This window comes from Erpetoichthys calabaricus, chromosome 17 (assembly GCF_900747795.2).
Source record: "Erpetoichthys calabaricus chromosome 17, fErpCal1.3, whole genome shotgun sequence".
In the NCBI taxonomy this organism is placed as follows: Eukaryota; Metazoa; Chordata; class Cladistia; order Polypteriformes; family Polypteridae; genus Erpetoichthys; species Erpetoichthys calabaricus.
This window is the reverse complement of record NC_041410.2, coordinates 91,537,934-91,610,022: the sequence shown is the minus strand read 5'-3', so window position 1 is coordinate 91,610,022 and position 72,089 is coordinate 91,537,934. Positions and strand designations below refer to the sequence as shown.

At 42.5% G+C, this 72,089-nt stretch overlaps 1 protein-coding gene across 1 annotated transcript; it reads right to left on the bottom strand.

The window, feature by feature from the left end:
• Positions 1–14,525: 14,525 nt before the first annotated feature.
• mthfs (5,10-methenyltetrahydrofolate synthetase (5-formyltetrahydrofolate cyclo-ligase)) lies at positions 14,526–70,947 on the bottom strand. The gene is made up of 3 exons (XM_028823142.2): positions 70,489–70,947; positions 62,729–62,990; positions 14,526–14,791 (listed from the first exon to the last, which is right to left on the bottom strand). Exons 1-3 carry the CDS (start codon positions 70,642–70,644, stop codon positions 14,568–14,570), a joined length of 642 nt encoding a protein of 213 aa, XP_028678975.1. The 5' UTR covers positions 70,645–70,947; the 3' UTR covers positions 14,526–14,567.
• Positions 70,948–72,089: the final 1,142 nt, after the last annotated feature.

The following is a 72,089-nucleotide window of genomic DNA, read 5'->3' as shown; positions in this document are numbered from 1 at the left end:
ACTGGAAATGATGTCTTCTGTACTGGAAGTGACGTCAGCAAAGGGGTCGGCACCGAAAGTGATGTCTTCTGGTCTGGAAGTGATGTCAGCAAAGGGGTCAGCACCGGAAGTGATGTCTTCTGAGGTGCAGGAACCTTGCAGGATTTCCCAGGAAAGGTCTGTAGGAAACTTAGAAGGGCAGTCAGCGCACTCCGCCGCCCCCTGGTTGGATATTTTATTACAATTACTCAGACACTTTAGCTGCCTTCTACTCTCACATGTGTGACAACTAATTGATTGAACTATTCCTGTCTTCCTCAGAGATCTTCTTCCACAGCTTTCACTTCGGTCCACCAAATTTTGCATACGAGTATTTGGGACAAAATGTAGATTCCTATCAACTTTTGGGCTATTTCCGCTAACCGGAAGTGGTACTTTACTTGTTCATGCAGCTTCAGAGTCTGATTTATTCGACTTTACTTTTATAATAATCGTTCAATACATTATTAATTTGATTTGATTTGTTGTTGATGGTTCTTTAATGTACTTAATATTAAAATAGAATCATTGCATTGCGGTTTACTCCTCAAATATCCATCCCCATATCTGAGTGTACGAGAAAGTCGAGGGGAGACCACTCCTGAGTTTTGTTTCAAGCCAGGGTTTTTGAACAGGATTTCCCCCTCTAGTGGGCATTATTGGGAGTGTTCTTAAGTGCTTTGGGACTCTCATAGAGGTAGGGTCATCACATTTCTTGCTGGAAGAAAATTGTTTAGGATGTTTTTTTCTTCTTGTAAAGTCGGAAATGGGTCAATTTTGACCGTCAAGACAACACAAGGGTTAATATGAATTTTCCCGAAGTTAAGCACGGCCGGTCAGCAATGCCCTGCAGCTTCCACAATAACATCTTATTGCCAAACTCCACCAGCAAGCAGATGAACCCATGTGCCCAGAGTGGTGAAGCAGCCAGCCACACTCATGGCTCCACCAGCAACGATGAAAAATGTGCCCATTTAGAGGGCCTGCCTTCTTAGAAACGACAAGGCCTTCTCGCGAAATACGATTGCAGTTGGCCCTTCCAAAACAAAGACAAAGCTGCTCTACTGTTCCAGAATCTTTCAAACACACCAATCCATCTTTCTCTTACTTGATCCGACACAAGCTGCACACTTGGAATCTCCTGAGAGCTGCAATGCTCCCGCATGGCAGCACCGGGCATCCACAGTTCAAAGCAGGCTGGCGTTGAAAGATTCGGGAGTCTGTTCAACAATGGCCTAATGTCTTTTGAGCAGAATGCCACCGTAAATAAATAATCAGGCCATGGGGATCATATTAAGATAATCAGGAAAGTAATGTACGCTCCTCGGGTCTCTCATTTCATATCTCCATTTTTCTTTTAGTGCCCACCGATTACACCTGAGGATTCATCTCATTGACTCGAATGTGGATCAGCAGGATTAAACATGACATGCACAATTGGGTGACTGCACATGTCCTGTAGCCAATTTGGAGAATATCAGTCATGGCAGGTGCCCAAGCTGAACTGGTGAGCTGTGTTACTGGAGAAGGAGGAGGAGGAGGAGGTGAAGTTTTACCCTAACAGGAGAATCCCCTTAGCGGGGAGCCCCCGAGTCACATTTCAAATCGATACCAAATCAGGAGGAAGGAAAAACAGCAGGCGATGGGGAAAGATTTGAAGACGAGTTTGAATATAACGAGAAAAATAACGGGCGTCGTCGAATCGAGGTAAAGACATGCACGGTGTCACACATGCGCGCTTGGGGAGCAGCTAACGGGCTCAATGACGCCAAGAAAGCGGGTTCTGTACAGGGCAATGATGTCTCTCTCTCTCTCTCTGTCATTCAAACAGAAAAACTGAAGAATAAAACGCACCGTTTGAAGACTGGCAGACGATTCCACACACACACAATAAGAAGGCCTTTACTTCTGACCTCACCTGACGACTGCACTTCCGGGCCTCAACGTTCCACGTCATTTCCGCTCGACCTTCTTCCCAGCATTCCCTCTGTATTCAATTTCCTGCCAGTTTTACAACATAAAAATCCTCTCATTCACTGCAATGTTATCCTCTGTATGGCGACTTTGGACCTTACAGTACACAGGGCTAACGCCCCCAAACCTATTTGAGTGTGTTGTTTCAACTTCTGTCTTTCACAACGGCTCGACCATTTTGAAAATAGTTCACTGTGGAACTCTCATCTGCAAAGACAATCCTTGTAATTACTGTCTGCATTCTGCTTTCTGAATTTACGGGGTCGCCGGGCGGTGCCTCAACTCTTCATCGTAGTAAAGGTGAGCAAATTTATCAAAAATCCGAAAAACCGAAATCTCTCACTGGGGTTAACGTGGCACACTAAAGTGCCCAGTTTTGACCGACCGCTACAAATAATGTTATCGAGGTTACGCTAAAAACAAAAGTTAAGACCTCAACAGTTAAAAATTATGAAACGCTTCTGGTCCAGTCGGGCTTGTAATCGCTTCTAACTGCAAAGAAACAAATCCACAGCCATTTTCATAGCAGAATCCCCTGATTAGTTTAACCTTGAGCGACATTTACTGATTAGGCAATCAGGATAATTTTAGAGCATCACATTGGTGGACAGAAGTCAGAAAAACAAAAGAAAAAAAGGAAATTAAAACTGATATGAATTATAATCATTCAGCCTTACAGAATGTAAAAACGTTGGCGTAACTTGAAGTTAACCCAATCAGAAATGACAGACTGCATGTTGCAGTGCAAATCAACATGACACAAAATAAAATTCAGCACGAGCAAAAGTTTGATTCAAATCTTTTCAGCCGTCTGTCCGTCCGTTCATCATTGAACCCACGGAGTCCAGCTTAGGATCGTTGACATGGAAAAAATGAAATTCTAGAAATGATAACAAGCATAAAATGTGCTGCTAAAGCGCTTGGGTTTGAATTTACTTTAACGAGAAAAGGGAGCTTGTGCGTCGCTGTTTCTCGTTCAGCTAGAAGCTTCACTGTAAGCTGGAGCAGCATTTCTGGAACACGTCTTCAACGAATGTCAGGCATTGCATGTTATTAGAACATTAGAGCAATCTGGATGAGGACGAGCCATTCAGACCAACAAAGCTCTTCAAAAATAACATCAGGTCGACTTTTGAAGGTCTCTAAAGTTCTGCTGTCTGCCACACGACTTGGTCGCTTATTGCAAGTGTCTCTGTTGTCCTCTGTGTGAAGAAGAACTTCTTAACGTTTGTCTGAACTTCCCCTTTAACAAGTTTCCAACTGTGTCCCCGTGTTCTTGATGAACTCATTTTGAAGTCCCAGTCTCGATCCACTGGACTAATTCCCTTCATCATTTTAAACACTTCAGTCAGGTCTCCTCTTCATCTCCTTAAGGCTCAGCTCTTTTAATCTCCCCTCATAACTCATCCCCTGTTGCCCTGAATCAGCCTTGTCGCTCTTCTCTGGACCTTCTCTTGTGCTGTTATGTCCTTTTTGTAGCCTGGAGACCAAAACTGCACCCAGGACTCCAGATGAGGCCTCACCAGCGTGTTAAAAAGCTTGAGCAGAATCTCCTGTGACTTGTACTCCACACATCAATATATATATATAACCTGACATTCTGTTAGCCTTATTAATGGCTTCTGAACACTGTCGGGAAGTTGATAGTGTTGAGTCCACTATGACTTTGTCTCCCATCCATCCCACCTGAGCTGACCCTCTAATGTCTTCATTTCTAATCCTGTCCATCCTCGTCACCCCCAATGCAAATCTTATTATCTTTAACTCTGCCACCTCCAGCTCTGTCTCCTGCTTTTTGGTCAGTGTCACCGTCTCCAACCCATGTAACATAGCTGGTCTCACTACCGTCATGTAGACCTTCCCTATCACTCTTGCTGATACCCGTCTGTCACCAATCACTCCTGACACTCTTCTCCACCCACTCCACCCTGCCTGCACTCTCTTCTTCACTTCTCTTCCACAATCCCCATTACTCTGTACTGTTGATCCCAAGTATTTAAACTCATCAACCTTCGGGAACTCTACTCCTTGTATCCTCACTCATTCACACACATGTATTCTGTCTTGGTGTTCCTACTGACCTTCATCCCTCTCCACCTCTCCAGGGTCTCCTCAACCTGCTCCCTACTCTCACTACAGATCACAATGTCATCAGCAAACATCACAGTCCACGGGGACTCCTGTCTAATCTCGTCTGTCAACCTGTCCATCACCATTGCAAATAAGAAAGGGCTCCGAGCTGATCCCTGATGTAATCTCACCTCCGTCACTCCTACCGCAGACCTCACCACAGTCACACTTCCCTCGTACATATCCTGTACAACTCTTACGTACTGTAGAAAGCCAGGCCCTGGACACAGACAGACAGATACCGTATGTCCAAAACACACACGTTTATTACTAAACTAATATCCTGCACATAACACAGTGCTCCAAAATGAGGCCTTCTCTTCCCGACTCTCCTCTACTCCTTTCTTCACAAGCTTCGTCCTCCTCCTCCCGACTCTGGCCTAGGAATGGAGTGAGACAGCTTCCTTTATAGTGCAACCGGAAGTGCTCCAGGTGTCCCTTGATTAACATCTGGCAGCACTTGCGGGTGTGGCAGAAGTGCTGCATGTCCAGACTCTGGAGCTGTCCTGGCGGTGGCCACGGACCCCCACTGGGTTGAGCTTCTAAGCTCCAATTCCATGGCCCCGATGTAAACCAAGGGGGCTGCCCTCTCGTGTCCCGGTGGAGGTACTCCTGGCAGTATGCCCACTTCCCCCGGTCTTCTCTTGGAGAGGGCGTCCCGTCTGGACAGGATCCCCAGCCATCCATCACAGTACTTCTCTGCCACTCCCGACTTCCTCATACAATACCACAGCTCCTCTAGAGCCCCCCTGTCATACTCTTTCTCCAGGTCCACAAAGACGCAATGCAACTCCTTCTGGCCTTCACTAAACTTCTCCATCAACATCCTCAGAGCAAACATCTCATCTGTGGTGCTCTTTCTTGGCATGAAATGCCAAAAATAATTTTCAGACTGCCCTTCTGTGACGGCATCAGACACAGCAGTTGAAATTTATGAGGCAATAACAAAAATAATCATAAACATGACACCGATAATAATTTCTAGGAAGAAAAACAACTCATGTACAATTTATAATTTCGTTTCGTTATCAATCTGAATGCGTTCTTACTCTGCGCAGAAAACAACCCCACCTATCACTTGTACACTACACTCGGTTCTGGTTTCTGCAGCGTAATTAATATTAAACTAATAATTAGAACACAGCTTATCAGTGCGTCTATACTATATTCTTGTCTAGTTGATGCCTATAAATAATTATATGAGAAAAATTATTGCTGTTTCTCTACATATGAATGTAGTTTACATCTTTGCCTGAAGAAGGGGCCTGAGTTGCCTCGAAAGCTTGCATATTGTGTGGTGGATTGCCGGCTTCTTACCCCCAGGTCGCCAGGAGGAGCTCTCCGGACAGCATAAAACGTGCCCCGAGTTCCAGCAGGGCATCATGGACTTTGTAGTTTCTACACACAGCCCTGCTGGATACCTTGGAGGCCACCAGGAGGGGCTCGTGGGCTCTTATGTGCCCTATAAGCTGGGAGTACGTCATGGTCACGTGACAGGAAGAAACGACGTGCTCCCGGGTTGAAGAAAGGGACTGTTTACCCTGACCCGGAAGGAATAAGGAACTGTGGACTGCTGGACAGGAACACCTCCGGGTCAGGGGGTATAAAAGGACTCTGGGAAAGCCCAGACATTGAGCTGAGCTGGGAGGTAGGGTGGCGAAGTGTCTGGACGAGGAGGAGAGAGAATTGTGATTATTATAGTGTTTATTGTATGAGTAGTGTGGTGTGTAGAGTGCTTAGTGCACAGTATTATTATTTAATAAATAATAATTACACTTTTATCCGGTGTTTGGAGTGGTACCTGAGGGTCCAAGAGGTGGAGCAAAGCCTTATCTGCTACACTTGTAATCTTTTTAGTTCGCCAATAAAAGGTGTCATTTTGCTTGGCTTTTCTCTACATTCATAATGGCTAACATGGTACAACACCCTAGTGCTACTCTACATACGAAGAAATCTGTGCAAAATTTATCTTAATATTTCTTTATACGTCATTTTAATTTTCTATTTAAATAGGTAAACATATTCAGATATATTGGAGGGTGGCAAATTGAAGCCCTGCCCCGAGCGGCACGAACTCTTAGCTACACCACTAGGTGGGCTCAGAAGGATGGCGGGTGTATTTTTCTCTCCTAGACGTCTACTTTGTGCGTTCCTTGTGTTTCACCCTCCTTTGGGTGTTTCACGTTTTTAACTAAACTGCCATTTCTTTTTATTTGTTGGGTTTCACCGCTCCGTATTTCAGTCCAACACCACTAAGAGTGCCCCCTGCGGGCCACACCCTGTAACGCAGTAAGATGTACACAAAGGGTGCCAGTGTTCATTTTCAATTAGATTTGCAGAAAATCATCTCGACTGGCATATTTGAAGCATGGCAGCAGATGCCACCAAGGAGCCCGGTGACAAGCGTAATGTCCCTTTAATAACTGATCATTGGGCGGCTGCATATGCAGATTATAATGTTCAGCAATTTTCGCTTAGGCACACAAATTATTTTACTGCGCTTTATTGTCTTTCATAAATTGAATTCTCTCCTGGGAGAATCCACATGGTAAACATATGGCAAAGTGAAATATGTTAAAAGTGAAAAAAAAATGTTTATTACTGTCAATTTATTAGCTAAGTGCTGGATAGGCAAACACACGTCAGTGTACCAGGACCAGATAATATTGACCCTCGAGTTCTTAAGGAGGCTAGCGAGTCCAGATAGAAACCCTTTTAGGAAGTCACTGCACACTGGGGAGATTCTGAAGGACTGGAAAATAGAAAATATCATCCCATTATAGAAAAAGGGTGACAGGGCAGATCCAAGGAACTATAGGCCAGTAAGCTTAACATGCATCACAGGAAAATTAATGGAAGGAATTATTAAGGATAAGATTGAGCAACACCTGGCAAGGAGAGGAGTTATCATGAAGAGTCAGTATAAGGTTAGAAGAGGGAGGTCGTGTTTTACTAACATGCTGGAATTCTATGAGAGGCAGAAAAAGGATATGATCAAAGTGGAGCTCATGATAGATAGATAGATAGATAGATAGATAGATAGATAGATAGATAGATAGATAGATAGATAGATAGATAGATAGATAGATAGATAGATAGATAGATAGATAGATAGATAGATAGATAGATACTTTATTAATCCCAATGGGAAATTCACATTCTTCAGCAGCAGCATACTGATACAATAAATAATATTAAATTAAAGAATGATAACAATGCAGGTGAAAAACAGACAATAACTATGTATAATGTTGAATGTTAACGTTTACCCCCCCAGGTGGAATTAAAGAGTCGCATAGTTTGGGGGAGGAACGATCTCCTCAATCTGTCAGTGGAGCAGGACGGTGACAGCAGTCTGTCACTGAAGGTGCTCCTTTGTCTGGAGATGATCCTGTTCAGTGGATGCAGTGGATTCTCCATAATTGATAGGAGCCTGCTGAGCGCCCTTCGCTCTGCCACAGATGTTAAACTGTCCAGCTCCAAGCCTACAATAGAGCTTGCCATACCTCACCAGTTTGTCCAGACGTGAGGCGTCTTTCCTCTTTATGCTGCCTCCCCCGCACACCACTGCGTAGAAGAGGGCGCTCGCTACAACCGTCTGATAGAACATCTGCAGCATCTTATTGCAGATGTTGAAGGATGCCAGCCTTCTAAGGAAGTATAACCGGCTCTGTCCTTTCTTGCACAGAGCATCAGTATTGGCAGTCCAGTCTAATTTATCATCCCGCTGCACTCCCAGATATTTATAGGTCTGCACCCTCTGCACACAGTCACCTTTGATGATCACTGGGTCTATGAGGGGTCTGGTCCTCCTAAAATCCACCACCAGCTCTTTGGTTTTGCTGGTGTTCAGGTGTAGGTGGTTTGAGTTGCACCATTTAACAAAGTCATTGATTAGGTCCCTATACTCCTCCTCCAGCCCATTCCTGATGCAGCCCACGATAGCAGTGTCATCAGCGAACTTTTGCACATGGCAGGACTCCGAGTTGTATTGGAAGTCCGATGTATATAGGCTGAACAGGACCGGAGAAAGTACAGTCCCCTGCGGCGCTCCTGTGTTGCTGACCACAATGTCAGACCTGCAGTTCCCAAGACGCACATACTGAGGTCTGTCTTTAAGATAGTCCACGATCCATGCCACTAGGTATGAATCTAATCCCATCTCTGTCAGCTTATCCCTAAGGAGCAGAGGTTGGATTGTGTTGAAGGCGCTAGAGAAGTCTATATTTTGATATTAGTGATGTGGAATTCAGAAAGCATTTGATAAGGTGCCACGTGAGAGGGTGGGCAGCAAACTAAAAGAAGTGGCAGTTCAGGGTGTTTGTGTGTAGATGGGTGCAGAATTGGCTCAGACATCGGAAGCAGAAGGCGATGGTGTGAGGAACTTCATCAGAATTGATCGATGTTAAGAGTGGTGACCAGCAGGGGGCAGTGCAGGGGCCGCTGATATTTTTAATAATATCTAGAAAGGATTTAGATAGGAATATAAGTAACAAGCTGGTTAAGTTTGCAGATGATACCAAGATAGGTGGATTAGCAGATAATTTGGAACCCGTTATATCATTACAGGGTGGCACGGTGGCGTAGTGGTAGTGCTGCTGCCTCGCAGTTAGGAGACCTGGGTTCGCTTCCCGGGTCCTCCCTGCATGGAGTTTGCATGTTCTCCCCGTGTTTACGTGGGTTTCCTCCCACAGTCCAAAGACATGCAGGTTAGGTGCATTGGCAATTCCAAATTGTCCCTAGTGCTTGGTGTGTGTGTGTGTTTGCGTGCCATGACCAGGGTTTGTTTCCTGCCTTGCTCCCTGTGTTGGCTGGGATTGGCTCCAGCAGACCCCCGTGACCGCGATATAGCGGGATGGATGGATGGATGGATATATCTTTTGTGGAGGATTGCCGGCTTTCCAGTCCGGCCCTCACCCCCAGGCCGCTAGGAGGAGCCCTCCGGACAGCATATTGGTGCCCCGAGTTCCAGCAGGGCCTCATGGACTCTGTAGTTTTTATACACAGCCCTGCTGGATACCTTGGGGGCCGCCAGGAGTCGCTGCGAAGGGCCTCATGGACTCTTTTCTGCCCTATAACCCGGGAGTGCATCCCAGTCACGTGACTGGAAGAAGCGATGTGCTCCCGGGATGAAGAAAAGGACTTTGCCCTGACCCGGAAGGAAAACGGACTTGTGGGTTTGGCTTGGAGCCACTTCCGGGTCAGGGGCTTTAAAAGGACTCTGGGTGAGCCCAGACATTTGAGCTGAGCTGGGAGGTAGGGTGGCGACGTGTCTGGGAGTGGAGGATTGTTTATAGAGAAAGAGTATTGTGGTTAATGAGTGTGGTGTGGAGAGTGCTTTGTGCACCGTATAGTAATAAAAAGAAAAGTTATTATACTTTCACCTGGTCTCAAGAGTGGTACCTGAGGGTTCGAGAGGTGGACACGAGCATCTACTGCTACACTTTACAGAAGGACTTGGATAGCAGACAGGCTTGGGCTGATTTGTGGCAGATGAAATTTAATGTCAGTAAATGTAAAGTATTACATATGGGAAGTAAAAATGTTAGGTTTGAATACACAATAGGCGGTTGGAAAATCGAGAGTCCACCTCATGAGAAGGATTCAGGAGTCGTAGTGAACTCTAAGCTATCGACTTACAACAGTGTTCAGAAGCCATTAAGAAGGCTAACAGAATGTCCGGTTATATAGCGCCTTGATGTGTGGAGTACAAGTCACAGGAGGTTCTGCTCAAGCTTTATAACACACTGGTGAGGCCTCATCTGGAGTCCTGTGTGCAGTTTGGGTCTCCAGGCTACAAAAAGGAGATAACAGCACAAGAAAAAGTCCAGAGAAGAGCAACACGGCTGATTCAGGGCTAAAGGGGTTAAATTACAAGGAAAGATTAAAAGAGCTGAGCCTTTACAGTTTAAGCTGTTGACTGAAGTGTTTAAAATTATGATGGGAATTAGTCCAGTGAATCGAGACTGGGACTTCAAAATGAGTTCATCAAGAACACGGGGACACAGTTGGAAACTTATGAAGGGTAAATTTCGCACAAACTTTAGGAAGTTTTTCTTTACACGAAGAACGGCAGACACTTGGAATAAGCGACCAAGTAGTGTGGTAGACAGTAAGACTTTAGGGACTTTCAAAACTCGACTTGATGTTTTTTTAGAAGAAATAAGTGGATCGGACTGGTGCGCTTTGTTGGGCTGAATGGCCCGGAGTGTTCTAATGTTCTAATTTAAATCAACACAAGACTGTATCATTTAAAACCTCTGACTAAAATGCCCACTCATGAACTACTGTATTTATTGTCACTATTGCTATACGATGAAAGGATTTAGAAATTTCCCTGCAATATAACAGAATGAACCCCTCCGTATTATTAAAACTCAGCCCAGGGTCGAGGGGGGCCGAAGCTTTTCACAGCACCAGCCCTGGATGGGATGCTATTTGTTCTTCTATTAGTCTGTGGTTGATTTATTAATCAAATCTGCATGCTCCCATTTTAACGTTGATATTTGAGCCAAAACATGTGGTGGCACCTGAATTAAAACCGTGCTTAATCTACGTAGGACTGTGGTCAGTCGCAGCTGTTTGCTCTTTGTGTGGGGTGTGTGACCACAAGGGGGTGTCACTGAGCTCCGACCCTCAGACACGATGTCACCCCACACAGCTCCAGGTTGAATTAAAAAAATAAAAGGATTATTATCGTCTCTGTCACCTCCTCAAGTGAAACAACAATAATAATACGCACAGTAAAAGACCCCTCTCCGAGTGTCACCCGCTGCCTCCCAACTCTGACTCTCCAAGATGAGGCAGTGGGCTTCATTTAAACCGGACCCTAGGACTGCTTTCCAGTGTCATGGCATCAGTCGTGTGGAATACTTCTGGGTCGTGTGGAAAGCAGGGAAGTTCAATAGCAGCGTCCTCTGGTGGTACCCAAGGGTAGCACTTCCGGACTCCAATTCCCATGTCACCTAACCTTGGATCAGCCCAGAGGAACACTCCCACCTGCCCTGTGGGGGAATTGAAATGCACCTGGCATCCACATTCACCCAGTCCATCCACTGGCAGCCATGATCCCTTGACTTCTCTCTACCTTCATAATGGCTAACACAGTACAACACCCTAGTACCACAGATACCATGGAGGAATTCAATCCCTGGCTGGGATGGAGGAAGACATCTTGTCTGGTACCAGGGAAGCCATAATGGCTGGACTGGGCGAAGACGCATTCCTCCACGCGACAGGTGGCAGCATTCCTCAGGGGAAATGAACCCAATTAGGACACCCACAGGATGGCATGGGAATTGAGAGTCCGAAAAACACAGCCCTGTCGGGGTCTCTTACCCATTGGGGACTGCTCCCTGGTTTTTCACACGACACGACCTGGGAGTGTCACCAGAAACAGTTCCCAGGTCTCGTTCAGAAGGACTTGGGGAGTCAGAGTCGGGATGGCAGGGGCGACACTCCACTGGAGGTGCAAGGAGAGGATTTTTGTATTTGTGCTTGCGTGGATAAGTGTTTGGTGACAAATGAAAAGCTTTTATTTCAACCCGGAATTGTGTGGGGTGACAGTGTGTTTGCGATTTGGAGCCTCCTTGTGGTTCCACCTGGTATATACTTTTTATTGTCAAACTGCTCCATTTCTTTCAGTCAGTCAGCCATTGTCCAACCCGCTATATCCTAACACAGGGTCACGGGGGTCTGCTGGAGACAATCCCAGCCAGCACAGGGCACAAGGCAGGAACAAATCCCAGGCAGGGTGCCAGCCCACCCCGCAGGGAACACACACACATCCACTAGGGACAATTTAAGATCGCCAATGCACCTAACCTGCATGTCTTTGGACTGTGGGAGGAAACCCACACAGACACAGGGAGAACAAGCGAACCCAGGTCTCCTTACTGCGAGGTAGCAGCGCTACCCACTGCGCCACCGTGCCACCCCCATTTCTTTCAGTCTGACAGAAAAGTTAGCTGGGTAGAAAAAAATCCAGCATCAGCAAAACACTCAAAACACGGCATGGCCATCGCATGCTTAACTGATAGATAATAATAACTAAGGTCCATTCCTGAACTGTCAGCATTTGGATCCCGGGAGTAACCACACAGTGCGCTTTATTGCTATCATCTTTTGCAGTGCCGTATTAATTTTTTGTAATGAGCTCTCTTGCTGATCACGGGCACCCGGCCAGAGTTTTTATTAACAATTTCCAAAAGCCCACAGTGTCTGCTTAACACGTCTCCAGGACACAAACCTTGGAAACAGCAAACAAAAGATGGCCGGTTACCCTAAATGATACGAAGCGTTGCGTGCTTTCATTTTCATCGAAAGGTTTAAATTACTGTCTCAAAGAAAACAAAGCAAGCGCTCGAGGGGGGTCTTAATCAACCTAAATAGATGGCCATGCCTGTCACCTGAATTCTGTGGAAGGAATGGAATTTTTCATTCCAAAATTTCATTAAGAGAACAATTATGGAGAGAGAGAGCAATAGACAAGACAAAAACATTGAACATTTTAGTTTTGGGAGATGATTTTGTGTTACGGCGCTGAATCAAGGCAGTGGTGTTATTTATGGGCCTGCCTGCCATTAAATGGACAAGCATATAAAAGTAAGAATCGATGCAAAAGGTCACGGCAGTAAAATAAAATGCATGCTCAAAATGTCAAGCGAGACGTATAGTTTGAGAGTCAGACGTTGTAGGCGAGTGGGCGGGCAGCAGCTGGGAATCTAACCAGTGGAATCAGAAGAAAGACGCGCGAGTCACGTTTTCCAGGGAACAGTCTGTAGAGCAGGTGAAAAGAAGGTGAGTCTTCTGGACCAGATGGCCTGCAGAAAAGCAAAATGGGGTGCAGGGCAGGAATGGATTGTCGTCGTCTGAGACTCTATGGCGTCTGTCGGCACAGCTCAAGCACTGCAGTGTCCTTACTCCGCTGCTCACTGCATTAATTTAAATGGCCACTGTAAGAAAAGCAACCTATCCATCCATCCAACCCACTATATCCTAACTACAGGGTCACGGGGGTCTGCTGGAGCCAATCCCAGTCAACACAGGGCACAAGGCAGGAAATAAACCCCGGGCAGGGCGCCAGCCCACCGCAGAAAAGCAACGTATTGAAAATTAAACATTGCCAACAGGGAGGTGATGATGCACGTTAATCGACTTTCCCCTATTGAGCTTTTTTTGTGTGTGTTTTTCTGATGTTACAAATTCCGAGCGATCTTAAAAACAACATTTTCAAGCACACTTCACGCGGTTTAGGATGGCAGGGTAACCAAAGCTTGCACTTGTCATGCTGGGATCAAGGTCAGTGTATATTACTGGTGCTGTTGGTCAGTCCACATCTCGTCTCGCCCTCTGGGTGGTCCCGTAATCGGTCATCCCATTTCTCTGATCCACTTTTTAGGTGGCGCAGTGGTAAAGCTGCTGCCTCACAGGAAGGAGACCAGGGTCCACGTTCCGGGGTCCACCCCGTATTTGCATGTGTTCCTCATGTCTGCATGGGTTTCCTCTCACAGTCCGAAGACGCGCAGGTCAGGAAGATGAGAGATGCTAAACTGGCCCCAGTGTGTATGTGTGCAAAACACCACGTAATGCGTTTGTAGCTTACTTCTTCTTCTTTCGACTGCTCCCATTAAGGGTTGCCACAGCGGATCATCTTTTTCCATATCTTCTAACTTTAGAACAATCTGGACGAGAACAGGCCATTCAGCCCAACAAAGCTTGCCAGTCCTTTCCACTTATTTCTTCCAAAAAAAAAAACGTCAAGTCGAGTTTTGAAAGTCCCCAACGTCTTACTGTCTACCACACGACTTGGTCGCTTATTCCAGGTGTCTGTAATTCTCTGTGTTAAGAAAAACTTCTTAACATTTCTCTGAACTTCCCCTTTAACAAGTTTCCAACTGTTCCCCCGTGTTCCTTTAAAGTCCCAGTCTCGATCCACTACACTAATTCCCTTCATAATTTTAAACACTTCAATCATGGCATCCATTAATCTTCTTTTGCTTGAGCGCGGTCAGCTCGGGTGTGTGGTCATTAATTTGAAATCAATACATTTTCCATTTTTGCCCATCCATCCTACTCCATTAGGGCTCTTGAGTAAGACCCTTAACCTGAAAATTGCTCCTGAGGTGCTGCACAATGGCTGACCCTACACTCCGACAATCCAAAGGTCATGAGAAAAGACAATTCTCCCTCGGGGATTAATAAAATAAATCAAATCAAAAATCTACACTCAATAAGCTGCAATGGGAAAGTGAAAAACCGGTTTTCAAAACGGCTTTCTTAAAAACATCAAAACCCCTTAATCGATAATCCCATATCTTTTGTCAGATTTCTGTTTTGGTCCCATCTGTGACTACAAGTTATGTGACAGTTTTAGGGTCAGAGGCACAGGCAACCAATAGGAATACAAAGAGGAACAACTGGAGCCGTTTTATTTGAAACCACAGCTAAGTGCACTCATATAATATTTCGTCAATTTGTATGTCGTTCTCGGTGACAGGAATCTCCTCACAGACCTGCTCTTTAAAAGCCAGCGCAATGGTGTAGGGTTTTCCTTTAGGGTGCTTCAGGCATCGCTCCAAGAAACTGTCATAATATCCCTTTCCACGGCCCAGGCGGTTGCCATTTTTGTCAAATCCCAGGCCAGGCATAAGAATCAAATCAAGTCCACCTGTGAAGAGACAGAAAAATAAACTTCAAAATACAGTAAGTGATAAAGAGCGATGAGGGTAATGAATAAAATTACTCAACAACAAAAAAAAAAAATCCTTTCCAGAGAGCAGTAAATTCAAAGGGGGTATAAAATAATTACAGACTGGTTGGGTAATTTATAAGAACTTACTACATTGTGGAGTAATATGGTGGCACAATGTTTAGGGCTTCTGCTTTGTAGATCCAGAGTTCTGGGTTTGAATTTCATGCCCAGTCACTGTGTGTGGAGTCGTGATAGATGATATCGTCCATCGAAGATTGACTCCAAACATTTGCATAAATATTCTTTTTTTTTTTTACCTTTTATGGACTTTTATTTTCCATCTGGCATGTTACAGAAGAAAGCTGCCAGGCACTCACCTTCCAGCAGGAGGCGCCCGTTTAGTTTGTTTAGCAGGAGTGCGCTGTAGTTGAGGGAAGGCAGCCTGATGACTGCGTCACGCACAAAGTGTGAATGGGAAGAGCCGCTGTGGCGCTCGTGTAGCAAAGTGTAAAGTGTTATTTATCATTTTGTTTTTTTTCAGTTATAAACTTTCCCAAAAAGAGTTGATCCCTGTAAATAGTTAATAGCATACTAACAATTATAATTTGTTGTAGTCTTCTTCTTCTTTCGGCTGCTCCCGTTAGGGGTTGTCACAGCAGATCATCTTCTTCCATATCTTCCTGCCTTCTCCATCTTGTTCTGTTACACCCATCACCTGCATGTCCTCTCTCACCACATCCATAAACCTTCTCTTAGGCCTTCCTCTTTTCCTCTTCCCTGGCTGCTCTATCCTTAGTACCCTTCTCCTAATATACCCAGCATCTCTCCTCTGCACATGTCCAAACCAACACAATCTTGACTCTCTGACTTTGTCTCCCAACTGTCGAACTTGAGCGGACCCTCTAATGTCTTCATTTCTAATCCTGTCCATCCTCGTCACACTCAATGCAAATCTTAGCATCTTTAACTCTGCCACCTCCAGCTGTGTCTCCTGCTTTCTGGTCAGTGCCACCGTCTCCAGCCCATATAACATAGCTGGTCTCACTACCGTCCTGTAGACCTTCCCTTTCACTCTTGCTGGTACCCATCTGTCACAAATCACTCCTGACACTCTTCTCCACCCACTCCACCCTGCCTGCACTCTCTTCTTCACTTCTCTTCCACAATCCCCATTACTCTGTACTGCGGAGTGGTGGCTCTGAGGCCAGGGATCTGCACTGGCAATCGGAAGGTTGCCGGTTCGAATCCCGTAAATGCCAAAAGGGACTCTGCTCTGTTGGGCCCTTAAGCAAGGCCCTTAACCTGCAATTGCTAAGCGCTTTGAGTAGTGAGAAAAGCGCTATATAAATGCAAAAAATTATTATTATTATTAATTATTATTATTACTGTTGATCTCAAGTATTTAAACTCATCCACCTTCACCAACTCTACTCCCTGCATCCTCACCATTCCACTGACATCCCTCTCATTCACACACATATATTCTGTCTTGTTCCTACTGACCTTCATTCCTCTCCTCTCATATCTCCACCTCTCCAGGGTCTCCTCAATCTGCTCCCTACTATCGCTACAGATCACAATGTCATCAGCAAACATCACAGTCCATGGGGACTCCTGTCTAATCACGTCTGTCATCCTGTCCATCACCAATGCAAATAAGAAAGGGCTCCGAGCCGATCCTTGATGCAATCCCCCTCCGTCACTCCTACCGCAAACCTCACCACAGTCACACTTCCCTCTAACATATCCTGTACAACTCTTACGTACTTCTCTGCCACTCCCGACTTCCTCGTACAATACCACAACTCCTCTCGAGCCCCCCTGTCATATGCTTTCTCCAGGTCCACAAAGACGTAATGCAACTCCTTCTGGCCTTCTCTAAACTTCTCCATCAACATCCTCAGAGCAAACATCACATCTGTGGTGCTCTTTATTGGCATGAAACCATCCTGCTGCTCACTAATCATCACCTCACATCTTCGCTGAGCTTCCACTACTCTTTCCTATAACTTCATGCTGTGGCTCATCAATTTTATTCCCCTGTAGTTACTGCAGTTCTGCACATCCACCTTATTCTTAAATATCGGCACCAGTACACTTCTTAGATAGATAGATAGATAGATAGATAGATAGATAGATAGATAGATAGATAGATAGATAGATAGATAGATAGATAGATAGATAGATAGATAGATAGATAGATAGATAGATAGATAGATAGATAGATAGATAGATAGATACTTTATTAATCCCAATGGGAAATTCACATTCTTCAGCAGCAGCATACTGATACAATAAATAATATTAAATTAAAAAATGATAACAATGCAGGTGAAAAAACAGAAAAACAGACAATAACTTTGTATAATGTTGAATGTTAACGTTTACCCCTCTGGGTGGAATTAAAGAGTCGTATAGTTTGGGGGAGAAACGATCTCCTCAATCTGTCAGTGGAGCAGGACAGTGACAGCAGTCTGTCGCTGAAGCTGCTCCTCTGTCTGGAGATGATACTATTAAGTGGATGTAGTGGATTCTCCATAATTGATAGGAGCCTGCTGAGCGCCCTTCGCTCTGCCACAGATGTTAAACTGTCCAGCTCCATGCCAACAATAGAGCTTGCCTTCCTCACCAGTTTGTCCAGACGTGAGGCGTCTTTCCTCTTAATGCTGCCTCCCCAGCACACCACTGCGTAGAAGAGGGCGCTCGCCACAACTGTCTGATAGAACATCTGCAGCATCTTATTGCAGATGTTGAAGGACGCCAGCCTTCTAAGGTAGTATAACCGGCTCTGTCCTTTCTTGCACAGCACATCAGTATTGGCAGTCCAGTCTAATTTATCATCCAGCTGCACTCCCAGATATTTATAGGTCTGCACCATCTGCACACAGTCACCTTTGATGATCACTGGGTCTATGAGGGGTCTGGGCCTCCTAAAATCCACCACCAGCTCTTTGGTTTTGCTGGTGTTCAGGTGTAGGTGGTTTGAGTCGCACCATTTAACAAAGTCATTGATTAGGTCCCTATACTCCTCCTCCAGCCCATTCCTGATGCAGCCCACGATAGCAGTGTCATCAGCGAACTTTTGCACATGGCAGGACTCCGAGTTGTATTGGAAGTCCGATGTATATAGGCTGAACAGGACTGGAGAAAGTACAGTCCCCTGTGGCGCTCCTGTGTTGCTGACCACAATGTCAGACGTGCAGTTCCCAAGACGCACATACTGAGGTCTGTCTTAAGATAGTCCACGATCCATGCCACTAGGTATGAATCTAATCCCATCTCTGTCAGCTTGTCCCTAAGGAGCAGAGGTTGGATTGTGTTGAAGGCGCTAGAGAAGTCTAGAAACATAATTCTTACAGCACCACTACCTCTGTCCAAGTGAGAGAGGGATCGGTGTAGCATATAGATGATGGCATCCTCTGCTCCCACCTTCTCCTGATATGCAAACTGCAGAGGGTCAAGGGCGTGTTGAACCTGTGGCCTAAGGCATCCTCTCACTTTCCAAGATTCCATTAAACAATCTGGTTAGAAAGTCCACTGCAATCTCTCCTAAAAACCTCCATGGTTCCACAGGTATGTCACGTGGACCAACGGCTTTTCCATTCTTCATCGCTGTCCTTACTTCCTCCTTGCAAATCCGTTGCACTTCCTGATTCACTATCTCCACATCATCCAACCTCTTCTCTCCCTCGTTCTCTTCATTCATCAGCCTCTCAAAGTCCTCTTTCCATCTGCTCAACACACTCTCCTCGCTTGTGAGTACGTTTCCATCTTTATCCTTTATCACCCTAACCTGCTGCACATTTGTTGTAGTACGGACGTTAATTAGCGTCACACCTCACAACCTGCATGCACCACGTTTTTTGGCTCTAACGCCAGAAGCGCGGTGGATGCTGTGGGGTAGGTTGCGGTTTCAGTTCTCCCTAAGTTTTTCCCGATTTTTATTTCATTTATTTTGTATTAATAATTTGTAATTGATTTAATTTATTACTTAATAGGCATAGGGGAGGAGATGTTTATGTGACACCTTTTGTTTTGAAAAGGTATGCTATATATATTTTTTTCTTTTTTTTTTTGTTAAGAATATGTAATTATAAAATTTGGATTTTTTTTTGTATAAAGCGATGTGTATTGTAAATAGTTGTCTTTGAGTCATTTTTTTGTAAATAGTTTTATATGCAATGTGTTTGTATAAATAAAAAGGGAAGAAGTGCGGTGGATGCTGTGGGGCATAGGGGAGAAGACGTTTGTGACGCCCTGTCCATTTTTTTCCTTTTGTTTTGAAAAGAGTTTCTTGAAGAGGAAAATAAAAGCTTGTGTTTTAACCCTACGTGACAATGTGGTGATCATCTACACAATGCAGAGAAAGGCGGATTGCAGTCGGTTACACTCGCCCACTCCAAGTGTTCTGGGTTCTTGATGTAGACCTGTACCAGTAGCTCTCAGAGCTTCCAGGGGACCCCTTAAGTGACTGATTCAGCATTTGTTTTAGGCACAGGCCAGTATGAAGGTCAGCGACCAGTGGACTTCACTTAAAGCCACTAAAAGAAATTGAGGGCTAAGCTCACCAGGGTCCCTCGTGACCAGTAACGTTTTATAGGAGAGGGCGCCATGTGGCTCTCTATGCAAAGAGACAAAAACGTTAAAAAATAAAAAAACAGAAGTTGGAAGGGTAATGACAACTCAGGACTGTGGCAAGAAATTGTGGGGTGTCAACCAGTTTGTCCATTTGTATTCGTCGGAAGACACAAAAAATACGAGAAAAAGAACTGAGACAGCGCTCGTTGGTGTGCGTCCCTTCAGGCGGGAATTCAAATCAATGATCGTCTTTAGCGGAGCTCCATCTTGCTGGATGCTCTGGCCAAAAATGACACCGTGGACAAACGAAAACACTAACAAACAGAAATGACCCTCTATTGTGTATGTCCCGAATGCGGGAAAACAACAACAAAGTGTCAGGGGGTTACAGTCGCTGCTTGTGGAGCACCGTCCAGTAATGACGCCTCCTTCCAGGATGCCCAGGGTTTTACGGTGGTTGGACTGGAAGGGATGGCTTCCCGGAGATAACAGCATTAGCAGCAGTGGCCCCCTCTCGCCTCGGTGGGTCACTACATACATCAACTGAGCCTGCGAGGAGGTCCTCCGATGCGCCTGTGTGACAAGGATTAACAAGTAAAGAATGGGAATAGAAGGAGTGAAAGTGTGCAGACCACGATAGGGAGACCAATCGTGCTTTGGGGCCAAATGAAAGCAGTCAGGGCATTCTCCAGAAGGTGCTGCCTTCCATCTTGTTTAGGACATCCAGAAGTCAATAGCAGGAAATAAACAACAACAACAACATTTATTTATATAGCACATTTTCATACAAAAAAGTACCTCAAAGTGCTTTACATAATGAAGAAAAATAAAAGACAAAGTAAGAAATTAAAATAAGACAACATTAGTTAACATAGAATAAGAGTAAGGTCCGATGGCCAGGGAGGACAGAAAAAACAAAAACAAAAAAACTCCAGACGGCTGGAGAAAAAAATAAAATCTGTAGGGGTTCCAGGCCACGAGACCGCCCAGTCCCCTCTGGGCATTCTACCTAACATAAATGAAATAGTCCTCTTTGTATTTAAGGTTCTCACGGAAGGACTTGATGATGATGGTCCATTTAATCCATCAATGTAGGAACATCACGGTGCTTTGAGTAGATGGTGGCGGCGCCGCCACCACAAAGAAACCGGAAAAAGAAACAGAAGAGAGAGTAGGGGTTCGTACGGATTTTAGAGCCACCATGAATAGTTATAATGAATTTGATATACAGAGTATCAGGATTAAATTAAAGTGAATTTATGAGAAAGCCATGTTAAAGTAATGTGTTTTTAGCAGTTTTTTAAAGTGCTCCACTGTATTAGCCTGGTGAATTCCTACTGGAATTACAGCAGAAGGCCGCCTCACCACTTCTTTTAAGTTTAAAAAAAAATAAAGAAGAAAATAAGACGTCAGACATTCCGATATATAAAATGGAGCGAGATTATTTAAGGCCTTATAAACCATAAGCAGTATTTTAAAGTCAATTCTGAATGACACAGGTAACCAGTGTAGAGACATCAAAACTGGAGAGATGTGCTCGGATTTTCTTTTCCTGGTTAGGATTCTAGCAGCTGCATTCTGCACTAGTTGCAAACGATTTGTCTTTTTTGGGTATTCCTGAGAGGAGTGCGTTACAGTAATCGAGTCGACTGAAAACAAACGCGTGAACTAATTTCTCAGCATCTTTCAATGATATAAGAGGTCTAACTTTTGCTATGTTTCTTAAGTGAAAAAATGCTGTCCTAGTGATTACAGTCATCAGTTACCCCTAAGCTCTTTACCTCTGTCTAGTTTTAATCCTAATGCATCCAGTTTGTTTCTAATAGCCTCTTTGTATCCATTGTATCCATTATTGCCAATCACTAAAATTTCAGTTTGCTCTTTATTTAGCTTTAGAAAATTACTATTCATCCATTCAGAACTACTACAAGTAAGACATTGTGTTAGTGAATCAAGAGACTCGGGGTCATCAGGTGCTATTGATAAATATAGCTGTTTGTCATCAGCATAGCTGTGGTAGCTCACGTTGTGACCTGAGATAATCTGACCTAATGGAAGCATGTAGATTGAGAAAAGCAGCGGACCCAGAATAGAACCACTCATCAGAGTGGTGGGCAGTATCCCCCTTGGTGAACTGAGCATGATGATCAGGATAGATAGATAGATAGATAGATAGATAGATAGATAGATAGATAGATAGATAGATAGATAGATAGATAGATAGATAGATAGATAGATAGATAGATAGATAGATAGATAGATACTTTATTAATCCCAAGGGGAAATTCACAATGGTATTCTGAACGCTCATCTCATACGTGGATACTGCCCACCATTCTGACGATTGTGCTCAATTCACTAAGGGGGATACTGCCCCCCTGTTGTGATGATTGTGCTCAATTCACCAAGGGGTACACCGCCCACCATTCTGATGATCATGCTTGATTCCCCAACGGGGGCATCCCCAACCCTTTGATAGTGGTGCTCGATTCACTGAGGGGGAGTCATGAAGACACATACATGAAAACAGCGAGTCACGGCACCATAAAGGTTGAGAAACTCTGAATCATATAAAGTCCACAGCCAGATCCGAAAGTAAAGTCAAAGAGTGTGTGTGAGTGTGAGTGCAGCAATTGTGGAAAGCAAAACGAAATAACCGCTTATTCCTAATTTCCAAATCACAAAAACTAGCACAACACTGCCATTAAACTGAAATTGCCTCTGGGTGATTTTTTGTTTTTTTTTTCCTATGAATTCAGAGAAATTACATTTTAACGGTGCCGCTTCAGTAACAGAATTGTTAATGGGGTCTTTTCAGACTTGGGAAATACTCCGGAGCTTTAAATGAGATATTTTTTTAGGGTAATCAGAGTTTTGAGCATCCTTGCAAATTAACGCCACTGCTTCAAAGAATATTAGTGGCAGGAGAAATAATGTTTTAGAAAGTAATTAAGCAAACAGAAATATCAAGACTGGGGTAAAGGGTTAGACGCCGAGTTCAAACCTCTGGACAAAATGGAGCCGCCGCGCCTTCAGCTCTCCACAGCACGAGAAATGACTTGCGTGGTTTTCATCACACTTGTTATTTTCTTAAATGTATTTGTTTTCCTCAAACTTATCAACTGTCACACACACGTGTGCATGGGAGGCAGCTAAAGGGCATAAATGAGAGTAATTCCACGGCAGACCAGGGGATGGCGGAGTGTGCTGACCTTTTTTTCTCACCTTCCTGCAGACCGTTCATGGGAAATCCCACCTGGCCCTGATGACATCACTTCCAGTTCCGGACCTTCTGATGACATCACTTACGTTTAAGGGCCTTCTGAGCATAGACGTATATAGATAGACGGTGCATGCACTGTGTTGCCCAGTCGACACGATACGTCAGTACGTCCGCCATATTGCGAGTGGCAAAAGTGCCATTTAAACTAATACAGGTAGACGTGGAAAACGGGTTTTCTGATGAAAAAACAATAAAACAGTATCGTTTACATACAACGGATTTTGGCGAATCATATAAATGCAATTATCTATATCAATTTATACACTAATAATGGCAATTATTAAGTATAATAATAATAATTATTATTATTATTAAATAATTCCTCCCATATAAGTAACATTTCTCGGACTGCCTTATTCCATCTCTGAAACACTTCTAGAGTTCGTCCTGTTCTTACGCAACACAGTACTGAAGTATCGGTTAATGCCAGAGTCACCTTATGTATAGATTACTGTAATGTTATTCTATCTGCCACCCAACAAAAACGTATCCACTGCTTAAAACATCTTCAAAATTCTGCTGCCAGGATAATAACCTGCTGTTGTAAATCCACTGAACATATTACACCGATTCTCTCTCAACTTCACTGGCTCCCTGTTAACTACCGATTACAATACTAAATACCGCTCTTAACATTTAAAGCTCTCCACAGCCTCACTGATCTCCTCCAGACTGACACTCCTCTCGCTCACTCAGATCATCATCTGCAGCTCGACTTTCTGTACCGCACATCAAACTCAGTGCTATGGGAGCTCGAGTGTCCTCTCATTGTACTCCTCAACTCTGGAATTCTCGTCCCTCTCATATCCGTCCGCTCGATTCAATAACACATTTTAAAACTGCCCTCAAAACTTATCTTTTCAAACTGGCATACCAATTGTGAATTTTGCACTGTTACTGCCAGTTATCTTTGTTTGTTTGCTAATTATTGCTTTTTCATTTATCATTTTCTTGTTTTAATTTTACTAATGTTGTTTAATTTTATTGTAAGGTGACCTTAAGAAAGGCACCAATTAAATAACATGTATTATTGTTATTATTATTAATTATTGAGACAAAAACTTGACCAATGTCTGAAAGTCAAAATAATTAGACTGCAACTGGCAGTCTGGTCTTTCTTCTAAAAGTGAAATGATCCACTCAGTGACAAAAATAAACCATTTTATTATATACAAATTGGCTTAATAATTTCTGAAAATATTTCACTCATTCCTCTCTCAATCTCTCTCACACACAAACACACAATGTAGTTACTTAAATATATACAGGATAGGATCTAAAATCCTAGACACAGAACTGTCTTCCATAGCTTTTTCCGTGTGTTGCCACTCTGTAATTTGAGAGTATTCAGTCTGGCGATGTGGTGCAGCCTTAGTTTGTGGAAGACAGACAACTAAAGACATGAGCATATAATGATGGTTGTCAATTTCAAACTGTGTTTCCTCAATGAGCTCCTTGAGATAAAAACACATCATCTGAACCAATCTCAGCCTGAACAAACTGATTGTTCAAAGATCCACTGACAGCTTGCCCTAATGTCGACTGTCAGATAACATGCTCAGCTACTTTTGACCACCTTGACTGGACCTTCAGAAGGAATCATCAAACATCCTTTGTTTTTTAATGTGAGTGAATGGTAGCTTTGATCATATGATGCCGGTACAGCATCTGTTACCAGACTAGCACGGCACACATCACAGGACAGCTTTCTCAAAATCCCGTCTAAGAGCTACCTCCCACTGCTTCCTGAGGTGGATGTCTTTGGGGAAACCTTCAAAGTTTGAGACATATTAACAGCTAACAACAATCTACATAGTTAGTGACTAAATACGTTTAGCCAAAACGTTGTTTGGAGGCTCACTTGAGCACATAAATGCATAGCTTTGCTAGCTTAGCCTGGCGTAGCTAAATATAACCAAAACAATTGTTCAGCCTTACCTATGAAATGTAATCCCCCGGGATCTGGTTTGGAGCGTACAGCGGTTTGTCCAAGCCCAAGCAGTACATGCGTGAGGCATCTTTATCCACTACTTTACTCCACAGCAGTGCCACTCGCAATATGGCGGCGATGTTGACGTATGATGCTGCTGGTCATGAGGCGTCTAGTAATTCTATGTCTATGCTTCGGAGGGCGTCACTTTAGGTGTGGAACCTATGAACAAAGAGCCTTCCGGTTCCGGCCCTTTTGATGACATAATTTCCAGTTCCGGCCCTTCTGAGGATGTCACTTCTGGTTTTCGGGCCTTCTGAGGACGTCACTGCTGGTGTGGAACCTATGAACGAAGAGCCTTCCGGTTCTGACCCTTCTGATCATAGACATATACAGATAGATGCCGCATGTCTATGCTTCTGATGATATCATTTCTGGTTTTCGACCCTTATGAGGACGTCACTTCCGGTATGGAACCTATGAACAAAGAGCCTTCCGGTTCTGGCCCTATTGATGACGTCACTTCCAGTTCCGGCCCTTCTGAGGATGCCACTTCCAGTTTCCGGCCCTTCTGAGGACATCACTTCCGTTGTGGAACCTACGAACGAAGAGCCTTCTGGTTCTGACCGTTCTGATATCACTTCTAGTTTCTGACTTTTCTGAGAACGTCACTTCCGGTGTGTGGAACCTATGAACAAAGAGCCTTCCGGTTCTAGTCCTTTTGATGACATAATTTCCAGTTCCAGCCCTTCTGAGAACGTCACTTCCGTTGTGGAACCTACGAACGAAGAGCCTTCTGGTTCTGACCCTTCTGATGATATCACTTCTGGTTTTTGACTTTTCTGAGAACGTCACTTCCGGTGTGGAACCTATGAACAATTAGCCTTCCAGTTCCAGTCCTTTTGATGACATCATTTCCAGTTCCGGTCGTTCTGAGGACAGCACTTCTGGTTTCTGGCCCTTCGGAGGACGTCACTTCCGGTTTCTGGGCCTTCTGAGGACGTCACTGCCAGTGTGGAACCTACGAACGAAGAGCCTTCCGGTTCTGACCCTTTTGATGACGTGACATCCGGGTCCGAGCCTATGGAAGAGGACCCTTTCGCTTCTGCCCCGAATGACCTCACCTTCCCTTGCTGGCCTTTAATGCCGCCATATTTACCCTAACTCATCAGTTCTGTTTTGGACTCTGCACTGAGCACATCAGTGTGAACAATTTATCCTTTTGCAGCCAGGAAATATTATACGGGTGTCTGTCCCAAACCTTTTTACGACTCTTGCGTCACAACTTAACAGCTATTATTTGATTTTTGAGTAAAACCAACGGAGAGTGAAGCCATTAAGAAATACTGGGAAATCCAAAAGGAAGTAAACATCGAGAACAAGTCAAGGGCTCAGTAACAAAGGAGAATGTCTAATACCAAAACAAATGTCAGCATGGTGTTAATTATGCAGAAAACTCTTTTTTCTTTTTTTCCGTTTATCAACTTATTTGGCTTTCAAATAAAAAAAAAAAAAAAACACGAATCTTAATTTACAATCTGTACGGCTAATGTCTGTATTTTTTCAAACCCCAAGATGACTATATTGTCAAAAACCTGACAGAGAAGCTGCGATTCTACGCATGACCTACATACTGCCAGTTAGCAGCTAATGTGTGAAGCAAATTACACCATTCGGGAAAACGACTTCATAGGCCACTCCCGGCTTCACGTCTCTGAGCTTCTGTTTTATTAAATGCTAAATGTACGAAATGGTCCGACTGAATGAGCTTTAGGGAGCGTCGCTGTCACCCCAACAAAGAGAATATCAAGCAGAGAAAGGCTTTAACGTTGTTAATTACTGGAGAACTTCTCACGTCGGTATCAGCTATCATTAGAAAATTATAATCTTTTGAGAAGCGAGTCTGTAATGAAAAGGAAGCTTTGTATTCCTTTAAAAGAGTGGGCTTCTGAGAGCCCCCCTAAGCAGGTACTGACGACCTTGAACTATCATTACGAGTGTTATTATTAGGACTGAAGTGCCATTTTGTTTTGATCAAAGACAGAAGATGAAGAGACAATTGTCACGAGATCCTACGGCAACCGCTGCCGACCAACGTCAATGGAGTATCTCACTCTAGCTGGTGTCATTTGGCTTTCGGCAAAAAGGCACCGATCCCACCATGCACAATTCGCTACTCTGTTTTTCTATAAAACTCTTCTATTGACTTACAAAGCGATTTGTTCCTGAAATACCTTGCTGGACACTAAGATTTTGACGGATCCGAAGCAAATAACGGAAAACTCCAAAACCCATTCATCGTACTCCAGGCCTCTCTGGTGCACTACACGATGGCTCACCTCCATAGTGTGCTGCACCATCTTGCCACGCTACACATCGCTACCCTCTAGGAAGTTCTGATTGTGTCAAAGGAATCACAGGGGACAACCTCCATTTGTGTCGAAAAACAATAAAGGTTGGGATTACCCCATGGAATTCTGATTTCATCGAAACAATAAGCAATAACATGAGCATCCGATCTCACTGGAGTAATAAAGGGGGAGAGGGTCCTCCATGAAGTCCCGATTGCGTCTAAACAATAAGGGTCAAGATTTACGCCCCTGGAATTCTGATTGCGTCAAACCAATAAGGTTTCCATGTGAGCTTCCGATCTCATTGGAATAATAAAGAGGGTCCTCCATGAAGTCCCGATAGTATCAAAAACAGTAAGGGTTGCGATTACCCCTTGAATTCGGATTGCGTTGAAGCAATAAGGTCGGGAGTCCTATGTGAACTTCTCATCTCATTGAAGTATGAAAAGGGGGTACCCTTCTCCATGAAATTCCAATCACTATAAGGTTTTGGAGTACCCTGTCAACTTCTCATCTATTCGAATCAATAAAGGGGCTCCTCCGTGAAGTCCCAATCGTGTCGCAACAACCAGAGTCGCGATTCCCCTTGGAATTCTGATCACATTAAAGCAATAAGGTTGGGAGTCATCCTGGAATTTTGACTGCAGCAAAGCAATAAGGCTTGAAGTCCCACGTGAATTTCCGATATCACTGAAATAATAAAGAGGGTCCTCCATGAAGTCCTGATCGCATCAAATCAATAAGGGTCGGGATTCCCCCTTGAATTCTGATTGTGTCAACCCAGTAAGGTTGGAAGTCTTGTGTGAACTTCCGATTTCATTGAAGTAATAAAGGAAGTCTTTTGTGAAATCCCAATCATGTCAAAACAATAAGGATATGGGATTCCACCTGGAATTCCGATCGCTTCAAACCACTAATGTTGGTAGTCCTTGGTGAACTTCCAGTCTCGCTGAAGCAATAATATACGTCAACGTGCTTCACAATGGAATTGACTAACGATGCACTGCCATCATTAAGTGAGACACAAATGTACTTTGGTTTTCTTTCAATTTAAACAAATTGTGTTTTTATTTGTAGTCATTATATAATTAGTAATTTTTAAAGTTTGCAATAGCATTTATCTGTGAACTTGTTACGGCTCTTTAAACCTGCACTCCATGACGAGGGCTACACAAAAATGAATTGAAAGTACAAAATCGACATAGAGATCAGGATGTGAAAGCAGTGAAAACCCTAGGACTGCGTCCACACTACCCCATTTTCCATTAAAAATGCAAACTGGATACTTTTGAAAACGCTCTCCAGAGGCGTATACAGTACTCCAAAAAACAATGACTTGACATTGCAGTGTGGATGGTTGAAAACGCAGAGTTTGGAAAATGCAGACTCATAGCCATGTTCTGATTTGTTTGTGCTCATCACGTACTGTATCCCTTCCCTAATTGGAATCTGAGTTTGGAAAATGCTGACTCTAATCGCACTCTGAATGGTCCATGCTGATGACCTGACTATTCCCTGATTGGATCACGAGTGTGGAAAACGCAGACTCTAATTGCACTCTGATTGGCCCATGCTTATGACATGGCCTGTTCCTGATTGGATCCTGAGTTTGGAAAACACAGAGTCTAATTGCACTCTGATTGGTCCATGCTGATAATGAGACTCTTCCCTGATTGGACCTTGAGTTTGGAAAATGCAGACTCTAATTGCACTCTGATTGGTCCATGCTGATGACCTGACTATTCCCTGATTGGATCACGAGTGTGGAAAACGCAGACTAATTGCACTCTGATTGGCCCATGCTTATGACATGGCCTGTTCCTGATTGGATCCTGAGTTTGGAAAACACAGAGTCTAATTGCACTCTGATTGGTCCATGCTGATGACCTGACTATTCCCTGATTGGATCACGAGTGTGGAAAACGCAGACTCTAATTGCACTCTGATTGGCCCATGCTTATGACATGGCCTGTTCCTGATTGGATCCTGAGTTTGGAAAACACAGACTCTAATTGCACTCTGATTGGTCCATGCTGATGACCTGACTATTCCCTGATTGGATCACGAGTGTGGAAAACGCAGACTCTAATTGCACTCTGATTGGCCCATGCTTATGACATGGCCTGTTCCTGATTGGATCCTGAGTTTGGAAAACGCAGACTCTAATTGCACTCTGATTGGCCCATGCTTATGACATGGCCTGTTCCTGATTGGATCCTGAGTTTGGAAAACGCAGACTCTAATTGCACTCTGATTGGCCCATGCTTATGACATGGCCTGTTCCTGATTGGATCCTGAGTTTGGAAAACACAGAGTCTAATTGCACTCTGATTGGTCCATGCTGATAATGCGACTCTTCCTTGATTGGACCTTGAGTTTGGAAAATGCAGACTCTAATTGCACTCTGATTGGTCCATGCTGATGACGTGACTATTCCCTGATTGGATCACGAGTCTGGAAAACGCAGACTCTAACTGCACTCTGATTGGTCCATGCTTATGACGTGGCCCATCCCCGATTGGATCCTGAGTTTGGAAAACACAGACTCCAACTGCACTCTGATTGGTCCATGCTGATGATGTAACTCTTCCCTGACTGGATCCTGAGTTTCGAAAACACAGACTCTAACCGCACTCTGATTGGTTTATGCTTATGTTGTGACTCCACCCTGATTAGATCTTACTCATTACAACTTCTCATTCCCTGATTGGTCCCCGTTAACAGAAGAAAACCATATTCCAACGTGGTGGAAGTAGAGAAGTTTCCATGGAGCTTGTTGTGTTGCTTACCTGTGTGCATCTAAATTGCCTTTCGTACGTGTGGTCTGAATATCGGCAAACTTGCGTAAAATTCAAATAATTGCTACAGTTTTGCGATAAATCCTGTGGCCAGCAGCACAGTTACCCACACTTCAGAGATTTTTCCAAGCATTTTCAATCGTGTTAGTGTGGGCCGAGATACTTCCATAAATGATGAGAAAATGCTAATGTGGACAAAGATGAAAATTTTTTATTTTTTAATTTTTTTTTTAATGAAAACTAGATAGTGGGATGCTGCCCTACATGTCTAAGAGACATAAATGAGCAGTAGTGGTAGTAATTTCTGCTAAAGGATAATTAAACAGTGTGGTCATTCGAGGGAATAACAGGATCGACGAAAAATAAATCTCAAGGGTGCCAACCCAGATGTCCCCGTTTACTTAAAGGTTCAAACAAAAACAAAATACCTAATGGCTTGAAAATGAAACAAACAAAACAAAAGAAAAACGTCACCAACAAATTAACGTGGCTTGTACAATTCTAGAATTTTCTCCATTTTATAATCGCTGTGATCGCTTGGGTGAGAAGTGACGCCTCCTTCCGGACGCTCGTGCTTTTGTGGCCCAGGGACCGGAAGGGGGAGGAGTCAGTTGCCCACACTGGACGGTTTCTCTGAACTGTGGAGGTAAATAAAAAAGACAAGACAGCTAGAGGCAGCGCCCCCTCTCGGTCCGGGGTGGAACTCGGAGGGTGACCCTCTGACGGCAGTCACAGTTACTCATTTATTTATTTCTATTAGCCGCCTTTTAAATTTCATTTCACCGTGTGTCGTGATCTTTTAAAAGCTGATTTTCTTTTTATTTCTGTATGAGAATCACACTTTGGTAATGAAATGTATAGAATGTGTGAGACTGAAATTAAATGTGAAGTCCTTACAAGAGTAAATGAAACGAGGGCTGGAAGCAAATTATTTAGGAAAAATAATAGCATTACCACAAATGGAATAACTATTTCCTCATTATATGGCATAATGTGGCTTGTCTGTTTTACTTATAGCGATGGCTATGTGATAAATGAAGAACAGACAAGGCTTATCATTAAATGAGAAATACAGACCCCTCCACGAGCAAATGGCTCAGAACACGGCTGCATCCAATTCTCCAGAGCAAAGTTTCCGTCTTTCCTTTTAATGCCACTAAGCCAGTAATAGGAAACTTCACTCTCTAACTTTATATGTTAAGCACCATTAGGTTCTTAGTAATTTGTTAAGCCCAAAAAAAATGTAATTAAAATGGGAACTCAATTCACAAGGTAGAAAGTGTTGATTCAAAAACTGTGAAAGGGATTAAGTGAATTACTTTATTCCAAACTTCAGCCAGAATAAACTAAAAGGTGTAATATAAAACATGAGATGCAGCAAAGGAAGAATTTTTTTGGATTCACCCCGACTGTATCTGAAAGTTAATTTGCGACATCTTCCTAATTAAAAGCGGCCTGGCCTGTACTTGAATGGTGGTATACTTTCTGGCTTCTGTTTCTTTTACATTGTGTTGACGCGTCACGTGACCGTGGTCGGGTTGTCACGTGATCATTTCTTCCAGGCTTCAGTGGCACTTCTGTCGCCCTGATTGGTCGAGTTTCTTGTGACCATGGGTCAACACTGCAAGCCATTAACCAGTGGCGATTCTAGGGAACTCTAGGAGGGCTCCATGGGGCCCTCCAAAACTCAACTTCCGTCGATTCTCAACATGGTAAAATGGATTACTGGAGTGCAAAGTGTAAATTTGAGAAAATCAACAGGGTGGATTTAATTAACACAAATCCTGTATTTTAGTTTTGTTGAAAAATGGATTAGCAGGTGGAGTGGTAGCTCTGTGAGCGAAGTATCTGCGCGGTGTCACAAATAAACACACCAGACATCACGAAGGTTTGGGGCAGCCAGCTGTATAATGCGTCCTGGCTGCAAATGTAGAAATTTTGAAAGAGTTATTGACAAGACTGAGTCCAAAACAGAACTGATCACATATAGTAAAGCTGGCGGATTTAAAGGCCCGTTCAGGAAGTGACATCATCTTTAGGACTGGAACTGGAAGTGATGTCCTTGGGGACCGGAAGTGACATCATCTCTGGGGCCGGACCTGGAAGTGGTATCATCTGAATCCTTCTAACATGGCTGTTATAATAAAGGGGAAAAAAGTGAATTAGCAGTGAAAACTGGTCACTGATTAGGAACAGGGTTAGAATGAAAACCTGCAGCCACTGCGACCCTCGAGGCCTGGAGTTTGCCACCCGTGGTCTAGTGGGTCATGCCCATCCTTTCCCAAGGTTTTTAATGGCAGCTGGACCAGAAGGGGCAGGTCAAATGCCTTCATTGGGCGGCTTCTCAGCACTGTGAGGAAAGAAGGAGAGGACAATGTGAGCAGCAGCGCCCCCTCTCGTCTCGGTGACTTACTTCATACACCTACTGAGCCAAGCTGCACAGAATAGAAATGTAAATGGGTAAAGTAGTGCGCTGGGGGCACACCCAGTTTTGATAGCAAAACAGAAAACATACATAAAGGCCTCAGAAACATTATGGGCCCCTATGCTCCTGGGTCCCTTGGTCAGTGCCCATTGGTTAAGACAGACCTGGTTGGCATCCTTGGGTGCCGCTAGGGGGAGCTGCTGGTGGCAGACTCTCCTACCACGGGGAGCTTCTGACCCGGAAGTCCTTCCTGGATGCAATGCACTCCCAGATCCGGTATAAAGGAAAGCTGCTCCGCTTCAACTGGAGAGTCGGGTGAGGAGTCGGACGCAGCCCACCTGGGGGAGTTCTATTGCCGAAGCTGTGGAGTACATTAAGGCATGGGTGGCAATAAATCTCTTTGTTGGAACCTGACACTACGTCTATGCTGTTATGTCTGGGGATCGTGGGGGGTTTGCAACGCCACCTAGGGGACGTCACAAGATTTCGATTACCTTTTCATTGGGGGGAAAAAAAACGCTACTTGGGTCATCTTGAAAACACTTCCCATCATTATTCTCAATGTTTAAGCGGAAGAATCAGTTTTGCCAGCAAAGAATTATTATTATTACTATTAATACCTTTGAAAAAAAAACTTGAAGACCTCCGGGATTAGGCAGAATATCACACAAAACGAATGGCGATATTGAAGATGGCAGCGGCTCGGCTTATGATCTGCTCGTGGAAAACATTTCCATGGTCCTGAAACGGATGAATTTAAAATTCTACTCTCCCTCTGGCTCTCGCTAATAACTCCTGATCATGAAAATTTTTTTTTTTTTTAAATGTCTTCCTTACATTAAACTAAAGAATGGCTGACTGCATGGCACAAATTGCCTAAAAGCATTTAGACCCCATTACGTTTTAACAAATTTCCACAATTAGCTCGCAAAAAAGAACATTACTGAATGCTTTCTGATTCAAGTATCTATAATAAACAGCTGAAGTGCAGTAAAATTAGAAGAAGCCACAGTTAGATGCAACAAACACAAACAGAGCAACATAAATCGCCGAGGAATTGAAAAGCTGCCGTGATTTTATTTATGCCTGCTACGTTCCTACAGTTTTAAGAGAACAGACTTCACTTTTAATGCCCTTCCACGGGGCTCATTTGCTGACTTTTTCTTACTGGAACAAGAAAATGACGGCTCCGAATAAATGGAGTCATCAGCAACACCCGGATGCAAACAGCTCAGCACTCTGAAGTCCGCTCATCCGTGTGAGCACCTCGTGTCGGTCAGTGCAAAATACTCTTTGGTGTTCTTCAGATCACATATGTGACCTTTACCGTGTAAGCAGCAAGATAAATTATCATGGAAAATGCCGTATGAACCATTCGCCGTGCTGTCTTCGATTAGTGACAGAGGTAAATGCTGCACCACGGCCCGTTAGCAAGAAGCGTTTCCCGTGATTTCCACTGTAAAAGACAACATATAATTTTTAAAAAATTGAATTAAATGTTTAAATACATGTAAAAAAAATCTAAGAAAGTTAGAAAATCTGACACATGAGAGGAGACCGTTCAGCCCATCAAGCTTGATTGCTTAGCTAATTGCCAAGCTGTCCCGCTGTCTTCTCAGATAAAGGAGCGCTGGAATCTATGGTGTAGCAATGGATTATTCAGATTGTGCAAAGCACAAGGGCCTACGAACTTGGGGGACCCACTCGGGGCCGTTTAGATAAAAAAAAAATAATAACCCAACTAAAACAACGGTTTCACGGTCTCGATGCAGTGGCTTCAACGTTCAGTGTCTTGTTACCATCAACTCTGACCTCGATGGCCGACGACGAATTGCATGCTGCGGAAGATCTTCTCGTTGAGCGCTATAGCAACGACATTTCACTGGCATTTTCCATTCATTTGTCGTTGTTTCGTCCATATTTTCAATCCATCCTGTCAACCAAGTCGACTGTTTTCGAAGTAGCTGAACTGTTGCGGGAGCTCACTATGCACCGTCGTCTACTTTCAGTGACGTTTGTACGGCTCACGCGTTTACCGCTGACTACGCCAGCGACTGTTGCTGCGTGTGAACGATCGTCTGCCAAGTTAAAACGTTGCAAGGCAGACTTAGTGGCTTGGCTGGACTCTCAATCGAAAACGACGCGCGTGTCACAAACATCGCTGAGACTTTTGAGCAAACAGAAGGCATGCAAGCGAGTATTTTAAGGCACTAGTGATATTAGAAGTAACTTGGGCATAGGTTCCCAACCTTTAATGGTTCAGAGCCCATTTTTTCAAAGAGTGATTCGATAGCGCCCCCCTTGGCTGAACTATACTATACATTGAAAAACAGAAGATATTAACAATATTGGTGTATTGCTCAAAGTGTGATTAAAAAATATATATTATTAAAAAAATGAATATAATATTATTAGTGAGACGTCTGAGCTTGGTGTGATGACACTAATTTTTCGATGTTTGGTGCCATTTTTGTCATCAGCAATCTTAAGTCTCTAATTTATCCAACAGATGGTGCATCCTCAACATTAGCACTGCTTTTCCAAATCCCGTACATGTTATGTAACACAGTCTGTGCTCTCCAACAGACGGCGCATCACGCGCTTTAGCACTGCTTTTATGAATCCTGTACATAGTATGTAACACAGTCTGTGCTTTCCAACAGATGGTGCATCTCCAACGTTAGTACTGCTTTTACGAATCCTGTATAAGGTATGTAACACAGACTGTGCTATCCAACAGATGGCGTATCACGCTCATTAGCACTCCTTTTATGAATCCTGTACATGGTATGTAATACAGTCTATGCTATCCAACAGATGGTGCATCCTCAACATTAGCACTGCTTTTCAAAATCCCGTACATGTTATGTAACACAGTCTGTGCTGTCCAACAGACGGCGCATCACACGCTTTAGCACTGCTTTTATGAATCCTGTACATAGTATGTAACACAGTCTGTGCTTTCCAACAGATGGTGCATCTCCAACGTTAGTACTGCTTTTACGAATCCTGTATATGGTATGTAACACAGACTGTGCTATCCAACAGATGGCGTATCATGCTCATTAGCACTCCTTTTATGAATCCTGTACATGGTATGTAATACAGTCTATGCTATCCAACAGATGGTGCATCCTCAACATTAGCACTGCTTTTCCAAATCCCGTACATGTTATGTAACACAGTCTGTGCTCTCCAACAGACGGCACATCACGCGCTTTAGTACTGTTTTTATGAATCCTGTACATAGTATGTAATACAGTCTATGCTATCCAACAGATGGTGCATCCCCAACATTAGTGCTGCTTTTACGAATCCTGTACATGGTATGTAACAGAGTTTGTGCTCTCCAACAGATGGTGCATCACCAACATTAGCACTGCTTTTATGAATCTTGTATATGGTATGTAACAGAGTCTAAGTTATCCAACAGATGGTGCATCCTCAACATTAGCACTGCATTTCCAAATCATGTACATGGTATGTAACACCGTCTGTGCTTTCCAACAGATGGTGCACCTCCAACATTAGTACTGCTTTTACGAATCCTGTATATGGTATGTAACACAGACTGTGCTATCCAACAGATGGCGTATCACACTCATTAGCACTCCTTTTATGAACCCTGTACATGGTATGTAATACAGTCTATGCTATCCAACAGATGGTGCATTACAAGCATTAGCACCGCTTTTATGAATCCTGTACATCAGTGGTCCCCAACCTTTTTGACAGCAAGGACCACTTTATTAGATGCAAATTTTTCCACGGACCGGTCGTTTTTCAGTTTTATACACAATTTACATAACATTTCTATTATTATTAAGTTATTAAGCAGTTCGCATACGTTTGCAACCCGAGATTTTTCTTCTTTTTTTGCATATAACAAAGACATATGCTCTGCATTTGCCATTCCAACAGATTGCACATCACAAACATTAACACTGCTATCTTTTTTTCATGTCTGCCGTTTCTATAGGAAGGTGACAATGAGTTAAATTCCAATGGATGTTTTTCAAATTTTGACAAGCAATAAGCAAAAGGTATCACTGAAAACCACAGACAAAAAAAACAGCAAAAAAAAAAAAAAAAACAGTACAAGGAAAGTTTGAAGAAAGAGATTTTTTTTTTTTTACACTGTTTCTGTTTGGATATCGTTGTGCAAATGTGCACAACTGAGCTGCGATCTCAGATCTAACTGCTCTGCAGATGATTCATTCAAGCATATCAAGGTCACTTCGTTGTAATGAAAGCATCTGCTGAATGTACTTCGTAGTAATGCGATTTCTATAGACTCGTGTCATATGGGGAAACTGTCGGGACCATAAAAATACTTTGTTGTAATACTCTCTCACCTCAGTCTCTCTCCTCTCTCTGCACCGCTGCAAAGCTCCGCCTGCCAAGCGTTCTGAAAAGTCTGAGTGAGTCTCTGTTGCCGGCAGTTCTCTCGCGGCCCGGATGTCAGACGGCTGGGGACCCCTGCTGTACATGGTATGTAATACAGTCTATGCTATCCAACAGATGGTGCATCCCCAACATTAGCGCTGCTTTTACGAATCCTGCACATGGTAAGTGCCTTGAGCATGGGAAAGGCGCTATATAAATAAAATGTATTATTATTATTATGTAACACAGTCTGTGCTCTCCAACAGATGGCGCATCACGCGCTTTACCACTGCTTTTATGAATCCTGTACATAATAATATAATACACATAGTATGTAATACAGTCTATGCTATCCAACAGATGGTGCATCCCCAACATTAGCGCTGCTTTCACGAATCCTGCACATGGTAAGTGCCTTGAGCATGGGAAAGGCGCTATATAAATAAAATGTATTACTATTGTTATGTAACACAGTCTGTGCTCTCCAACAGATGGCGCATCACGCGCTTTACCACTGCTTTTATGAATCCTGTACATAATAATATAATACACATAGTATGTAATACAGTCTATGCTATCCAACAGATGGTGCATCCCCAACATTAGTGCTGCTTTTGTGAATCCTGTACATAGTATGTAACAGAGTTTGTTCTCTCCAACAGGTGGCGCCTCACGAGCATTAGCACTGCTTTGATGAATCTTGTACATGGTATGTAACAGTGACATGGCAACTGAACAAAAAACACTGCACTGCAAACGTTAATGCTGAGGTCTACGTTAATTACTTAGATTTCTGCCAATCTTAGACAGGTAACACAGCTACTGTATAATAAAAAAGGAAAAGTAACCAATGTAGCAAAATAATTACGAGTAGAAACAAATTATATGTTCTATATGAAATAATATATCATTTCATAAATAGGTTATGTATAGGAGTGAAAAGCTTCTCAACAACACCAGACCACAGTGACATACTGAGTATTGATTGAACTTCCCTGCTGCCCACAGCTTGTCTTTTCACAAAACACAAAGATGTGCCATTCAGGCTAAATTGGTCCCATATGATTTAGAGTGCCAATGAAGCCCTGGTGCCCTGTTCACCTTTGGTTCCTATCTGCTGGGACAGGTCCCAGGTCAGTGTGTGAAATACCCGTACTAATCAGAGGGGATCCATTAGTGCTCTTTCTGTTTTGTTTTTTTGGCTGATCATGGAAATCTCAGACAGACTGGACTAGAAGCCCAAAGCATTAAAGAGTCCCAAAGCATGTGGTTCCAAATATAAAATAATTTACACATGTATGCATTACTACAAATGTTTATGATGAACCATCTGTTGGAATGACAAATGCAATGCATACATCTCTGTTATATGCATTTTAGTAAACGTGTGTAAAAACAGTATTAATGTTTGTGATGTGCCACCTGTTAGAATGACACAGACACAGCAACCAGTTGGACTGAACTATGAGAACCCAAAGCATGTCGTTCCACACATAAAATACTTTACACATGCTTGTATTACTACAACTGTTTATGATGAACCATCTGTTGGAATGACAAATGCAATGCAAACATCTCTGTTATATGCCATTTGGTATAGGAGTCTAAAAGTTGTGATGCACCAACCTGTTAGAATGATAGGGATACAGCAACCAGACAGACCAAACTAGGAGCCTGAAGCACTAAAGAATCTGAAAACATGTGGTTCCTAAACATAACATAATTCACACATGCATGCATTACTATAAATGTTTGTGATGAACCATCTGTTTGAATGACAAATGCAATGCATATATCTCTGTTATATGCATTTTGGAGTAGGAGTGTAAAAGTACAAGGTAAGCGCCTCCTGCTGGCCTCACCAATACCTCTTCCAGCAGCAACCCAAGATTTTTCTAGGTGGTCTGTCATTCAAGTATAGGCCTGCCCGAACATGCTTAACTTCAGGTGGATGACTTCTTCTGAAGTGCATGTAGTATGATGCGCCATCTGCTAGAATGACAGAGACATAGAAACCAGACAGACCAAACTAGGAGCCCAAAGCACTAAAGAGTCCCAAAGCTTGTGGTTCCAAACATAAAATAATTTACGCATGCATGTACTACTACAAATGTTCATGATGAACCATCTGTTGGAATGAAAAATGCAATGCATATATCTCTGTTATATGTCATTTGGTATAGGAGTCTAAAAGCAGTGTTAATGTTTGTGATGTGCCACCTGTTAGAATGATAGAGATACAGCAACCAGACAGATTGTACTAGGAGTCCCAAAGCATGTAGTTCCAAACGCTTCCAATAATGTCCACTAGAGGGGGGGTATCACCATCAAAGCAAGCACTGAATCTTTAGAAAATTAAAGATTTATTCATCACAAAAAAAGTATTCCAATCATAATGAGGCTCCGTGGAGCACCTAGACCGAATGGAATTTCCTGCAACAAAAGCAATCCAAGTCAAACAAAGTCCTAAAGGAGAAATTTAAAGAATAGTCAAAGAAAGAAAAAAACAGAGTGAAGGTCAAAAATCCAAAGAATCACAAAGCCTACGCAACTCACAAAAGCACGAAGACTCTCCACTCCTCTGCGCACTCTGGCGGTGATTGGCAGGTGTGGCACCGCCCACTAAACACATAGGACAGAACACAGACAAGCTGATATACGCAGACAAAAGCAAAAATAAAGAAAGCAACGCATAAACACCAAAGAATCAACAATGAAGAAAAAGAGACCTAAAACGTGAGTTTGAACTCCAGCCAGCCGACACATGACACAGATACACAGAGGGTCATCCTTTTATTTAAGACGCCTTAAAAACTATTTACGGCATTATTATTTGAAAACATTACGACATAAGGGGCCAAGACCTTTGCACACACCTCAATACGAGTGGAGTTATTTCTTTCTAAACGTTTACTTTATTTGAATTGTTAACGGTTACGCTGGTATTCTTGGCATAAAACACCTAAGTGACGTGTCTCAGCCGGTTAAGATACAACGCATACATTTTGCATGAAGCATTACGAATTCTGAATAAGCCGGCACAAATGAAAAGTATGTGTTCAGTATTCAACAAAATTCAAATATTATTAGGTAAGAATTTGAAATGAGCAGACGGTGTTTGTTTTGAATTTTATAGCTTCATCTCACACATCGCGCCGGGGAATATGAGAAAGCGGAATTGCGCCATCTAGTGAAAAAGTCAGAAAACCCGCGCGTCCGGATGATAGAGAGAAGAAAACAAAACGATGACTTCAAGGCGTCCGTGCAGATGCTGGCTCAGAAGACTTACAGTGCGATACAAAATGTTTTATACATTTGGGAGCAAACAGCTGTCAAGAAAAGAGCGTTGAGCAACCTTAGACTGAGAAAGCGATAACATGTTTATTCAAACGGTGGCTCAAAAACTGCGCTAAAAATAGCGGAGTGAAATACAACATATGATGTGCAGCTTGTGAACCAAAAAATAAAAATAAAAAACACACACAACTGCTGTCAGGAAATTCTTCTTCCACGGACATCAGACAAAATGATAACATCAGAATATGTCCGTGTTTATGAGTTAAAAATAGTGGAACGAAATGCAACGTATAGTGGTGTGTGCGGCATGCGAAACTGGGAAGCAGTGGGGTTGCTGGGGAGAAATCAAAAAGGGGTGACATGAAGAAGTCAGAAAAACAGTGGAATCCAAATGTAAAGGCAACACTCAATAGTCGATAAGTGGGCACCACTGCAACCTGGCAGCAAGAAGACCAAGGTTGGCATCGCGGGTCCCCCCTTGTGGACTTCACATGTTCTCCCGTGTCGTCGGGTGCTCTTCATTCCTCCCAACATGTCGTCGGGTGCTCTTCATTCCTCCCACAGTCCAAAGACATGCAGGTTTAGTAGAATTGGTAGCACTACATTGGCCCTGGTGGGTGTGGGTGTGTCTGAGCCCCCCTACCCATAAGCCTGGTCTGGATTAAGCAGGTTTAGGAAAATGACATGATTCAGTAAGTGCCAAGACTGGCCAGCATGTGGCGCTGTTGTGGTTGCAAGTGTGGAAGAATAATTTTAGGGTAACATCCATCCATCCATTTTCCAACCCGCTGAATCCGAACACAGGGTCACGGGGGTCTGCTGGAGCCAATCCCAGCCAACACAGGGCACAAGGCAGGAACCAATCCCGGGCAGGGTGCCAACCCACCGCAGGACACACACAAACACACCCACACACCATGCATACACTAGGGCCAATTTAGAATCGCCAATCCACCTAACCAGCATGTCTTTGGACTGTGGGAGGAAACCGGAGCACCCGGAGGAAACCCACGCAGACATGGGGAGAACATGCAAACTCCACGCAGGGAGGACCCAGGAAGCGAACCCGGGTCCCCAGGTCTCCCAACTGCGAGGCAGCAGCGCTACCCACTGCGCCACCGTGCCACCTTTTAGGGTAACATCAAATTCATATTTAGGAAATAGCATAAAGGGTTAATAAATGTCGGAAATTAGATAAAGATTAAGTGAACAACAAAATGTACACTTAAATATAAGATCTGGCTTAGGAAAAATACTGAGATGGTCAAGTAAATAAAGAATGTACCAGAAGAAAGGCTGATGTAATATACAAAATGTACTGAAGGATGACTAAGAAATCAGCAGATGTACTATAAGCAACAAGAATGGACAATTGTTATATGCACAGAAATTTCAAGGGTTTTGGCGCAACTCAAAGGTATAAGAAGAACCAGAATATAACATAGCAGACTTTTATTTTATATAAATCATTTGGGCGTAAACCAATAAACCAACCACAGTAAAATGTATGCATTGATTGATACTGGATACGTAAATTCAACAGTTTATAAAATGAACCAAAATTCTTTGTTTCTCTGACCATTCTGATCAGGCTGTTACGGACTGCTTTAGGAGAATGCTCCCTCCAAGGCATTTTAGAATTAAAAGATACCATGAACAGCTTTTCTCCAGCCTGATTACTGAATTGTCCTGTCAGAGGATGTTTCTTTCTTTAGTAAGACTAGGGGGCCGTGCCCCCTAATCGCTTCGCTCGCCCACCCTACAAGCCTCATCACCCAGGGGCGCATGTCACGCTAGCCACTTTGTGTCTTTGCCGCTCCCGTTGTGTTATGGGGATTGGGGGATCTGAACACATGCAAAAGACGGATTAGCTGCTGTCTGTCTACCGAGTTGCGTGATCTGCATGTCGCACTGCGCGTCCATCATTTAAGAGCCTGTACAACAGCTGTCCTTTTGTCTCACTTCCTTGTCTCGTGGGACGTTAAAAAAAATTGTAAGTAGGGCGTGACGTGCAAGAAGTCTCGCGGGACTTCAAAGTGTCTCTCCAAGATGATCACCTCTCCACCCAAATTTTTTTATATAATAGATAGATGTTAAATTTCGACCACACAAACATATATAATGGATTCAGACAGGAGCATTCAGACCCGTTTTAAAGGAGTACATTGGCCATGTTTGATCATCGGTCTGCACTCAATAACAGTGATCAGGTCAGTGTGCGGATAATCAGAGAGGGTCTATCAGAGGTCTTTTTGTTTTGCCCGGAAATTGAGCATAAAATAAGTTGGCTATGGAGAATACGAACTATCACTTAGGATATGTAAGTTTTAAATCAGTAGGGGAAAAGGTGAACCATTCTGAGGAGTTTGAGTTTCTTGGGGTCTTAAAGGGGCTACTCTTAACTGGTTCAGGTCATATCTAACTGGTAGACACTTTTCAGTGACTTTAAATTCCTCTTTTTCGTCTACTGCTTGCGACGATGCGGGTTCTGCTCCATGCTCCCATCTGCTGTTCGGGAGCCCTTGAACCCTACACCGTCAATAATGTTACCGAGATGAGCTGGACAGTGAGGCAACAATAGCAAAGGGGATGGTGGAAAAGTCGCAAAGTGCTTTATTAACCAAAACAACAAAACAAATATTCAAATTAAAGAAAGTGCAGTGCTTCCAAAATCTTCTTCATTAAATAAATAATCCATAAAAGAAATGTGGAGATTTAAAATAATTACAAAAACAATCCTTTAAAAGACAATGAGGTTAAAACAATGCTGGAAGCAGTCCTTTAAAAACAATTAAGCCCGGTGCTTCTTTTAAACTAGCGTCTCATCTGCTTCTCCCATATGCGGGCCCTGCAACAGGCGAGACGCTCTCTCTCTGCAGCTGACCTTCATACACTCACACAGGTCTGGAGGCCTCCCGATCCTAGCTTCGGTCGCGCACTCATCCCAGACTGGGATTTAGCTTCTCTCCAACGGCCAGGACTCCCACGCTGGAGATTAAATGCCTAAGTCTCCCGACTCCCGCTGTCTTCCAGGGTGAGTCACCGTCCTCACTAGTCACTCCTGCTCTTCTCCAAATGCTCAGTGGGAGCGACTACAATCAACTGCCCTCAGTGTTAACTACACACCTCGCTAGGGCCCACAGTCCAGCTGCACTCGAGCATGCTCTCGCTCACTCGTTCGCCTTTGCGCTCTCTCTCACCGGCTTTCTCCTTCCTTCCTTCCTTCTCTCTTTCTGTAAATCTTTCTTGTTCCTATCCTCTCCTAGCCGGCTCACGCTTCTATTTATGCCGAGAGGACATAGCAGCTGCAGCACATTAGCAGCCCCAGGAACAATCACGGATGTGGGCAGCCTCTCACCTGTGCACTTAGGTGAGAAACGCCCACACCGCTGATCGCCCTGAGACGCTACAGCCACAACCATCACACCCCCTCGCTAAGCCGCGAGCGCGGTGATTATTTATTTATTTAAAAACTGGGGGGTATTTTCCGTACGTCGCTTAAACCATCCGAGATCAGATGCCTCATCTTGGATGAGTTAATGCCAGTGAAACTCATCCAGATAAGTCAGTTTTTCAAACGCAGCCGTGTAGTAGATTAGTCGAGCTGGATCTAATCATCCGAGATGAATGCGCGCGCCCGCGCTGAGTGAAAAGCCCATATATATACTGAGTCTAGAAAACATGATCAGCAAGTCTTTGATAGGCTGTAACAAAATGACAAAAGAACGGGTGCATTTTTTTTTTCCACAAAAGCGGAGCAAGACCTTTCATTCGAAGGACATGAAGAATTTCAAGATTTAATATGCACAAGGGGTAACACTGCAAAAGCAGCCCAAACCAGAAAAGACGGCTGGCAAAAAGTGGCCGACAAATTAAATGCGTGTGCATTGTACTTACTGAAAGCAGCATTTCATTTCCTATGTGTCAGATTAATTATTATTTAATATGTCATAATTCCAGATCAAACGTGAGCACAAGGAGAACACAGGAACAGGTTAAAGTGAAGTACAAGAATATACTTCAACCTGGTAAATATTGGTATATAACTATTTAAAGAACTGATGACATAAAGAATCTTATATAATGTAAAGAACATTAATTTTAAAGCTAATAAGAAGGCAGACAAGCAAAAAACAGGCGGAGGTCCACGCGGTCCAGACCTAACCCCTGCAGAAGAGTTGGCTCTCCAACAAAATGCCCATCGCCCTGTTTCTGAGGGCATTCCTCCTCAGAACCAGTGGCAGGATGCAGTGGTCACTTCATTTCAGGTAAAGGATGGTCATTGCATATATTTGTCCTCCATGTGTGCCATAGGTATGTTCCATATAGCCCTCTTTTTTGTTGGGTCAGTTGCTAGAACCTGTATCTGACCAACGAGATATTGACAAAGGTCAAATATTTGATGAAGACACTGTGTCTGATTATTCATCAGGAGGAGAGGTACATTTTCCAAATAATGTTTGATCAAACTTCACTGTGATCAGTCCCATGTGCCCCAATCACATTTGGAAACCCTGGGTAATGAGAATGTTAGGTTGATTGTGAGATTCTTTATGGAATACCTGCAATGGCATGAAACGCCTCTTTTGTCTGCACACACAGGTGTCCAGGAAACACAATGAAAACCCGAAGGAAATGTTTCAGAGCCAAACAGACTTTACGAGTTGCCTGGCAAACTGCACTTTTCGATAGATGTTCCGCATCGCCTACAGTATATAAAAAAGTGCTGCTTGCAAGAAACCTCAAAGCAATGCATACTGTCTGTGTGGTTGTGAGAGCCCGACTTCGCCGAGTTTGACTTCGAATATACGGAGCTAATAAATCTTTGAGATACAATATTCCCCCTCAGCTAAAGCGGTATCTTTCGTACAGAATTTCCTCCAGGAGCAATAAAGGATCTTGCCGATCGCGCAAAACCCTCTCTATATGAAATTCTCTTCGTATAATTTGCGCACCAATATCAATTGGTCGCTCATTCATGAACGGCGAAGCCATGACTGGATGACTTCCACGCACCGTCATTGATTACGTGTGTAAACTAATCCTTGTTTACAGAGAACAAACCTGCTCCGAGCAGGTTTGAGGATTAGGATGTGTTGCTATGACAACACTTCCAGCAAGAGTTTCGAAAAACCGACAGATCCAGGATCAGGCCAAATCGTCAACAATTAACATCCGGCTAAACGAGTAATCCATGTACGAAAACAACCCCCCTGGCCTTTGCTGAGAGAGCTGTGGACCCGCCTCTTAAATGTGGTGTTCCTCAGGGATCCATTTTGGGTTCTATTTTGTTCTCTATATACCTTCACCTTATTGGAGCTATTTTTAGGAAATGTAACATTTCTTTTCACTACTATGCTGATGATACATAGGTTTATATTCCCGTCTGTAACTCTGCAATAAATCAACTGCACAACTGTCTTTCTGAACTAAGATCCTGGATGGCTAATCATTTCCTTGATCTGAAACAAAATAAAATGGAGGGGCTTATAGTGGGTCCACCAGCTAAAACCCAAATTGGCCTTGGACTTCTCAGCTCTTTCTCTGTCTTTTGTAAAACTCAAGTCCGCAATCTTGGTGTTATCTTTGACAGTAACCTCTCTTTTGAGAAACAGATTACTTCTGTAGTCAAGAGTTGCTTTTTCCAGCTTTGTCAAGCCTTTTTTATCTTCTAGGGATCTTGAGAATGCTACTCATGCTTTTATGTTTTCTCGCCTTGATTACTGCAACTCGCAGTATTCTGAGATTAGCAAATCCCTGATATGCAGGTTACAGTTGGTCCAGAATGCTGCCGCTCGCTTTCTGGTTGGGGCAAGAAAGTCTGATTCTGTCTCTCCAATATTAGACTGCCTGTCAGTTTTCGAATTGATTTTAAAATCTTGTTGCTAGTTTTTAAATCTTTACATGGGCTTGGCTCCTGTCTATTTATCTGAATTGTGTGCTTTACACCAGCCATCTAGGGTGCTTAGATCTTCTGGTCAGTTGTCTCTTGTTGTCCCTCGTACCAAGTGTAAAACTAAGGGGGACAGACAGGGCTTGTGCAGCTGCTGCTCCTCGCCTGTGGAACTCTTTACCTCATCACATAAAGGAGTCGTCTACAACTGAACTGTTCAAAACGAGATTATAGACTCATTTCTTTTCATTTGCTTCCTGTGACCTTCAGTAATACTGATAGTTTCATCATTGTGATTATGTAACCTTACTTCTATTTATTATTTATTTTATTTATGTTCATTTATTTTATTTCTATTGTCCCAGATGGATGGGGACCCTACCCAGCCAGGACGCCTGGATGGTCCCCGTGAGGGCCACGAGGGAGCAGCCGCCCAGGTCTGCTTATGGGTTTATGGGCCACTGGACCGGAGCTGGAACACTCATCCCTACTGGAGGACGTGGCCACCGCCATGGGGCGCCCAGACAGTTGTGAAGTCCTGGATGGCAGCACTTCTGCCACACGAGGAAGTGCTGCCGGAAGAATTCCCAGGGGCACCCCAAGTGCTTCCGGGGGCTCTCTTGACACTTCCACCACACCAGGAAGTGTCGTCAGGGGGAGCACCTGGAGCTCATCCGGGTCAGTATATAAGGGACCGCCTCCCTCCAGAAGCTGAGCCAGAGTTGGGAGGAAGGAGACGGAGCTTGTGAGGAGGGGAGAGGAGGAGGTCAAAAAGAGAAAGAAGAAGAGAAAGAGTGTTGGAGGAAGGCATTGTGGTGCTGTAAGAAAATAAAAGAATTGTGTTTTGGACATTCTGGTGTCTGTCTGTCTGTGTCCAGGGGTATGCTTCCACACTATTTACGTTATTCATGTTAATTGTATGCTTTTCTTTTATTCTATTATTTGTTGTGATGTGAGATTTTACAAATAACTTGATAAATATTTTGTATGTCTTGATTTGTAATTTAGGCAAAGCAATGTAATTTAGTGTTATTTTGGTAAGAGGCATTCATGTTTGCCCCCCTTTTATGACAGAGTTGGGGGGGGGGGGGGGGTTTTAAACCAGTTTGGCAAGTGTTTCTCTGCTAAAGTCTTTCAACCCCCCGCAAGAAAGCCATAAAGACATATGGTCCTGGGGGTGGCAGGTTTTAAGATGCTGTATTCCTCCATTGGTCTGAGGTATGCTCGTTTGGAATTGGCTTGTCTCAGAGGCCTTTAAGTACTACGATGCCCTATTGGCTGTAGGGGTTGGACAGAAAAATCTATATATTTACTTGTTTAACCTCACACTCTCTCTCTTACCAACCAACATATGATGAAGAAGTATCTCTCTCTTGCTAACCTGTGATGATGAAGACAACACAATGAAGAGCACAGCTCAGCAGCCATTTTGAACAGACATGTGGCTGAAAGCTGAGCACCAATGATGCCTTAACTAGAGACATTTTAAGTAACTACAAGTCTGTGTGCTGCCTGAACTACACATCACCATTTAATCAGGTTGTACGGTTGCCAATATTCAAATGAACTTTGCATTTTGTTATTATTTATGAATATTATCAGTAATACAGTGGAACCTCGAGATACGAGTTTAATTCGTTCCAGCACTGAGCTCGTATAGCGAATTTCTCGTATCTAGAACAAACTTCCCCATTGAAAATAATGGAAATCCAGTTAATCCTTTCCGCACCCCCAAAAATATCAACATAAAAATCAATTTTCCTAACAAATAACACTGATAAATAATATATACTGTAGTTTACCTTTAATAAATAACACTGGTAAATAATATAACTGTAGTTTACCTTTATGAAGAGTCCTGGCTGGGTTGAGGGAGGTGGGGTGGAGGAAACAGGTTACTGTGGGGAAGGAGAGTCCCCCTCTGATTAGCCTTAGCGCAAGTGATAGCTTCCGACACCGAAACGCCTTTTAACTGCTTCTCATTAATCCACGCCAACAACACCTTCTCAACATCTTCTAGGAGTTTTGGACGGTGCTTGGTAGACACGGTAACTCCTTTGGCCACATCAAGTTTCTTAATTTCTTCCTTCTTCTTCAGAATAGTGCAGATCGTCGATGTCGAACGGCCGTAAGTCTTCGCCAGTTCTGTCACTCTTACACCACGCTCATGTTTATCTATGATTTCTTTCTTAATTTCAACGGCCATGGCTTCCTTTTTTTTCTTTGCAGCACTATCTGAGGCAACAATCTTCTTGAGAGGCATCGTGGAATAATTATTTTCACGTTAAATGCAAAAAAAAACAATGAAATCACAAGCGCACAAACGCGTAGATCCTCACGCTACAGGAGAACAAGGTACACTGAGTGAGCTGACGGGCGGGCAGCGTCAGCTTGGGTGAATCCCCGAGTCGAGACGGATCGGGAAACGCATCACGCATACCCACAGCCTGGCTCGTGGCTCGTTACGCGAGATCCGAATTTTTTGCTCATACTTTCCTCATATCTTGAATTTCTTGTATACAGAGCTGTTCGTATCTCAAGGTTCCCCTGTACATTATTTTATGTGTAACTTAACTTCTGCTTGTCTTTTTACTACATCTAATTGCCTGAGGTTATAGATATAGAAGGGAAGGTGGGGATAAGTTATATACAATAGTACCTTATAAACAGTGGTAAGTCTGTGAGATTAGGCATTCTAAGGCTACATATCAATAATACAATAGGGGAAAGTAGAGCAATGTATTACTCTACCAAGACAAAACAATTATTATAAAGCGCTTTGGCCACAGCATTCTTATGTTGTTTTAAATGTACTACATAAATAAATTTGACATTGACATTAACAAGTGAGGAGAAAAGGGACGGTGAGACAGACAGAGGGATGAGGGCGGCGTGTGCAGTTATACGGCAGTGACGTGCGGTGAGGTTCATGGCTGGTGAGGCATGGACTCCTTCAGAGTCAGATTTACAAAATATATGGGTAGCTTATTCACTATTCAATTGGCAGTGTGCACATTGACTACTGGCTATGTTTCATATCTCATCAGCATTCTTTACACACACATAGATAAAGTTCATATTTGGCTAAAAAAGAACGTTACCTTTATAGCGGCGAGAGATAAGGAAAGGCGGAGGAGTTAGGGTTATCTAAATACTATTTTAAGATTAGGCACCTAAACTACTGGGGTTAAGATAAGGGGAAGGGGAAGGGTGTTTTATTGTGGAAGGGTTGACCCTGTTGTCACTTCCAGACTCCTCCTTATGTAGACCTGAACAGAGTGTCCCAAAACGCCACTACAGCCCTCACACGTCTACACCTAACAAAACAAGGACAGAACATAACAGAAAATTCCTAAATTGACAAAAATGGAAACAATGTAGTAATAATAATAATTCTTTACATTTGTATAGCGCTCCTCTCACTACTCAAAGTGCGTTTGCGCTCCTCGCAGGGAGGACCCCGGGACGCGGACCCTCGATTCCCTGAGGGTCTCCCATTGTGCCACCTGAGTGGATTTTAAATGTGACAGATTCTATCAAACACAACATAATATGGAGGGACAGCAGCTTTTCCCAATTGGACTCCAGGCACCCAACATGCCCAGTGTGGTAAAAAATTTAGCAGCAGGCAGAAAAAGGTTTGGGGACGGCTACCCCATATACTGAAAAGAAAAGAATCAGCAAAATAAAAGAAGATGCGGAGTTCACAACCAACTGCCTGACTGCTGGTCTTAAATATGGTGGAACAAAGGAAAAGAGGTGGAGTCAGGGCGGCCGGAACAGGAACTGATGGATTCTGGGAACTGGAAATGACATCATATGGGGTTGCCGGAAGTGATGTCAATAGTGGGTGGGTTGGTGGTGATGTCATTGAGAGGCGGGCTCTTTGGCTGAACTGCAGAGGAACATGAGGATCAGGTGAGAGCGCCAACCCCTGGTCACTCTCTGAACCTGTAAACAGTCCCCCCATGCACAAGTGTGTGACAACCAGATAACCAGGTGGCTCTTCATCTTAGTAAGAGGAGTAAAGAGGCAGAAATGAGGTTCTCTTCACAGGGCCACTGGGCTGACCCTCCATGACAAGGTACAAGGAGGGGGAACCTCCGAGTCGAATGGAGTCGCTGCTCCTGTTATGCATGCTGTAAGGATGCCCACCCAAGCACGTCCCACTAGGGCTGAGACCCTGCAGCAGACCCCGGACACGCCAGATGGATTATATCTCTCGGCTGGCTTGGGAATTCCCCTGGAAGAGCTGGAATCTGTAACTGGGGACAGGGAAGTCTGGGCTGACCTGCTGCCACCATGAGCCTCACCAGGAAAAGCGGGCAGAGAAGATGGACGACAATAAAAGAAGAAATCGGAATACAATGACTAGCATTATTCACAAACAACAACCTACATTTTTACACCTTAACTTCTAACTTAGTGAAGAATTCTGTGGCCCTTTATTTGCTGCATAAGATTTGTCAATTGAAACCAATGAAGAAAAAACAAATAAATAAAAGGAGCACTGCAGTTCTGATGAGACATGTCTAACCTGGGGCAGGCTAGTGATGTTAATCTGAAATTTCATGGGCAGCAAAATCAGAATCAGAATATCTTTATTGTCATTGTAACAAATCCAACGAAATTAGGTGCAGAATTAACTAATTACGAAAGGTGGTGAATGAATAGATAGATAGATAGATAGAGATAGATAGATACTTTATTAATCCCGATGGGAAATTCACATTCTTCAGCAGCAGCATACTGATACAATAAATAATATTAAATTAAAGAATGATAATAATACAGGTGAAAAAAAAAAAAAAAACAGACAATAACTATGTATAATGTTAAATATTAACGTTTACCCCCCCTGGTGGAATTAAAGAGTCGCATAGTTTGGGGGAGGAACGATCTCCTCAATCTGTCTGTGGAGCAGGACAGTGACAGCAGTCTGTCGCTGAAGCTGCTCTTCTGTCTGGAGATGACATTATTTAGTGGATGTGGATGTGAAAACAATGCAATATGTTAGAAAAATTACTAATAAAGAGAGGAAATGCTTGGTTTTAATTACATCAAAAATAAAGAGATAACATGACGGGAAAGAAAAACCCATTAACCTGATTGCAGAAATTTCCAGTGACAATTGTCGTCAATTAAGGTACAATAAAGCTTTAGATTCAATGGAAGGCAGTTTTCAGTTCCTGTTACTCCACTGCCACCTGCTGGGCAACACGTGACACAACACAAACTGAATTTAAATACTGGACCAGAAAGATTGAGGAACCGAAGTAAAACTATGCCTATTTTTTTTAATTTCAGACAATTAAGATATTTGTTCTCATTATTATGATTGCATATATTTTTTGCCTTTAGTTTTGATGTCATTATGAATAATTACAGAAGCTACTTCATAAGATGATATGAAAACCATTAATCAGTCTTAGCCGACAATTTCTGTGTAGATGTAAATGCCAGTAAAATATAACATTTGTCTCTCAGAACCTAATTATGAAAGTCATTAGCGTTTTTCTCTTTTGCAAGAAAATGTATTTTTAATCAACTGCCGCGGCGGCACGGCTATTTTCTTGATCTAATAACATTAACATGCTGTTTATTATAATGAAAAATGCAAACAGTTTCTTTCACGCAGACGTAACGCCTAAAAATAGAAACTTTGATGACTTGAATGCTGAAAAACAAATTGGCGCACACGAAAGCGGCCGTTCGAGTTGCATCTTACATTTATAAACTTCAAATTCAGCAAACGTCATTAAAAAAAAAAAGTTATATTATTAGAATAATAATCCAACCGCTCATTAAAGTGATCCATTTATGACGGCTGCGCCAGAAGATATGAAATGATCACTTTCCATTGCATTTTAATGACTTCACCTGTAATTCATCAATATGGTATCATTTAGAGGAGCCTTCAGGGGGTAATAAGGATAATTAAAGGGCAGGTGGCCCAAAAATACGGGCGGCTTAACCAAAGGAGAGCCAAGACGGAAGAAATCGGCATGAAATGAGAGTTTAGGCCTTCAATTCTCTGTATGCAGAGACTCCTCGAGGGATTCGGATGTTTCAAAATGATATACGAGGGACGTTCAAAAAGTTTCCGCACTTTTTTTTTGTTTAACTCTATTTATTAAAAATTTCAAAAACAAATGACATCACTTTTCTACATAGTCACCTTCGTTAGCGATGCCATTTACCCAGAGCGTCGTTCCAACTTTTTAAAGCACAATGATAACTCCTTCCGCTTTCACCGTTTCCAATAAAAATATAAAAGTGCGGAAACATTTGTAACGTCCCTTGTATTTGCTTTAAGATTATTGAAGTCATCCATTTTTATTATTATTATTTATTATTATTATTACCACGCTTCTTTTAACTTCACCTGTTTGTTGTCTGGTACAAATCTTGCAAGCGATATTTAACCCACATCCTATTGTCCAAATGACTTGAAATTTTGCACACTTACTTACTTCCGATGACAATGCATGAATCAATAATCAGTTTAACTAATCGATCCATTAATCCATGTTAATTAAGAAATGAAATTTTCATATGAAGAACAATTCAAGATTTCACCAATAGATGGCGCTAGTAACGGACAGAAATATGAAAGGAAGTGTTAAAATATCGATTACAAAATTATACTAAAACAAATCCAAGACTAAAAAGTTGAAAATAATTATATTATAGTCATGGCCGAAATTATCGGCACCTCTGGAATTTTCCCAGAAAATGCACCATTTCTCCCAGAAAATTATTGCAATTACAAATGTTTTAGTATACACGTTTATTTCCTTTATGTGCATTGGAACAACACAAAAAAACAAAGAAAAAAGTAAAATCTGACATCATGTCACACAGAACTCAAAAACCGGGCTGGACAAAATTATTGGCACCCTCAACTTAATATTTGGTTGCACGCCCTTTGGAAAAAATAACTGAAGTCAAGCGCTTCCTATAACCATCAACAAGCTTGTTACACCTCTCAACTCAAAAATGGGCATGACAACATTATTGGCACCCTTTCAAAATTGTGGGTAAATTGTTTTATTTCAAGCATATGATGCTCGTTTGAAGTCACCTGTAGCAAGAAACAGGTGCTGGCAATATAGCAATCACACCTGAAGCCAGTTAAAATGGAGAAAAGTTGACTCAACCATTCTGTTGTGTATCTGAGTGTGCCACACTAAGCATGGAGAACAGAAAGAAGAGCAGAGAATTGTCTGAGGACTTGAGAACAGAAATTGTGGAAAAATATCAACAATCTCACGGCTACAAGTCCATCTCCAGAGATCTTCATGTTCCTTTGTCCACTGTGCGCAACATAATCAAGAAGTTCACAACACATGGCACTGTAGCTAATCACCCTGGATGTGGACGGAAGAGAAAAATCGATAAATGACTGCAACAAAGGATAGTCCGAATGGTGGATAAACAACCCCAATCAACTTCAAAACATATTCAAGCTGTTCTGCAGACTCAGGGTGCAACAGTGTCAGCTCGAACTATCCGTCTACATCTGAACGAAATGAAGCGCTATGGTGGGAGAGTCAGGAGGACCCCACTGCTGACACAGAAACATAAAAAAGCCAGACTGGAGTTTGCCAAAATGTACTTGAGGAAGCCAAAATCCTTCTGGGCGAATGTCTTGTGGACAGATGAGACCACGGTAGAGCTTTTTGGTAAAGCTCATCATTCTACTGTTTACAGAAAACGGAATGAGGCCTACGAAGAAAAGAACACAATACCTACAGTCAAACATGGTGGAGGCTCTAAGATGTTTTGGGGATGTTTTGCTGCCTCTGGCACTGGATGCCTTGACTGTGTGCAAGGCATCATGAAATCTGAAGACTACCAAAAGATATTGGGGTGCAATGTAGGGCCCAGTGTCAGAAAGCTGGGTCTGCGTCAGAGGTCATGGGTGTTCCAGCAGGACAATGACCCCAAACATACCTCTAAAAGCACTCAGAAATGGTTGAAGGCAAAGCGCTGGAGAGTTCTGAAGTGGCCAGCAATGAGTCCGATCTAAATCCGATTGAACACTTATGGAGAAATCTCAAAATTGCTGTTGGGAGAAGGTGCCCTTCAAATCTGAGAGACCCTGAGCAGTTTGCAAAAGAAGAGTGGTCGGAAATACCAGTTGAGAGGTGTAACAAGCTTGTTGATGGTTATAGGAAGCGCTTGACTTCAGTTATTTTTTCCAAAGGGCGTGCAACCAAATATTAAGTAGAGAGTGCCAATAATTTTGTCCAGCCCGGTTTTTGAGTTCTGCGTGACATGATGTCAGATTTGGCTTTTTTTCTCTGTTTTTTTGTGTTGTTCCAATGCATACAAAGGAAATAAACGTGTGTATACCAAAATATTTGTAATTGCAACAATTTTCTGGCAGAAATGGTGCATTTTCAAGGAAAATTCCAGTGGTGCCGATAATTTCGGCCAGGACTGTATATTATATATATATATATATATATATATATATATATATATATATATATATATATATACTTTTTAAAAACCACACTTATATTAAGTTAAAAAGTGTATTACAAAGTAAAAAATAAGTCTCTCATACATCACTTGTAAAAGAAAAGGTGGGCACTTTTGCTAAGATTTTAAGAAGTGTTTTTGAAATGTTTTTAATTACGTTTTTCTTTTACGAGTGATGTATAAGAGACTTATTTTTTACTTTGTAATACACTTTTTAACTTAATATAAGTGTGGTTTTTAAAAAGTATTTTTTAAATATATATATTTATTAGGGCAGCACAGTGGTGCAGTGGTAGTGCTGATGCCTCGCAGTTAGAAGACCCAGGTTCACTTCCCGGGTCCTCCCACAGTCCAAAGTCATGCAGGTTAGGTGGACTGGCAATCCTAAATTGTGCTTGGTGTGTGGGTGTGTTTATGTGTGTCCTGCAGTGGGTTGGCACCCTGCCCGGGACTGGTTCCTGCCTTGTGTCCTGTGTTGGCTGGGATTGGCTCCAGCAGACCCCCGTGACCCTGTAGTTAGAATATAGCGGGATGGATGATGGATGGATATATTCATTATTTAAAGTGTTGAATTCAGTGCTTCCATGGCTAAAGCCTATCTCAACAACACAATGAGCCAGGCAGGAGTCAGTCTAGATTAGTTTCTGTCCCATTTCCTTTTTTGTGCAGAATATTTTTTCCAAGGCTGAAAAAGTAAATGTAGCACCCTTTCAATGATTTCTTTCAAATGGGCTTCCTGAGTTCCCTTAAAATATTAAGAATATATCTGAAATTAGGTTGTTGTACTAGTAACTAACTCCAGAGTCCTAAGGAAAAACATTAAACATTCAATAAAATACAAAAAAAAACCAAACAAAATGCAATTTAAAACTATTTACAGAGCTTTACTAGACAAAAAAATTCTTAAACTGTAATATGAAACAATAATACAGTACAGCAATTTCAATGTAGGGCTGCCAACCCTCCTCATTTTTCCCGGACATGTTCTCATTTTTACGCGCCTGGACTGTCCCGGAGGAAATTATAAAAATTTTGAAAATGTCCGGAAATGTGAAAATCTCCATATCCTTATCATTGGTAAAAATTTGAAAGCCATACACAAATCAGCATTTGCAGAAGTAGTGTGCACACTTATTTTTCCCCAGAACCTTCTCTTCCGTTCCGGTAGTTAACAGCGCAGTTATGGATGAGAATAGAACCAACCTTTCGAGTCCTTGGCTTTTGTCTGTCCAACTTGGCTTTGTCACGTCATCTTTTGAATTCATCTTTATCTTCTTGGCGAGTAGACATTTCATTTTAAATGTTGTTCCTTTCCTTAATTATTTGTGACTAGTCATTTAGCCCGTTACAATAACGGGCGCTAGAACAGTAGTGCATAAACATTAGTAGGAACAGTCTATATTAAATGGCAAGGGACTTTGACCTCATTCTTTTTGTTGGTCGTATTTTTCTTTCTTTCATTCTTTCTTTTGTTGATGTTTACTTGCTGAGCTGACCATTCTTCATGGGCTGCCGCCGTGTATTGTGTGTCTTTAATTTTCTGTGACAGTAACACTGTCTTGTACGGCTCTATTCAATAAGGGCGCGTAGATAATTTAGTTCAAATGGCTCTGGAATATGTGAAGAGCAACAGGTGCAGATGTTTATTTACGCGCGCCTTTATTCGCTACGCCCAATTGAGGTCGCCCTTTTGAGGCTCGCCTTTTTGTGCGCGCCCTTATTGAAGGATACCGTCTTGTACGTCCGCTGGCTTGTACGTCCGTAATATACCTTTAATTTTCTCTGGTGGTAATACAGGCGTGCGCGTCGGTAATATGCCTTTAATCTCCTCTGACAGTAATACTAACTTGTATGTGGCTGTAATATGCGTCACTGTATTGTGTACCTTTAATTTCCTCTCGCAGTAATACTGGTTTGTATTTCTGTAAAACGCCTCTAACTTTCTCTGACAGTAATATCGCGCATCGCAACGTGCCCCACGCATGCGCACTTCATCAGAAGACACCCACACACGGACACCTGGACGCACATAGGGATTTTATATATATAGATACCAATTCACCATAACTAAGTGAATTTATTCAAAATCAAAATTACAATTTCATGTTTTCTATTATTTTCGATTCTTCTTTCAGCAGCTTGGTTAACATGACGTTTCATACATCCAGGTACAGTCTGTCATATTTAAAGTGTGAGTAAGTACTGCTTTGAAATATTTTAATGGAAAATATCGTTATTACCACCCATCGTTCCAAAATGGAGTTATAATTGTAAATGAATGAGTAATTCAGTTAATTAAAACAAAAAACAATCACACATTTATTCTGTCATATAAATGCAATATCTTTGTAGTTATCAGTTGATCACGTGATAAGTCATTTCTTCAAATAAATTAATAATATTTTCATAATTCTTTTATCTAGATAAATTCATGAATACCCATTATGCGGAAAAGAAAGTTCACAGACTACTTGAACAGCAGATATCCTTGTTTTATCAGGAGATATGAGATTTATTGAGAAAAATAGCTTCAGTGGAAAAATATAAAAGAATGTAGATGAATGCAAATAAACTAAATTGAAAACAGTAAAATGATTTTTATTTTACTAGAAGTGAATTTACCAGGTGTGTCATTCATTTTTTTTACAGGCTTATGACAGTTGAGCTATCCAAGTAAGAATGAAAGGAATGAAGTCTGTTAATTTAAGAGGCTTGACATATTCAAAATATTTAATGACTTATTAGTTTGTCAGTGACTGTGATTGTGCCCACCATATCATAATTATAGTGATAAACTGCTACTAAAAGGTTTATATCATTTTAAAAAACCGTAACAGACAGTATAAAGGTGTATAATGGCATCATAGGGAAAAGGCAGAGAAGTATGAGAGAGTGGTACAGGATATGTACGAGGGAAGTGTGACCGTGGTGAGGTCTGCGGTAGGAGTGACGGAGGTGGGATTACATCAGGGATCGGCTCTGAGCCCTTTCTTATTTGCAATGGTGATGGACAGGTCGACAGATGAGATTAGACAGGAGTTCCCGTGGACTGTGATGTTTGCTGATGACATTGTGATCTGTAGCGAGAGTAGGGAGCAGGTTGAGGAGACCCTGGAGAGGTGGAGATATGAGAGGACAGGAATGAAGGTCAGTAGGACCACCAAGACAGAATTCATGTGTGTGAATGAGAGGGAGATCAGTGGAATGGTGAAGATGTAAAGAGTAGAGTTAAGTGAAGATAGATGAGTTTAAATACTTGGGATCAACACTACAGAGTAAAGAGGATTGTGAAAGAGAGGTGAAAAAGAGAGTGCAGGCAGGGTGGAGTGGGTGGAGAAGAGTGTCAGGAGTGATTTGTGACAGATGGGTATCAGCAAGAGTGAAAGGGAAGGTCTACAGGACGGTAGTGAGACCAGCTATGTGATATGGGCTGGAGACGGTGGCACAGGAGACAGAGCTGGAGGTGGCAGAGTTAAAGATGCTAAGATTTGCATTGGGTGTGACGAGGATGGACAGGATTAGAAATGAAGACATTAGAGGGTCCGCTCAAGTTGGGAGACCAAGTCAGAGAGGCGAGATTGCGTTGGTTTGGACAGGTGCAGAGGAGAGATGCTGAGTACAATGAGATAAGGGTGCTAAGGATAGAGCTGCCAGGGAAGAGGAGAAGAGGAAGGCCTAAGAGAAGGTTTATGGATGTGGTGAGAGAGGACAGGCAGGTGATGGGTGTAACAGAGCAAGATGGAGAGGACAGGAAGATATGGAAGAAGATGATCCGCTGTGGTGACCCCTAACATGAGCAGCCGAAAGAATAAGAAGAAGAAGAGGGAAAAGGCGTTCTCAAAAGTCCTCATTTTTCGACCCAAATGTCCTCATTTCCAGAGAAAGAGAGCTGGCAGCCCTCTTTCAATGCTGCTGTTGAAACCATTTGAACAATTGTTACACTTATGAAATGCAATCCCGTGTTTATTTAACTTTTCTTCTCGGAGAGGGCCCACTTCTTAAATAAAACACTTTACGTCCTACTGTTACAGGCCTGAGATCACTCTTGCATGTGGTGTGACAAAATTAATTTGATATTATTGCTTTGCTTACATAATGTACGCAAAAAATGAAGTGGAAAAAAATTATCTTCACTAGAAAAACATATAATACAGCTCCTAAACACGCTCTCCAGCAGTACTTCTTCTAATCCCTGTTGCCACTGATCCAAAAAACAAATCTGCTAGCGTTCTCGTCTCCTTCCACTTTACGTTCAGCGTCACTGTTTCCACTCCCACAACCGAGTTATTTCCTTCCCACGCCTTTTTGTTCTACCCATATTTTATTGCAATGAGAGCGCTAATAAAACTAAGACATAACAATTACCTAAAGACATCCCTGTCTATTTCTCTTTTTATTTAAATATTTACCACAGGTTACATAAATACACAGTACCAAAGCAGTCCAGTTGTCATCTCAGGTCAGAGGATAGCGTCCATGTCTTGCAACCAAGGAGCACCAGGACTCTAAAGACTTGGACCTTCGTCCTTTGCAGAGATATCGGCAGCACCACACACTCCAGTGACCTCATGACCCCCCCCCCCCCATGGTCTCCCAATCCGTCTGCTGACCAGGGGCAGACTGGCCATTAGGGGATTTGGGCAATGCCCAGTGGGCTGCTGCAGACTCTGGGCTGGTCATGTAATAAATTTTATGTACTGGTTACTGTTTGACATTAAAATTAATTTTCTAAACTACTAAACATTATCTGTCCGGTACTGCGATTTATATAGTCCTATATTCTACACCGTATTACGTCATCAAGTTGTTTTAGTTGTCAGTACACAACATTGCAGAGAAAAATTTGGTCAAAACTGCCTTTTGCCGATTTCTGTTTCGATACCGCTGCATTTCAGTTAGCATGTACATTATTGCAATTTATTTGATCTCATATCTAGTATTTCAATTCTATGGTACTAATAATTAGTTTAGATTATGTATTATGCATTTTATTGTTTTCTGGTCGTTGGCATGAGCGATAATTAGTGGTTTTCAATTGCGATTAATAGTATGATCTGCGGTGGGTTGGCGCCCTGCCCGGGATTGGTTCCTGCCTTGCGCCCTGTGTTGGCTGGGATTGGCTCCAGCAGACCCCCGTGACCCTGTGTTCGGATTCAACGGGTTGGACAATGGATGGATGGATAGTATGATGAAATACAATTATAAAGCACAGGATAGGAATTGTTCATATTAGGATGGAACATTTATAGTTTATCATTGTTAAGTTAATGGAACATTTCAATCACGTGAGGTTTTCATTATACAGTGGACCCTTGACTTACGAACTCAATTCGTTCGTGAGGGCTGGTTGTAACTCAAGTTGATTGTAAGTCACAATTATTTTTCCTATAAGAAATAATGGAAGTACCCATAATGCGTTCTGAACCTCCCACAACAACACTTACTTAACCTTTTCATAATAAAAAAAGGGTTGTATAATGTGCATAATTTAGCAAAACACCAATACTTTTTCTAATGTACTAACCAAAAAGTTATAAAAAGTGCCTAGCCTACCAGAAACAACAATTTCATACTGTACTCACCATTTAATTTGACATCTTTGGGCTGCAGGAAGGGAAGAGGAGGAGAATGAAATGGAAGGTGGTTATTGTTTGGAAGGAGCCTCCTTATACAAATCTTTTGTTTGTAAAATTTTCGAGATGGTGGATTTCGACATGCTGTACATATTAGCGAGATCGGGTCACACAAACACCACTCTCATATTTCCGCACAATTTCCTTCTTCGTTTTGATTGTGATCATTTTCTTTACCTTCGTTACCTTCTCTTCCTTCCTTAGCAATTATCGAAAAAAATTATATAAATCACTGCACTGACCGAAATTACGTCCACACACACATGTATCTGGGCTCCGACTGACGCTTACAAATGGTCTCAGCTGTTTGTTTACAATCGCGTAAGCGGATACACGTGACCGCATTCAGGTCGTAACGCAAGATGTTGGTCGTAAATCAAAACAAAAATTTTGGTCGTAAATCAAGTTGTTCGCATGTCAGGCCGGTCGTATATCAAGGGTCGACTGTAAGCTTGGTTATAACTTATTCCTTTGTAAATGAGCAGCTACTAGTCTACTAAGGTACTGGCACTTGGACGGGACATTGACATTTGACATGTACTCTAATAACGTGTAAGCTGTGTTACTAAATTTTTATTTTTCATTAATTTTTATTTCTAAGCATGTCATCAAATTTTAAGTTGTGTCTAAACAACAGTTTGGATAGAGTTCATATTATAGGCTCATAGCAAGTAGTGAGCCACGTACTCATCACAAATTTTAAAAAAATTACAATGAATAATGGGCCGAGTGGGTCGACATCATCACCTCACTCATTGAAGGATGCCCGGGCCGGTTTTGAGACCCAGTCCGTTCCTACTACTGACTTCATAGGAAGAATCACCAGAGACGTGAATGTCACTCCCAAGGTAAGTAAACCTCTCGACGAGGTCGACACTCTCTCCGCAGACAGACACACTGCTGATGTCTGTGCCCAAGAGGTCATTAAAGGCCTGGATGTTGGTTTTTATCCAGGACACTCGCAAGCCCAGACACTCAGACTCCTCACTCAGTCTCTCGAGAGCCCCGATCAGAGCCTACATTGACTCCGCGAAGTCACAGCATCAAGTCAAGATCAGGGAATCTTTCTTCACTGTGTCTCTTTGGAGAATCCTTGGGTACTGCTGGTTTGATTTTGTGTTGAATGAGCAGTCCCGAGTGAGGCACATTACCTGCTTTCATGCATGTGCATCTGAGGATCTCCTTGCTGGCTCATTTGAAGTAAATGGTAACCCTACGTTTTGTACCTAATACTTGGAGGCAAAATTTGGTTGACCAATGTAAAGCGTACTCAAGTTATCATGTTTACACACACACACACACACAGACATAATTCCAAAAATGGTATTTTCAGACTCGGGAGGTCCAAAACATGGAGATTCATCAAAATCTCAACATCGAATCTTTGGACGATTCCAATACTTTCCTTATCTATATATATAAAATTCTTTTCGCGTTTGAAAAGGAAATTACGTATGACCACGCGATATGGAAATTACGTATGAAACGGAAATTACGTATGACCACGCGATATGGAAATTACGTATGACCACAGAACATATTATAATACAGGAACTAATCAGTTTGTTTGTGGACGCCATTTTTATATCGTCTTTACGAATTGTTATTATTTGGTGAGAGTTATTTTACGGATATTGAAAAGAAGTAAACACAAACACGCCGATCTATCCCATGGAAGTGCACCCCGCGTTGTCCTTTCCTAGCCCTCCTCTCTGGACTACAGTGTTGAGCCGTCCGCCGCCAGGAGTGTTCTGACAGAGAAGTTTTATTTATCCATCCATGTGACTGTCGCGGAAACTGCCACATTGTAGCTTTTTTTTAGTTGGCAGTACTTGATAGTAGAAGAGATGAGGAAAACAGCTTTGCGTCTTTCTACTTTTTAACTGCGACGAGCTGTAAACAATGTGCATGAAAACAAAGTGGACGCTAGGAGGCGCGAAATGTTGGGCTGCTCCGCGGGGTCGAGAGCTTCGCAGTTTTGGGCAGCGTCCTCTCTTCTCGCACTGTTTGTGACACTTCAAGTCCCCCGTCGGCTCCTGGGAGAGTGGAAATCTTTGCGAATAAGTGTAATCGGTGCCATCGAAGCAGGACTCTGTTTGTAAATTACCCTGCACTACTACTTACTGTCCCTTAAGGTGAGTTCGGGTCACTAAAACACCGCAACATTCAAGGTTCCTTTTGTGATAAATTATTTTAAGAAGTAAATCACAGGCACGTAGTGCAAGGTTGTCAGGTAGAAACTTGGACGATCACATAGAAAATGTAATTTCTATACCACAGCGGTCGTGTAGCGCCTTTAACAAGGGATCTACTACCGACAGATGATCCAAATACATTTTAGCTGCTGTTAGTACTACTTACCTATTGTGTTACAGCGCCTTTAAAATGTAGTTTACCCCAAACCACTCCAGTAGTGCTCAATGTATCTTTACTCCTTAAATGTTAATGTTTTACTGTTTAATAACTTATAGACTACATTTTATTTTTTTCCCTTGCACTCAGTGAGCGAAGCTACTGGGTAATCAACTGTACTTCATATATGAGAAAGTAAAAAAAGTGCAGTGGCCCCAGTACTGACCACTGCTGGTCACCACTTTTAACATCACCTAATTCTGAAAAAACCTTCGCTTCCTTGTATGAGCCAATTTTGTACCCGTCCACAGACCGTGCCCTGAATTCTCACTTGTCTTAGTTTGTGTATGAACATGGGAATGACAGTATACAGACGACGGCGGAGCAGCTCCATACAAAGAGTGGCAATGTCTGTCATGAAATCCCACGCCAGAATACGGATAGGCATCTGATAAAGAAAGAACATTCGCAAGAGATGGACAGATATTTCATCCTACCTGTTGCTAAGGCATCTTCCCTTTCATCATCTTCAGAAGGCTGATGGATGTTCCAGGTCGTCAGAGGCAGGGAGCGAATTTCCAGCGCCGTGGCCAGCCTCACCATATCCATGTGGTTGCTCTTTGACTGGTATTTGGGGATAAAGCAGGCCTTTCCCTTCTGAAAAATATCGTCAATGATCTTCTCCGTGCGTATCTCGTCTGGCATGCTCAGAAAGATGGCAATTCTTTGGCAGCTGTGATACTTGGGGTGTACCATCAGCTTTAAAAGAAAAGACAAAATAAAAAATGTGGTTAGAATGATACCTTTTTATAATGTGTCTGTTTTTGTGAAGCAGAGTACGAATCTACAGCAGTCTTTTGTGGATCTTCAACCTTTCTTGCCTTTGCTTATTATGGACACATTCTTATATCATCTATTGAAGAATACTGAATCTTTGCACACTGAATACAGGAATGGGAATTGCAGCATTAAACTACTGGGTGTCCACACACAGCGTTGTTATAAGTATGATGTGGTGGACAGCCGGGACGCCCCTGTGATGGAAGGATGGGGGGTGATGAGGGCATATTTAGGGCAGTACCTCCCCCGGAACACGAGAGGGCAACCCCCATGGCTTACAGCGGGGTCACAGGTTTGGAGCTTAAAAGCTCAACCCTGCTGGGGTCCATGGCCACTGTTAGGGGGCACCTGGACAGTTGCAGAGCCCTGGGATGAGAATCTGGGAGCATCTGGAGCAATTCCTCCTGCCCTATTAAAAGGGGCTGCCTCACTCCATTCAAGGAGCCAGAGTTGAATGGATTTAATCAATAAACATCCTTTTCAGAGATATTGCGTGTTATCGGAATTTAATGGGTGTTCCACAACACAGCAAACCAAACCTGTTCTCACAGTGATAATATCTCGCACTGCCACCTGGCAGATTCCTCCAGATTTACGCAAAGTACGCAAGCAAGTATAAACAGCAAAACGCTTGCGTAGCAGGAGCATCCGCTGCAGCATGCGTCGCATCGCGTGAAGTATAAATCCGGCCTAACAGAACTTCACAAGTCCTCTGCCCAAAAGGTTAACGATCTAGGCAGCACTGCGTCAGTTAGGCATTTAGATGGAAGCCGCTTTTGAGTAAAAGGCATATGGCAGCCTGGTTGGTGTTTGGCTATTGGCATTTAAAGAGGGCAGATCTCCAGGCACTGCTCATTACCTGCCTAATCACACCATTATGGTGAAGAATGACGGTGGCAGCATCATACTGTGGAGGTGCTTTTCATCAGCAGGGTTTGAGAGTCTGGTCTAAATTGATGGAAAGGATGAATGCAGCCAAATACAGAGAGGACCTTGAAGAAAACCTGCTCCAGCGTGCACCCCACCTAAGACTGGGGTGATGGTTCACCTTTCAGCATGACAATGACCTGAAGCATATAGCCAAGACAATGCCAGAGTGGCTTTGGGACACATCTGCATGCGAGGGTCCTTGAGTGGCCAAGACTTGAACCTCTTGTGTGGAGAGACCTGAAGATGGCTGTTTACGAGCGCTTAGCATCCAATCTAATGGAGTGTGAGAAAATCGAGCAGGAAGAGTGGAATAAACTGCCTGAATCCAGGACTATTAGATTAGAAAAACGTTATTAATCCCAGGGGGAAATTAAGGTGCATACAGCAGCAGAAACATAAAATACAAAGATACAGACTCACATGAGAGATAATACAGCCAATCAATCAATCAACTGATAAGTAAATCTCTCTGTTATAATAAAAAAAATCCTGGGATGAGACGAGAATTTTTGGCCTGGGACTAGACGTGACTTTTTCAGAGAGATACTTTCACATCCCGTGAGACGAGACTTTGTGCCGGAAATAAAAGACAAAGAATAGATGACAAAGTAGAACGTCGCAAGAAGGTTCAAAAACATTGGCACGATACACATGCAGAGCAGGTTAGAGATAATGAAAGTACTAAAATTCGAAAGTCTCAAAAAAATGATAGTAAAGATTGCATTAGCGCAAACAAATGGAAATTATTACTCTGTGAAATAACAGAACAGCGAAGATAGATAGATAGATAGATAGATAGATAGATAGATAGATAGATAGATAGATAGATAGATAGATAGATAGATAGATAGATAGATAGATAGATAGATAGATAGATAGATAGATAGATAGATAGATAGATAGAGTGCATCCAGAAAGTATTCACAGCGCATCACTTTCTCCACATTTTGTTATGTTACAGCCTTATTCCAAAATGGATTAAATTCATTTTTTCATCAGAATTCTACACACAACACCCCATAATAACAACGTGAAAAAAGTTTACTTGAGATTTTTGCAAATTTATTAAAAATAAAAAAACTGAGAAAGCACATGTCCATAAGTATTCACAGCCTTTGCCATGAAGCTCCAAATTGAGCTCAGGTGCCTCCTGTTTCCCCTGATCATCCTTGAGATGTTTCTGCAGCTTCATTGGAGTCCACCTGTGGTAAATTCAGTTGACTGGACCTGATTTGGAAAGGCACACACCCGTCTATAGAAGGTCCCACAGTTGACAGTTCATGTCAGAGCACAAACCAAACATGAAGTCAAAGGAATTGTCTGTAGACCTCCGAGACAGGATTGTCTCGAGGCACAAATCTCGGGAAGGTTACAGAAAAATTTCTGCTGCTTTGAAGGTCCCAATGAGCACAGTGGCCTCCATCATCTGTAAGTGGAAGAAGTTTGAAACCACCAGGACTCTTCCTAGAGCTGGCCGGCCATCTAAACTGAGCGATCGGGGGAGAAGGGCCTTAGTCAGGGAGGTGACCAAGAACCCGATGGTCACTCTGTCAGAGCTCCAGAGGTACTCTGTGGAGAGAGGAGAACCTTCCAGAAGGACAACCATCTCTGCAGCAATCCACCAATCAGGCCTGTATGGTAGAGTGGCCAGACGGAAGCCACTCCTTAGTAAAAGGCACATGGCAGCCCGCCTGGAGTTTGCCAAAAGGCACCTGAAGGACTCTCAGACCATCAGAAAGAAAATTCTCTGGTCTGATGAGACAAAGATTGAACTCTTTGGTGTGAATGCCAGGCATCACGTTTGGAGGAAACCAGGCACCGCTCATCACCAGGCCAATACCATCCCTACAGTGAAGCATGGTGGTGGCAGCATCATACTGTGGGGATGTTTTTCAGCGGCAGGAACTGAGAGACTAGTCAGGATAAAGGGAAAGATGACTGCAGCAATGTACAGAGACATCCTGGATGAAAACCTGCTCCAGAGCGCTCTTGACCTCAGACTGGGGCGACGGTTCATCTTTCAGCAGGACAACGACCCTAAGCACACAGCCAAGATATCAAAGGAGTGGCTTCAGGACAACTCTGTGAATGTCCTTGAGTGGCCCAGCCAGAGCCCAGACTTGAATCCGGTTGAACATCTCTGGATAGATCTTAAAATGGCTGTGCACCAACGCTTCCCATCCAACCTGATGGAGCTTGAGAGGTGCTGCAAAGAGGAATGGGTGACACTGGCCAAGGATAGGTGTGCCAAGCTTGTGGCATCATATTCAAAAAGACTTGAGGCTGGAATTGCTGCCAAAGGTGCATCGACAAAGTATTGAGCAAAGGCTGTGAATACTTATGGACATGGGATTTCTCAGTTTTTTTATTTTTAATAAATTTGCAAAAACCTCAAGTAAACTTTTTTCACGTTGTCATTATGGGGTGTTGTGTGTAGAATTCTGAGGAAAAAAATGAATTTAATCCATTTTGGAATAAGGCTGTAACATAACAAAATGTGGAAAAAGTGATGCACTGGGAATACTTTCTGGATGCACTGTAGATAGATAGATAGATAGATAGATAGATAGATAGATAGATAGATAGATAGATAGATAGATAGATAGATAGATAGATAGATAGATAGATAGATACTTTATTAATCCCAAGGGGAAATTCACAAGTACTGAATGAAGGGTCTGAATACTTCTATGAAACAAGTAATTTCAGCTTTTAAATTTGAATACATTTGCAGAGCAGGTCCTCACTTGGTCATTAGGAGTGTAGACTATTGCACAAAAAAGGCGAATATATTTGTTTAAAATGAAGTCGTGCAGAAAGTGTAGGGGTCTGTAGACTTTCCGAGTCCGCCATAAGCTTGTGGTTTTTCTTTTACACACGCATTACCTTGCAACTGCTTCCAAATGCATTAGTAAACCCACTAATATTCAATTAACCTTTTTAAGCATTTAAATCTGTTTAAAAGTCATCTTCCAAAATTATATAGATTAAAAAATGAGCCAATTCATTATTCTGGATATTAAAAGCAATAAAGCAATGAGCTCTCCTTTTCCCTTCAAAACGTAAATGGTGTGCACTGCAGCTTTTAAATGCAGCACACAAATTACCTTTTAATTAAATTATAATCAGGAGCAACCTGCAAGCGTAACGATTCTGGCTGTTGGCTGGAGGAGAGTAATAAAGTCATTAACAGCTACGCTGTTAAATAATTTCAAGTTAAATATGATTTGATTTCATTCTTATTTATAACGTGCTGCTCCTCCTGAACATATGCTTACTCAACAACACGCCACCCGCGCTCTTTTCTTTTCTGCAAGCTTGTTTGAGCTTCCCTTAAGAAGGCCTATTATTTGCTTACTCTGTTTAATCCCTTATTTGTACAAAAGTGCTTCTTACAAAATGTCCTAAATACGTTTAATTCTGCAACTGCCAAAGCCAATCGAACTAAATCACCTTAATTAGAAAATGACTTTTGACCCTACTACAAATAGTCCTTGAGTCAGAGGCGGCCTTAGGGGTGTGCGGGGGGTGCCTAGGGCTGACCAGGCCCATGCGGGACTGGTTACGTCAGAAGCTGTATGTGTGGACTGTATAAACTTGCATCCAAATTTAATGAAAATAGTGTTAACACCGGATTTTCTCATTACAGTATTCAGCTAAATTTTTTGCAAGATAACACACGGATTTTATCAAAATATCTTCTTATATAATATGCTACCGTGGCTGTCCGTTTGTCTGTCCAGGATTTTAAATCACCTGTAGCTCGCAAACCGTTTGACAGATCGACCTGTAATTTGGTACATACACTATATACTACGTGACGTGATGATTGACCTTCAAGGTTTTTCCTCTTTTTATTTTATTGTAGAATCAACTCTTGGCAGTGGCCAGCAGGGCGGCGGTGTGTAACATGCGTATGGGCGCCGTTCTCATTCCCTACCACCTTCGCAGCAACTTCCCCTACCTCTTCATATCTTAAATCATTCTTGAGGCAGATTGAAGACTTATAGTTGTGCTTGAAAGTTTGTGAACCCTTTAGAATTTTCTATATTTCTGCATAAATATGACCTAAAACATCATCAGATTTTCCCTCAAGTCCTAAAAGTAGATAAAGAAAAACCAGTTAAACAAATGAAACAAAAATATTATACTTGGTCATTTATTTATTAAGGAAAATGATTGAATATTACATATTTGTGAGTGGCAAAAGTATGTGAACCTCTAGGATTAGCAGTTAGTTTGAAGGTGAAATTCGAGTCCGGTGTTTTCAATCAATGGGATGACAATCAGGTGTGAGTGGGCACCCTGAGTTATTTAAAGAACAGGGATCTATAAAGGTGTGCTCTTCACAACACGTTTGTGGAAGTGTATCATAGCACGAAAAAAGGAGATTTCTGAGGACCTCAGAAAAAGAGTTGTTGATGCTAAAATTCTAAAGGGTTCACAAACTTTCAAGCACAACTGTAAATGAATTAGAATGTCCTAAAATGTATGATTGATATAATATATATAGATATAGATATGGCAGACCACTGGGGCCCTTACCCGGCCAGGACGCCTCGATCATGGAAGGACTCGGGGAAGAGAGCCTATTCTCTCCCCCGGAATGATAGAGGGGGCACCTGGATGCTTCCCAAGCTCCGGAAGTGCTGCCAGAAGACGCTTGTTGGACACCTGGAGTCTTTCTAGGTGTCCTATAAAAGGAGACAGCCACCACTACTCAGGGAGCCAGAGTCAGGATAGGTGGATGAAGCTTGCTGGGACAGGAGTGGAAGCAGAGAGAAGAGGGTTTTGTTCTTGACTGTGCACTTGGTGCTTTCTGTACTGTGGCACTGTGGGGACCAAAAGAACAGCACTTGCCCACGTAAATAAACGTGAGCTGTGTGGCAAACTTGTGTCTCTGCTTGTCTGTGTCAGGACTGGGGCAGCATATATATATATATATTATATATATAAAACCAAGGAAAAGTATGGAAGAAAATATGGAACAAAATTAAATAAACAAATGTGCTAATAAATTAAAGTAGGGTGAAATGTGACATTCAATAAATAATAACATGAAATTTGAGTGTTAGAATTGCTTCTGAATGTTTTGAAATTACATTCTTTTTTTTTTTTTTGTCTGGCTACTCCAGATGAGAAAACGCCCACAGATGGTATACCTTTCAACTCATTTTGATGTCTAGTTATGGAAGATATCAAGCTTTTTGGGGTTCCCTCCTATTTTAGGCCCTTTTGACCCCAAATTTTAGTTAATTGGTTGGACAATATTCTGTGTAGGAAATTACACCTTTATGATGAAGAGCAACAAAAAGGTGTCCTCGGCCAAAAAGATCAGAAGGAGTTGAAGCTGCACACGGCACATCAACCGACCAACGGGGGGGGTCCGAGCTACTCATTTTCACAAAAGTCTGAAAAAAACGGGGATCAGTACTATAGGCACGTGGAGTGCTGTTTTATGCTGTTTCAAGGTTGCAGATCATGAATGCATTCATATTCTTCATTTTTGATTCTGCATTGGTGGTCCTAGCCCCTCTCTAAGAAACACTCCCAGAAGGTAGAAAAATGACAAATTTCAAACATAAGCATGTGGGGTATCGTTTTACACTATTTCAAGGTCAGTTATCACGGATATGGGGTTATTTTTAACTTTTGACACTTCACTAGGGTTCTAGTCCCGTATGGACCTCCATCAGAGGGTGTAAACTGACACATTTCTATTACATTAAAGAATATGTGCACTTTAAACGTTTCAAATGAAGCACACATTTTAATATTTCAAATATCTGATGTAACAATTCTTGTTTACTATGCGGACATGGCAATGAAGATGTTGTCCTCCAAATAAAAACGTTTGCCGGTGTAACCGGGACAATTCCTTCAACATTCTATATGCCATACAGAATTTGACAGTGCTGGACAGAAGCAGCTGTCGCGAAAGCGGTTCAAGACACTAAATGTTAGCCACAGAACAAATCATCGGTTCAGAGCACCTTTGTAAACACCACGCCTTCAGAATTGTATTAAATGTCGTCAGTCATTTTCCATCCCGCTACAGACTTTAATTCTTGCATGAACAACGATACAAGTTTAGACGTGACAAGAACACAGCGCCAGAACGAAAATACCCGCAACTGTTTGTACAGAGTACAGACAGGACATTCTGAAACAGGCTTAATCCAAGTTCATAGATACGGGGGTGTCAGTGTATCCCGGCAGTTTATTTTCCGTTTCTATACATGCTTGAGATTGGATTCTATAGAATAGTGTGTTAATATTTATCAATCAGCCTAATATATATCACCATATGTCTAAATTCTGCACAGCAGAGTTTGCTGAGCACACACTTTCTCCAAGTTCCCACCGCACGTGACATGGTCTTTACCGCCACCCATATAGTGAACAGCGTTTCAGTCGGACGAAAACTGGGCCTCTCGGCTTTCCGTACTACATACTGTATGCGGACTATCAATTTACGTGGACTTACCTTCCGCGTAACTACATCCGATTGTCTGAGTTTTTCTTGTTCGCCGAGTGCAGCAATCCTCTTTTTTATATTCGCACGCAAAGCGTTTTTAGCAGCTCTCAGTGCAGCCATGTTGCTGGGGTCTGAACATTCCTCGACGACTCCAATTTCCGCCATAAAAGGAAGCTCTTCAGCAAGCAAGAGCGCGCCGATCACACGTTCGTGTTCTGTACAGTTTCGAAGTAATAATGCCGCTGTCACTGTGTTTGTTACAACGGTGTCTACAGTTGATTTTTTAAAAGAACTATATATGATTTGAAAACACTCACTTAACGGCCAATTAATGCGAAGCTTGGTTGCTATTTAAAAATGAGCAGATCTACGCAACCGGTAAATATGACTGACTAACCCGCAAAAGCAGCTGCGCGAAAATGTGTTCTGCCGCCTGGCAGTCGAGTTACTAGTTTGCGCCGTGAAATTTGGACTTGAAATTGCGAAAGCGGGCGATGATGTTAAAAATTAACTGATAATTAAGAGACTTTTGATTTCATCATTAAAATGTGAGTAGTAGGCAAGAAAATAATAAATAGAATTAAGAAAGTTTTAGTAATGAGTTTTTTGGGGAATGATTGTAGGGGCGCACACCTTTTAGACATGCATAATTTCAAACCGGCCCGATCTTACTCGATTCTGCCTTTTTAAATTACATATTTACATTAATTTGGCACACCCTTTTATCCAAAGCGACTTACAAAGAACGTAAACATAATCGAGTGTAGCAGGACAGGTAACAAAAGTTGATTGCCACAAGTGAACAGATGTAACAACTAATGCATTTACAATCGATAAAGCAATTAAACTTAATACAATACAATAGTTTATTTTTGTATAGCCCAAAATCACACAGGAAGTACCACAATGGGCTTTAACAGCCCCCTAGCCATGACTCTCTTAAGATGACAAGGAAAAACTCCCCCAAAAAAACCTTGTAGGAAAAAATGGAAGAAACCTTGGGAAAGGCAGTTCAAAGAGAGACCCCTTTCCAGGTAGGTTGGGTGTGCAGTGGGTGTCAAAAGAAGGGGGTCAATACAATACAATACACAGAACAGAACAAATCCTCAATACAGTATAAAATAAAAAAAAAAATTTAGAAGTACGGAGCAGAATTTAACAGTAGATGATATCATATAATAAGATCTGGATATTTTTAGAGTCCTGGAGACCTCATCCATCAAGCTGCCTCACCCATTTGGCCATTCCACGGCTGAAACAATGCTGGGCCAGCCAATCCGATGAAAGGACCCCTCTTCCCCACGATTCCTGCAATCCTCAATCAGGGATGACTTTACCTTAGGCAGGCAAAACAACAGATTAACCAACAATATAAAATATCACAGTGCAATGGTCTTTTTTTTCCTTCTATCCATCCATCCATCCATTGTCTCCCGCTTATCCGAGGTCGGGTCGCGGGGGCAGCAGCTTGAGCAGAGATGCCCAGACTTCCCTCTTCCCGGCCACTTCTTCTAGCTCTTCCAGGAGAATCCCAAGGCATTCCCAGGCCAGTCGAGAGACATAGTCCCTCCAGCGTGGCCTGGGTCTTCCCCGGGGCATCCTCCCGGTTA

Bases quoted from the DNA above. Each gene is read 5' to 3' on its own strand.
- mthfs (XM_028823142.2), bottom strand. From the start codon at position 70,644: ATGGCGGAAATTGGAGTCGTCGAGGAATGTTCAGACCCCAGCAACATG. The intron at 62,991-70,488 runs GTAAGTCCACGT...TTTCTTTTAAAG, and splicing joins CGGATGTAGTTACGCGGAAG to CTGATGGTACACCCCAAGTA. The intron at 14,792-62,728 runs GTAGGATGAAAT...GTCTCTTCACAG, and splicing joins GGAAGATGCCTTAGCAACAG to GTGGACTTGATTTGATTCTT.